The sequence below is a fragment of the Pimephales promelas genome, chromosome 11 (genome assembly GCF_988280905.1).
Source record: "Pimephales promelas chromosome 11, fPimPro1.hap1.1, whole genome shotgun sequence".
Taxonomy (NCBI): Eukaryota; Metazoa; Chordata; class Actinopteri; order Cypriniformes; family Leuciscidae; genus Pimephales; species Pimephales promelas.
This window is the reverse complement of record NC_142779.1, coordinates 33408770-33480858: the sequence shown is the minus strand read 5'-3', so window position 1 is coordinate 33480858 and position 72089 is coordinate 33408770. Positions and strand designations below refer to the sequence as shown.

Sequence of the window (72089 nt, the reverse complement as noted above, 5' to 3'; positions counted from 1 at the left end):
ACCCTAAACCTTACCCTGACACTACTCCTTCAAAATAAAATTAAAATTTGCTGTAGAGTTTGATAATTAAAATACTTTAAAAATGAGGAGAAACATACAGGGTGACTTATGGCATCTGGTGATCTATGCAAATGATGATTTATTAACAAAGTTTGGGAGGAGCGCGTTCAGATAATTAACCTAATTAACATGAGAGGAGCACATTCAGTTAATTAACTCAATCAACGATAATTATCCCTAGGTGGTAACAATGAGGCTTAAAAAAGCAAGGAAAATTAAGCGAAATTTGCAGCGGTTTGGTTTGCAGGACTGCGGGACACTTTCGGAAACACTTGGAAAATTCACAGAGCAACAGTAAATGTGACCACTCCTTGAACTCCTAAAACTAAAACTTGAAGCTTGGCTTTAGCCACTGGGAAATTAACAATATTTAGCATTGAATCAGACTAGCCTTATTTTGGGCTGTACAAGACGAAAGACGAATTTCTGTGGTCGTGGCTCCTAAACAGGGGTCCTATACACTGGGAGACGTTTAAAGACGGACATTGTCATGGTCTTGAGAACAAAGATAGCCTGCGATAATTTTCTGACCGTATCAGAAACTTCATCATGATCATCTCACAATGTGTTTGCTGCTATGACCTACATCTACTGACTAGCCAGTAAAAATGTAACACGAAATTGCATATTGATGGTGCTAAAACTTAAAATCACTTACTTCAAGCGCCATTTGAAAAATGTACATGTCAAGTTGGTCCCTTTTCCCTAGCCATGACTACATCCATATTCTCCCCTCCTCTTTTTTTCATAGCACATGTAAGGGTGGATTTCCTGCAAGGGTTCAGGCTGCAAGACTGCCGAATAACTAAAGAAACGTTGTCAGCATGATGGTAGAAAACTGTACATTTCTTGTCTATTTCCACCAACTGCTACTTATTCCAACGACGGAAATACAGGAAGCGCAGTTACAATAGCTGAATATGTGGGAGAGCGTTGCTTAGAGAGTGACAATATTGTATTGCAATAGCTAGCACTTCAAGTCAATACCAAATCTAAACTAGTTGGCACATTATTTGTAATTGAAAATGTTTAATGACATAATTTGGTTGATTACACTTAAAGTAGTTACAAAATAGATGTATGAGATGACAATAACTTGTATAATTAATTGTACCCAGCAAAAGTGTAAAATGTTACCTGAAAGATAGATAGATAGATATAGAGAGAGAGTGTGTAGAGAGTAAGAGAAAAGAGGAGGTAAAGAGAGAGAGAGCCCCAAGAAAGGGACTCATAGAATAAGGAGAGAGACAGAGCAACATGGTTCTTTTTTTCCTTTCCCTGACCATGTGACTAAAACCCAAATGTGAGAACTGACCAATCAAAAAAATACATCTGATAATCCCCCATTGTACTAAAGGTGTGACAACTCATAGACATCTTGGCCTACAGGCCTTGATCACTATCAACCCCTCAACTCCAAATGGTCATTGGGGAAAGAAGGGATGGAAAACAGTAAAGCAAATGTCTTTCTTCATTTCAAATATCTTGGATTATTTTAAATCCTACACACATAATAACCACAATTGCCAAAGTGCAATTCATCTTGCTCTATTTGTTTACCACTCCTGCATGATGATGGTGTTTTATTCTTCTTGCTAGTAGCCTATAATTCAATAGGTGAATTACTTACAATTGCTATATATGTCAGAGGTTGCACACCTCTGGAGCAACTAGGGGTTAAGTGTCTTGCTCAGGGACACATTGGTGTCTCACAGTGAATTCGAACCTAGGTCTCTCACACCAAAGGCATGCGTCTTATCCACTGCGCCATCACCACCACCCTAATACATACATACATACATACATGTCGTAACCAAGTTTCGTTCACACTACATGGTTTTAAAACTTCGGGCTGAACTGTGTGGTCCACACTACATGACTTGCTCTCTGTGAAATCAGGAGTGTTGACGTTGTTGAGCTGTTCACCTAACATAACACAACATGATTGATCCGCAACAGGAGGTAACGCACTACACGAGTTGACAACTACTTTGTCACCCAACGATTCTATCTAGTCTACAAACCTCGTTTTGTCACGAAAAATCACGTGATAAAACGAACCGTAAATGATGCACGCGTGCCAATACCCAACGAAGAAGACAACGAACACAACACGCGAATATGGACGTCAGAAACTAGTGCTGCAAAATGTTTGTGTGATGATTTGCTCTGAGAAAAAATGCAAAAAGTAAAAAAATAAGATTTACCCGGTGACCTCAACCCATGCCTTGCTCTGATTGGCTGGAGCTCATGACATCACTGAGGTTGAGTCGTGAGACAGCTCTGGATATCTAGCATGCTAGATATTTTTCTGGGCTCGGCGTCGCGTCTCCGAGCGTCTTTGATGCGTTGTTGGCTCTTTCATACTAACAGATTGGTGAGCGTTAATCGCCCACTAATCCCCCGCGATTTGCACGCGATAACAACCTGACCTGTCGGCGAGCTCAACGATTTGCAAATAGGGGCTTAAATCGGGATAAAAATCATGTAATGTGAACTAGGCTTTAGAGATCCTCAGCCTGGGTGGCACATCCACTGGCAGTGAGTGTGATGGTGTGCCCGCTGTACCCTCACAGTGCCCTGATTGCTCCTTGTGTAGACGAACTCACCCATATCAGAGTCTGAGTCCTCTCGTATCTGACAGGAAGCCAGATGCCACTGAATGAATGATACGCAAACCTAACAAACAAAAGGAAATACACTAAGACTGTGTTCAAGCATTGCTCAGCACATATACATGCTGGTTTTCCACAAACAAGATTTTCTTTGTAATCTCAAAGATTGTTTCCCCACGACTCCATTGGATTCCTCCTTATTTCATGACAGCGTTGGACTTGCTTTCTGGTCTGTCGGTTGCTGTTTCCTTTTGTTTTGTGCCAATATAAAAGGTCCTTTCAGAACTATTTATGGGCAATTCAAATTAAGGCGTATCAGTTTCATTTAACTAAATGAAATCTGCTACTGTTCAACTATAATTTACAAGAAATTTGTAATGGATACAGCATTAAGAGAGTTTGGAACCTAACCAAACTATTCAAATGATTAAGCATAGCATTGAATATGACATAAGCAGTTTCAAATGCTGCCTATTTTTTTTCGTTTTCAAATCACTCAGCATGCATTCATCTATTCCTCTCTCCCAGAGGAACATTTTATTGCTTAGAGGTCACTAGTACAGCCATGGGTTTGGTTTCCAGGGAACACACATACCGATAAATACTTGGAAAGCTCTGTAGACTGCTTTGGATAAGCATCTGCCAAATGCATAAATGTAAATGTTCTCCAGGCTCCATGGCTCAGATATGTTTAATTTAAGGATCAACTGTATTGCAGATATTTCTCCCAAAATTCCGTGGGAGAGATAAAAATAGCAACAACTGAGACAATTGCAACAATCACAACAAATGACAATACAGTACATTATACACTCACCTAAAGGATTATTAGGAACACCAGTTAAATTTCTAATTTATGCAATTATCTAATCAACTATTCACATGGCAGTTGCTTCAATGCATTTAGGGGTGTGGTCCTGGTCAAGACAATCTCCTGAACTCCAAACTGGGAAAGAAAGGTGATTTAACCAATTTTGAGTGTGGCATGGTTGTTGGTGAAAGACGGGCCGGTCTGAGTATTTCACAATCTGCTCAGTTACTGGGATTTTCACACAAAGCCATTTCTAGGGTTTACAAAGAATGGTGCGAAAAGGGAACAACATCCAGTATGCGGCAGTCCTGTGGGCGAAAATGCCTTGTTGATGCTAGAGGTCAGAGGAGAATGGGTCGACGGATTCAAGCTGATAGAAGAGCAACTTTGACTGAAATAACCACTCGTTACAACCGAGGTATGCAGCAAAGCATTTTTGAAGAAGACACAACAGACACAACCTTGAGGCGGATGGGCTACAACAGCAGAAGACCCACCGGCTACCACTCATCTCCACTACAAATAGGAAAAAGAGGCTACAATTTTTGCAAGATCTTACCAAAATTGGACAGTTGAAGACTGGAAAAATGTTGCCTGATCTGATGAGTCTCGAATTCTGAGTCAGAATTTGGCGTAAACAGAATGAGAACATGGATCCATCATGCCTTGTTACCACTGTGCAGGCTGGTGGTGGTGGTGTAATGGTGTGGGGGATGTTTTCTTGGCACACTTTAGGCTCCTTAGTGCCAATTGGGCATTGTTTAACTGCCACACCCTACCTGAGCATTGTTTCTGACCATGTCCATCCTTTTATGCCCACCATGTCCCCATCCTCTGATGGCTACTTCCAGCAGGATAATGCACCATGTCACAAAGCTCGAATCATTTCAAATTGGTTTCTTGAACATGACAATGAGTTGACTGTACTAAAATGGCCCCCACAGTCACCAGATCTCAACCCAATAGAGCATCTTTGGGGTGTGGTGGAACGGGAGCTTCGTGCCCTGGATGTGCATCCCACAAATCTCCATCAACTGCAAGATGCTATCCTATCAATATGGGCCAACATTCCTAAAGAATGCTTTCAGCACCTTGTTGAATCAATGGCATGTAGAATTAAGGCAGTTCTGAAGGTGAAAGGGGGTCAAATACAGCATTAGAATGGTGTTTCTAATAATCCTTTAGGTGAGTGTATATAGCTGAAATAAATAAATAAAGTGGATTCAGTGGATTCATAGTTCAGACAACTTGCTCTTGGAAGATTGTAATGAGAAACGTTTGAGATTATCATGAATATTCATTTTCTAATTGAACACTTTAAAATGATATCAGAGCGTAGTTTGAGCCATTGTTGATCTCTTATTCTGAAGACGTGATATTACAGAACAAACATTTTATGTTAAAGCAGACTTGTGTAATTCCAAAACCATTAGACTTTTATTTATCTCTGAAACACAATCAAAGATATTTTTAATGAAACCTTCTCTACAAAATGCTGCCTTCAGAGGATGCAGTTCCTTTGGAGTGGACTTCAAGCTTTCTACCCTTGCAGATCTTTTTTTAATCAAACAGCAACATTACACACTAACTAAAGTGATAAGTGTGAAAAAGCATAGGAACCCTTTAAGGACTCAAGTAAAACAATATTTGTATTGTTTTTGCAAAGTCGAAAAGTTTCAGATGTGGATAAATGTGTTGCTTTGGTTATGTTGCTACAGAGAACAGTATTATGTGCTCAGAGAAGAGATTTAATTTAAAGAAACTCTTAATTAGGTAATTAGGACAGGATGAAGCTCGTGCTTCACATAAAGGACATGATTAAAAGTTGCATGCAGTGTTTCTCTTACTATGCTTTCTTTTTCTGTTTCTATCGCTTTTTTTTTCCAACTCTTTATGGTGTCTAAGGGTTGGCTCCTTAAATATAAATGGGGAAGAGACAGGAAAAAAATAGTAGTAGTTTCACTATCTTTAAAATAAAACATAAATTTTGCCTTCTTACAGGAAATGCACATCATAGATAATAATAAGGAAATAGAATGGTGTTTGTGGTGGGGTGGAAAGCTTGTTTTAAATCTTTGGTCAAATAGTGCAGGGGTTGCTCTTTTATTCTGTGTATTATGAGGTGGTCCGCGAAAATTCTTGATTAGAAATCATGGTCTACACACATAAAAAGTTTGAAAACCCCTGTTATAGATTATCCTGACAGAATATGCTAATTGAAGATAGTTAACTCCACATTAGCAACATAAATTCATCAACTAACCATTCAGAGACGTCCATGTTGTCACTTCTTCTTAGTCTCTCCATCTTCGTCTGACTCCGGTTTAAACATAAAAGGCAGAACAGTTTCTGAGATTTTAGCGTGCGTGTGTCTCCGTGAGGTAATCAGAGCAGCTAACAAGCTCCGCCCACTGTGGCGGGAGCTGCAGTTCAATTACATTTAAAGGGCCAGACAGAAAACGGTGCGTTTTTGCTAACCCTCAAAACTTTACAACTTTAACAGGCTATATAAACATATCTGTGAGGTATTTTGGACTAAAACTTCACACAGACAATCTGGGGACATGAGAGATTTATTTTACATCTTGTGAAAAGTGAATTATTCCAAGGAATAATTGAGAAAGGAAGGATTTTATTAACATACAATGTATGAAGAATATATATGATGGTATATATCGTGATCATGGTATATATCCTTTGAGATTTTACTATATTGTTTATTTTGCGGTATGTAAATTTATCTGTGTAGCACAGGACTACTTAAAGTTATATACACATAAGAGTGATATAGAAACATGCATGGATAAGAAAGTAAAGTGTGGTCGATGCTTGATGTTGATCGCAATAAGATCGCAAAAAGGAACAGAAGCGTGTGCTCAATCTTATTGAGTATTATCCAACACATTCTCATCCTTCTTTGGCGTCATATAGGTGACGCCATATGACATTTTGTCGAAATACTACGCACATGGCACCCTTTAGCGTCAATATAACACGCACTATTATGGGTAGGTTTAGGTCTCGGGTAGGGTCTGCGTCTCATATTGACGCTAAAGGATTTTTTTTTTGACCAACTTAAGTAGGGTATATTCTAATTTTTAATGAAGATAATGCAATCATGATGACCATGCCAATTATGTCTTATAGTATGTCCCTCAGGCTTAACTTACGTGACTGGTGCCATAGACTAGACCATAGACTGCACACATGTTCCCTTCAAGGCATCAATTAAGGGATTTTGTGAGCAGAAAGGGGGCTTACAATGTAAATGTGCTGCCAAGTTACTATTACAATTTTTAATATTCCAGATTAGTAATATTATATACATTTTTTTTAAAAAAAAAGGCAGTTGACTGAGTAAAATCTCTTAGATGGTGTGTGACTATCCACATCATAAATCAATGTGAAAGGAAAATGGCCAGGATCTGTGCATGACTCATTTATGCACATTATTTGAACGTGGTTAGGAAAATTATAAATATCAAGCTCACCGTATTACATACACTTATGCTGATCCTAACAGAACTGCATTTTTCCATTATAGGTGATTACAACAGGATCCTGCTAGGAGACAGGTGTTTTATGACCCCATACCCTGACCCAAACCCCAGACCAATTAGAATGCAGCTCTAGCCAGGACAAGGGCACACAATAAAATGAACTTTATCCAACTAAAGGGAAGATATTAGTGTCTGAAAAACCTGAGGATTGCACCTGACAGGGCCTGTGACATTGCATGTGCCATATTACACAACATTGGCATTTGCTTAGTTCCTTGAGTTTCATTTCAACAGTTCTTTGTAAAGAAAAGCCAGTTATTCAGTCATCTTTTGCCTGCAATAAGAGATATTATGCAAGGTCAGCAATAGTACTCTGCTGTTCACTTGATAAGACCCTTATTCATCGCCTGGAGTCGTTTAAAGCCCTTTGAAGCTGCACTGAAACTGTCTTTTGGACCTTGAACCGTTTGGTTCCCATTGAAGTCCATTTTTATGCAGAAAAATCCTGGAATGTTTTCATCAAAAACCTTCATTTCTTTTCAACTAAAGAAAGAATGACATGGACATTTTTGGTGACATGGGGGTGAGTAAATTATCAGCAAAAGTTTTTTTTAAAGTGAACTACTCCTTTAAGAAATTATTAAAATACGAAAAAGCCCTCTCTCCTGGCTTTTACACTTAGAAGTGTTCCCTGGTGTTTTAATTAAAGACTCAAATTCGGCATGACCTTCCATTAAAAGCTCTTGTTCTGCTTGGGAGTAAAACTGGGCGTGTCCTTTGGCCATGCTAACAGCCAATAGCAGCGCTGCTGATCACTGTTTCTGCAATCGATACATATCCCCTTTTAAACCAACGCATGAACGCGCAGTTATCTCAGATAACTCAGTCCGGCTATACTAATCATAAACAACAGGAGTGTTCGAAGAACCCAATTAGCCGGATCATGATGAGCACGATGATATTATCTTGGACGTCTCATTTGATCTCGGATGTTTTAAGCAACGTACGAAGAACGGGCCCCAGGTGTAAACAGAGCCTTGTTTTTATTTAGTTGCTTTCCAAAGTTTTAGGGATATGATGTTTGAATTAGGAATATATAATGTGTTAAAAATAAAGTTTTCTAACCCTCTTTCTCTCACTCTCTGTCTGGAGGGAGTCATGAGGGCCTGGTATGCAGCCAGATGACCTCTGGACAACCTCAGCAGGCAGTGGTGTTTGTGTGTGTGTGACAGATTTAATACGCCATCCTACACTTCACTTTCACTTGTATTGTTAACCATATCAGCTGGTTCCCTTTGAGACATGGGTACAACTGGATAAAAAGCCAAGGCTGCTCTCCGTTCTAAGTGTGAGCGTTAGTGTGTGTGTCCATTTTCCCTTCTGGCCGTCTCTCATGTATGTCCAGTCAACAGAAGCTCACTGTCTGTGCCTCTTAAAAGGCCTTTATCGTTGTACTATTTTTCCTCCCTCTCTGTTTTTCTCTCTCATCCCCCCTTATTTCTTTCATGCTGGGATGACCACTGTGTCTGCATTCCTCTCGCATTCCTGCTCCATCACGCTGAACCTCTGAACGCACATGACTGAGGCAAAAACTCAAAGCTGCACCACAAACCTGCCGTTTCAGACCCACATTCATCATTCTCTGCAGTGGTCGTGTCTTGAAAAATATATAATTTTTAAAATTAAGTTGATGTGCTGGGGGTTAATATCATTAACTAAAATCATAATAAATAAAATAAAGATTAAAAAACATTATTTTTCAGCTAGTTGCCAACATTTTCATTTAAGTTAGCTATATAAATAACATTGGTATTAATTAAAATAAATAATACATATTTTTTTACAATAAAATCACAACTAAAATTTTAACACAAGTTAAAATACAAACAGAAAATATAAAAAAAAATACTTAAAGAAGTAGTTCACTTTTGAAAAAACTTTTGCTGATAATTTACTCACCCCCATGTCATCCAAGATGTCCATGTCTTTCTTTCTTCAGTCGAAAAGAAATGAAGGTTTTTGATGAAAACATTCCAGGATTTTTCTCCATATAATGGACTTCATTGGGAACCCAACGGTTCAAGGTCCAAAAGACAGTTTCACTGCAAACTACAAACTGTTCAAAGGGCTTCAAACGATTCCAGACGATGAATAAGGGTCTTATCAAGCGAAACGATCGCTCATTTAAAAAGAAAATAACAAAGTTTAAGTTTTATAAGCTCAATGGTCGCCTTGCTCTGTTCTGTGATGAGCGTTCGTGACTCTCCTGTTCGAACTAGTTCATCAAAATGAACAAATCTTTTTCCAAGTCAATTTCTTCATTTCGTTCGTCGAATGAACCAAATGACTAAATTTGTGCCCTTATGTCTTGCAAAACAGTTTTAAATCCTGCATTAATTTTTCATATGGTATTTTCATACAAGGTTATATATTAATTTTGAGAAGAAAAAAAAAACACTGCAATATGCCCTTTAATATATTTTGCAGTGCTGAAATGATGTGACCCGCAAGAATTTTATAACTGAGAAAAAATATATTTATAACTGAGACAATCATCTCTAAAACTCACTAATATCAGTGCGATTTATCTCAAACTCAGAGGCGATCGTGCTGATCCACGTCCACGGATGGCAGTGCAGCATCTAACACCATTGTGGTTTCTACACTTAAAGGATTATTTCACTTTTGAAAAAACTTTTGCTGATTATTTACTCACCCCCATGTCATCCAAGATGTCCATGTCTTTCTTTCCTCAGTCGAAAAGAAATTTAGGTTTTTGATGAAAGCATTCCAGGATTTTTCTCCATATAATGGACTTCAATGGGAACCGGATGGTTCAGGTCCAAAAGATAGTGTTAATAACAGTTTCAGATGCAGCTTCAAATGTCTTTAAACGACACCAGACGATGAATAAGGGACTTATCATGCGAACCGATCGGTTATTTCAAAACTTATTCCAAAAATGTAACTTTTCTAAGGACAAATGCTAGCCTTGCTCTATTCTGTGAGGCGCGTTTGTAACGTCACGTAATACGTAATTACGTTCAAAAGGTCACGGACGACGTAGCCGAAAGTACAGAATCAAAATCGTCCGACATCGTTGTTTTTCCTTTTAATTCCTTTTTTTGTAAACGGCGTTTGAGTTAGTTTTCACGTTCAACCTATGCGTTCAACTTGTAAACACTGACTCTGTACTTTCGGCTAAGTCGCCCGTGACCTTTTGAACGTAATTACGTAATACGTGACGTAGCAAACGCGCCTCACAGAATTGAGCAAGGCTAGCATTTGTCCTTAGAAAAGTTACATTTTTGAAATAAGTTTTGAAATAACCGATCGTTTCGCATGATAAGACCCTTATTCATCGTCTGGTGTTGTTTAAAGACATTTGAAGCTGCATCTGAAACTGTTATTAACCGTCTTTTGGACCTTGAACCATCCGGTTCCCATTGAAGTCCATTATATGGAGAAAAATCCTGGAATGTTTTCATCAAAAACCTAAATTTCTTTTCGACTGAGGAAAGAAAGACATGGACATCTTGGATGACATGGGGGTGAGTAAATTATCAGCAAAAGTCTTTCAAAAGTGAACTAATCCTTTAAAGTACACAAAAGAAGTGTTGATACTGCTAGCGAAACAACTTTAAATTAATGTTTTACACAACATAAAAAAAAATTCAATTGTCTTCTTTGAAAGTTGAAAGTGTTTTGAAAATTGCATACGTCTAGAATCTTTACATAGTGCAAAAACAGTATGTCAGCTTCATTTTCATGCTCCTAAGATTCAATATGGTGTCTACCCTGACTAAGGTTTTGCTAATATGCCAGCTGGCATTCGCTCCACACAGTGCATTTCTTCCATTGCTGCTTTATATTGGCTGAAATTCCTTCCACTCAAATGAGTCACTTTAGTTGGCATGATATAATGAAGGATAGCAGCACCGGGACATGAGGAGTTACTTCATAAACAAACCTTCAGTCATATTTGCTCAGGCTAATGTCGTAACGAAACACTCAAACACGTTGAATGCAGAAAGGTGGAAGTTTTCTCCATACTTTAGAAAACCAGCACATGTCACAGCACTGAGGTGACTTTTTAACACAGGGTCTGTCTCTCATTAGTGTCGCTGCAGCTAACCCACAATCCCTCTCACCCTTCCTTCATCTCTCAGACCTTCGTTCTCTCCCTCCGTCTCTCTCACAGCCTGGAGCCGTGCCTCAGGAAAAGCCATAATCCCTCAGGCCAATAGAAGACAGATGCGTCCCTCGCTCTCTCAGTCTTTGTGTTTTGCTTTCTCTGCTTATCTCTCAGTCTGACACATACACATTAACACACACCCCGAGTGTCGATTCCCCACACACCCCGCTCTACAGATCTGATCCTGCCTGGGTTTCCAAGCCTTTGTGGTTCCACCTTCCTCCATCAGTCCCGATGTAGAAATGAGGCCCTGTGAAAGAGGATTTGGATGGTGGCATCTGGAGAGCATGTGTGTGTCAGGAGATGAGCTGACCCGATGCTGGACGAGGGATTCCACTGGGGACCGTCGGGAATGTTAAAGGGATACTTCAGGGTTTAGCATTAAGCTTTGTATTAGTAGAAACCCTGTAGTATTTTCGAATTACCATGCTCATATTCCACTGAGACGAGAGATTTAGGTATTTTTTTGTCTGGAAAACATCCTCCGATGACGCAAAAATCGCCATTTTGCGTCATCTGAGGATTTTTTGGCAAGAAGCTAAACATGGTCTGTCCTGCATGTTCTCATCCAGCCCATAGAGGGCGATCTCACTCACAGAATGAACACATAATGTCGGCCATCTTTTTGGAAGCTAAGCTAGCAGGCTCTTGTTCTGTGGTGAAAGCTGAGTAGTAGGGGTTACCATCCTCTTTTTCCCGGACATGTCCGGCTGTCGATGTCCGGGATCAGCTTTTGCTTTCTGCAGTCGCCGTTCATTGTTTACATGCACAGCTTTTGTTTCAATCTAACTGAATTCATTGCGATTGGTGAATCTGAATGTAGTGTTTACATGAACGCTAAACAAGTGATCGGTTGATGTGCGTTTTAACATTGATAAGAAAATCCCCGCTCCTCCGTGAGAGATACGAGACTGGTGGGTTTCACAGGTGTCGCTCATCGGTAATCACGCCACCGGCCTCGCGTCGTTCTCCCGCGGCCCTCACTCGTCCCGTTCGCCACAGTAAACATGAGGAATGCCGACTGTAGAACGCAAAAGCCAAATCCTGGACATTTTGGGCGATCTCGAAACACATTTTCAGGCAGACTCATCACGGAGACTTACTAGTAGCCTAGACTTGTTGTTTAACTACTGCGCTCTGTTACCGGTAGGCGTGGCCTCCTAGGGTAGTGAAGCAAGTGCATTCTGGGAGTTGTTGTCTTTCATCCACATAAGCCAAAAATACATTTTCTGGCTTTTCTCAGTCTAGAAAGCTCCAATTTCAAAAATAATTTCACATTTCTTCAACATAAATGACCCATTTTAAAATACACATTCATCTTTCCAGAGGTGAAGTGTCCCTTTAAGGCTTCTGCTCCTCTCGTCTGTCTGTGCTGAGGGTCAGTTTCCTGAACCAGACTTTTGAATAATGGCATGAGGTCTAGTTCACTTATTCTTGTCAAGAACTTCCCACTTAGACAGGAAAAGACCATCTGACAGACATTTAAACTGTGACCAGTCACTTTTAAATGCCTTTAAAATACATAGACTAACCAGCGACTTTATTACATTTAGCTGACGCTTTTATCCAAAGCGACTTACAATTGCTACATATGTCAGAGGTCGCACTCCTCTGGAGCAACTAGGGGTTGAGTGTCTTGCTCAGGGACACATTGGTGTCTCACAGTGGATTCAAACCCAGATCTCTCACACCAAAGGCATGTGTCTTATCCACTGCGCCATCACCACCCGATGTGTGTTAGGTACACTTTTTTGTCGTTCTTGTCTTCAGAACTGTCTTAATTCGTGTAGCATTGATTCAGAAGGTGCTGGAAACATTCCTCAGAGACTTTGGTCCATATTGCCATGATCTCATCACACAGTTGCTGCAGATTTGTCAGATCTGAACATCTATGATGTGAATCTCCCGTTCCTCCACATCCCAAAGCTGCTCTAGTGGATCGAGTGCCTTTATCCGTTTGAGTGAAGTGAACATGTTCAAGAAACCAGTCTGAGATGATTTGAGCTTTGTGACATGGAGCGTTATCCAGCTGGAAGTCATCAGAAGACTGTACACTGAGGTTATATAGAGATAGACATGATCAGCAACAATACTCAGGTGGGCTGTGGTGTTTAAACGAAGCTTCATTGGTACTCAGGAGCCCAACGTGTGCCAAAATACCATTACACCACCAGCCACAGCCTGAACCGCTGATACAAGGCAGGACGGATTCATGCTTTCATGTAGTTTATGCCAAATTCTGACCCGACCATCTGAATCCTGCTGCAGAAATCGAGACTCAACATTTTTCCAATCGTCAATTGTCCAATTTTGGTGAGCCTGTGTGAACTGTAGCCTCAGTTTGCCGTTCTCGCTGACTGGAGTGTGTGTCTTCTGTGACACAAAATAGTTTTCAATGTTGAAAACCATTTTACTGCTTAATACTTTTGTAGAAACTGCTATTTTTTTTTAGATTCTTTGATGAATAGAAAGATAAAAACACCAAACAAAACAGCATTTATCAGAAATAGAAACATAATAGATGTCTTTATTGTCTCGTTTGATTGTTTAATGTATCCTTGCTAAATATATGTAATAATTTCTTTTAAAAATAAATTCATAAAATCTTACTGTACTTACATTTTTGAACAGTAGCATAAGAAATTCAAATACTTCAGAGATATTGAGAAATATTTCAAATGTGTTTTTAAAAACTGTATGCTACAATTACTTTAATATTGTTCCCCTTGTGATCCATTTATGTTATAACAAATCTGTTCTATGCCCTAAAGTTCATATTTCAGTCTGACTCTGAATATATTAGCGCACATAAAAATGACCAAGACACAGTTTCCAGTCACACGACTTTAATTTTTCCATATAAAAATATCACTCTCATATACAAAACAACCATAAGACTCGTAAGAAAGCATGTACATGTACATCTCAGTGCTTTCACTGAAAGCAGAAACCTCTCCAACTCCTTCACCTGTCAAGTAACAGATCGACATTTCCTTGGGAAACTTTATCACACCACAAGGGGATTGGCTGACTAACCGCCGTCAATTGACCTCTCAAATGGGTCATTGCATTCTGCCATTGAAACTAATATTCAATTTCAAAATAGAACATGAAAAGCTTAAACGACAAGAACAAAGAAAAATAGAAATGATTGATTTGTTGCTTCATTTAATCTGTTTCGGAAAACATCTATCTTGATTCAATTTAAAAGAGGCGTTTGCATTCGTCAAACCAATAAATTACTTGTTTAGACTGGTCTAGGCGAACACTCGGACTTCGATTGTCGGAAGAATTTGTTTTACAAGAGCAAATATTTGAACAGATCTAAACTCAAAGAAAATGCTTTTAAAAGCTCAACAAATAAACCCTGATTCGCATGGAAGACAAAGTGCTGGATATCAGAGCAAATAAAGGAGGATTACGTGTGAGCAAAGACAGAAAGAGAAAGAATGACAGATGGAGAGGAAGAAATACTGTACCAACATATGTTGCTGGGACAAGCACAAACAGCCTCTCTGCATCTCTGCTAGATACACACACACATTCACAGTCCAATCCCAGGTTCAGAGAGGCAGTATTGCACACAGCTGACCTCCACCTGAAGAAGTCTGTCTCTGGTGTCCTCCTCGAGTCCTGAGGCGATCAGAAGATCCTGACTCAGCTCTCCGTGGCTCCCAGGCGGATGTACGATAGTTTCCCCGGAGCCGCGCTCAGGCTGGACGCTCCGGTTTTGAAGAGCACAAGCTGATGACCTGCAGAGAACGAAACTGTGTGTGTGAGAGAATGGACATTTCCTGCTACAGAACAGCAGACGGAAGACCGGATGAATGGGACGTGAGGAACAGGACATGGGAGGAAGAGAAACGTGAGAGTGCTGTGGATCTACGCCAGAGGTGCGGTCACATTTCCCATTGTTCGGCGGATTTTTGTGTCATTTCAATAGGAAACATCATGATTGGGAATTTCACATGATGACATAAGATCTGCTCACTGATTTCACAACGGGTTCAAGTTAATTACACTGATTGATGCTGCGTTGACCATCACTGCGCTATTGAGAGTTTTGCCTGCAAAAATTTCGCTAATGTGACTCCACTTTAATACCATGTAATATAGCCGGATCCAACCAAGTGTTGGATCATTTTAAGCCAAAATCAAAAACAAGAGGGAATAATCTTGACAAATGAAAACTCAATATCTGATTTCTTTTAGACAGTAATGAGTTTAAAGGTACAATATGCAGGATTTTTGCAGTAAAATATCCAAACACCACTAGGCCAATATTATATATTTTGTTTACTTGATTACTTACGATATCCAAAATGTTTCCAACTATTTGTAAATCGTGAGAAAATTCCGATTTTTAACCCTCTGGGGTTGTTCGTTTCAGAGTCACACTCGGGGTTTTCGGGTCCAAATGGACCCAAAGGGCGGGATTCATATTAAGAAAAAAAAAATCATGATTTTTTTTACTCGTTTTTTATATTTTTTATTTTTATTTATTTTTATTTATTATTTGTTAAAAATATTTATTTATTTATTTATTTTTTATTTTTTGTGTGTGTGTTTTGAGAAAATTTAAAAAATGTATATATATATATATATAATTAGTATTAATGCAATAATTATGACAAAATTTCCCCCCATTGAACATAATAGAAAAAATATTGAATTTTTTTTAAAAAAAATTTAAAGCTGTATTTCATTTTAGAGTCAAGCCTAGGCCTCATAAAAAGCAATTTTTGAAATGAGATGGATGCCATCTGGTGGACAAACTGAGCATTTTAAAAATGCAAAAGACATGTATAATCTGAATTTTTGGTGTGTTTGTGTATAAAAGTGTGTGTGTGTGTGTGTCTGGATGTGTCCGTTTTGCACTCTTGATGTTTTATAGATTCACCCCTTCACTGTTGTGTGCTTTTTTTCAAGATCGTGGCTGATTTGTAGATTGTACGCACAAAAAAGCTCAGTATTTTCACATTTTTGCCAATTTCCCATTCATTTTCTATGCGGGTCCATTTGGACCCGAAAACCCCAAGTGTGACTATTTTTTTTACAACCACTTAGACTATTCACATCCCGTCCCCAATTTTTTCGGGTGTCCAAATACCAAATACCAACAAAGTCACCAAATTTCGGACCATTCCGAGGAAGCTGTGATTTAAAAAAAAAATAATAATAATTTTTTAAATTCCATTCCGGTCCATTTGAGCCGAACAACCCCAGAGGGTTAACCAAGGAAACGGGGCGTGTGAGCAGAGGTGAGGAGTCGCCAGTCAATGACGTCATTTCCGCGTTACTCCCGGTTTCCGCCAGGTTTGACCTCGTACTGCAATAGTAACCATGGCGACAGACGTGGACAACTGGATCGATTATGCCCGTTATGCGTGCTCAACAGCGTGAGCGTCCCTAGCAGGGTTTTGTTCAAACATTATGGAGTATGGCAAGCAGACTTTGAGACAAAAAGAGGACTAAAAACGAAGTTCACCACGTCCGCGACTAACTTCGAGTTGGCTGAGACGTGAGAGTTGTTACAGGTGAGCAAATCAATGTATATAAAACTAATCAATGTTATATATTTAAACATGCTGACAAGTTAGAATATGATCTGTATGTTAATCTCTAATGTTAATCTAGCTTAGTCTCAAACAGCCAACAAACAACCAAACTAACAACATTCAACACACAAATGCAGTTTAGTGTGATAGTGAAACTGGTAGAGCAAGTGAAGCAGCGCTGCGTTACCTCAAGTTTAATTCTTCTAATAAACTGACCTGTGTGATTAATTCAGCGTGTAGTTCAGCAGAATTAAATGTCCTAATTCCTTTATATCCGCGGGACTCGCGTTGCGTGTGACGCTGGTATACGTCTAGCAATCGCGCCCTGCTTCATACTACGGTCAAGTTTAAAAACCTCACTGTATTCACTTATCCATAAAAGATCCAACAGCTTGACGCGGAATATACCTCATTAATATACGCCTTTGTTATTGTAAGAGGTTAGCGACCCCTGGTGGCGAAACAATCTTGCATATTGTACCTTTAAAAGGAGAACCTCCTTCAGATTGTTTAAAGTCGACATTTCTGTGATTAAAGTCGAGTCGACCTCGAGCTGAGACTAAACGCGGGTTGCCTGACACAGTGCTGCCCACAAGGCTATTGCTCCTACATAACAGCTTATTTTTATCAGTTCTTGTGTCTTTGGGGTCGTTATCTTTCTCTTAGATTTCTGCTCGTTAGTAAGTAAAGATAACATTTATATGAATGCATTAGTGAGAGACCATTTGCGTGTGAACTAAGTCTCTCTAATAGTGTAGCTGTGGGTTTTTGTTACTAAGAAATATATGCTAAAACCTTTCAGTTTCTAAGCTATTTCATTCATTAATCACAGAACAGTGTTGACAATACACTTCTGTGCTATTGAATGTTTCTGTGTGTATGAATTACTGTCTGTATTACAAAGCAGCAGCGCATTAGTTGAGCTTTTAGATTAGCTTGCATATACAATAAGCTGATTAAAGGGTTAGTTCACCCAAAAATGAAAATTCTGTCAGTATTTACTCACTCCCATGCTGCCCCAACCCCGTAAGACCTTCGATCATCTTCGGCACACGAATTAAGATATTTTTCTATTCAATTTGAGAAGCGGATCACTGCTACATAGGCTGCCTAAGGGATTGAAACTTGACGGCCCAGAAAGTCAATGAAGAAAATGTTTAAATATACCATGTGACGACAGTGACCCAAGTATAAGTTTATCAAGCGACGAGAATACTTTTTGTGCGAAAAAAACAACAAAAATAATGACTTTATTCGACTACTCCTTTTCTTCCTTGTAGGCCTGAGACGAGAGTTCAAGTGCGAGAACTGAACTGAAGTAGTTTGAAGCAGATCGCCGTTCTCGCGCATGCGTCGTGGAAAGGCCCAGAAGGAAAAAAAAGGAATAGTCAAATAAAGTCATTGTTTTTGTTTTGTTTTTTTCGCTCAAAAAGTATTCTCGTCGCTTGATAAACTTATAGTTGAGCCAAAAAAACATTTTCTTCAATAACTTTCTGGGCCGTCAAGTTTCAATCCTTTAGGAGCCTATGTAGCAGTGATCCACTTCTCAAATTTAATAAAAAAAATCTTCATGAAGATGAACGAAGGTCTTACGGGGTTGGTACAGCATGGGGGTGAGTAATTAATGACTTTTCATTTTTGGGTGAACTAACCCTGTAAGTGCTTCCGAGTTGCAAAAATGAGCTGGTTAGTGGGTATGAATGTACTAAGCTGAGCTACACATAATTAAACAGTGCGACAATTGGCAACTTCACCTGTCCACGTGCTCTGGTTGGTCAAGACGAAGGCCCGGCACTGAACGTGGCTCTCGCACACGTCGACAGCTTCATGAACGCTGAAGACTGACAGCAGGCATCCGTCGTGCTGATAGGACGGCCAGCAGCGGTAGTTCTCTGCTGCTATCGAGGCGTCTAACACACGCTTATACTCTGAAAAAAGAGAGAAAGTCATGTAAAAATGCTATTCTTCAAAATACTGCTTATACATATTTGTTATTTATGGGAAATGGCCAGATAGTAAACCACTTAATTTAATTTAATTTAATTTTTAATTTAAATATTTATTTATTATTTTATTTTTATTTTTTTATTTTAATTAAATTGTATTTATTTTTTTATTTTTTTTTATTTTAAACAATATTTATTTATTTAAATTTATTTATTTTATTATTTTTTTAATTTTTTTTTAATTTAATGTTGTGTATTTTTAATTTTTATTTATTTATTTTTAAATGTATTTATTTTATTTTATTCAATTTAATTTAAATTAATTTTTAAAAAATTATTTATTGTTTTCTTATTTATTTTTATTTTTTATTTTATTTTATTTTCTGAATGTCACTCGTAAGAAAGTAAATCTTTCATGTTCAATGGTTTCTGGCCACAATCTGACAGCCCCCATGACAGCACTGACACACACTGCTCAATGAATCAAACACATTACAACTGTCCAAGAAAAGCATAGTGTGTGTATGTGCGTGTGCGAACACAAGCTCCTTTATTGAGTTAACACAGGGGCTGTCTTGTTCTTTGACGGAGAAAGTCTTCAGGCTGTCGTTAGTCAGAGTTTGACATGTGTCTTTTGATTTCTTCTTTATGTATTACTTCCTCCAGAACTTCACTCACACACATTTCCAACACCACTCAACGTGACCCCGAGCACAATACATGCGGACAGTCACAGTCAGAGGAAAGCCAAGAGAAAGAGGGAAGCTGATAAAAAGAGAAAACGGCTGATCAATAGAGAGAGAGACGTGAGGAGTGACGGCCAAAAGAAAATGAAACACACGCTGTCCCTCCCTCCCACACATTCATCTCGTTCTGTCGCTTATCTCTGCACTGCCTGTCAACTCTTCAACACTGCAGTCCATCACTGCTGAGATAAAGAAACCAAAGCCATGCTTCCAAACCTCACACTGTGTCAATGTTCACACAAACATCTGGACAATACAGCAATGTCCTTATGACGTTACCAGGTGAAAACTTGGAAACACTAGTTTAGGGTCCAATTCTCACTATTATAACTTATTATTATCATGCATACTAGGATATTGGCAGTTTATCAGTACTTACTGACCTTATTAACTATTAATAAGCAGTAATTTGGAGTTTAGAGGCAAAATTCATAGTTAAGTTAGTTAAGAATTGGACACTAAACTATAATTTATATGATCAAAATCTCATTCTCGTCATTACCGTAATGTAATGATTAATGGTAACATTTATGATTTTTTTAATATTATTATTATTTTTGATATTGATTTTCTAATATGGTATCTTATTTTAGAGTAATTCAATTATTTTAGTTTTATTTAAATCAGCATAAATGCAATAAAACACAGCAAAGACCATAAAACAATGATGTATACATTTAAATTTGAAATTTTAATTAAATGTATATAATATAAAATTAAATAATATTACAATATTTTATTATATTAATATTACTAATATTATAATTAATATATTATAACATTATAATCCTACTAATAATGTTAATATATATATATATATATATATATATATATATATATATATATATATATAATAGTATTATTATATTGAATATATAATAGAATATATATTCTATTATTATTGTATTAATATTATTAATATAAATATAATATTACATATGGAAGCATATTGCATTCAGTTGAAGAAAAAAAAAATCTACTCTGTTTTTCTGAATTAAGGAGTTAGTTATCTCAAAATTACAAGATAATTTTTCATGGAAAAAATGTTTTGCTCTGTTTTTCTGAATTAATGACTTTTGAAAACTCAGAAAAAAATGATCTTGTAATTCTGAGATAATTAACATGTTAATTCAGAAAAACAGAGTAGATTTTGTTTCCTCAAGTGAATGCAATACGCTTCCATACATACACATCCCTGTGACTCTACAAATAATCATTTTAAGATATGAATTGATAATATAACATGTACTTATTAAAAAATAAATATAACATAATTATTACAGTATATTATTATCATAGTATTACTGTAATACAATAACAATATATGTTAGGTTACTGTAATGAGAATTAGAGGGGATAATTGTGATTAATAATTGTAAATCTCTCATTTTTCACAATGTTTTGAGTGCAACCTCCTACCACAATAATAATTGTCAATGAACATTAAACATGTTAAACATATATGATTGCTGCATTACAATCATAACCAATACACTCTAAAAAATGCTGGGTTGTTTCATTCCAAATTTGGGTCAAATATAGACAAACCCAAATGTTGGGTTAAAAATGCAATTAAAAAATGTACAGTTGAAAGTGAAAGTTGAAAGTTGGGTTGAAATTTGAAATGACATTTTTAACCCAACATTTGGGTTTGTCCATATTTGACCCAAATTTGGGTAAAAGCAACCCAGCATTGTTTAGAGTGTAGGAACAATAGGAATTAGATGGATGAATGAGATATCACAGCGGATGGGGTTATAAGAGACCACGGCTGGTTATGATAATACAGTAACGTGTAAGTTGAGACGTGGAGAGTAACTAATGAGAACAGAACACTGTAACGCTGCCAACATTCACTGATGTGTGTTTTTACTCATAAAAATGTGCAGCTGTCTGTTTCTCGTCTCGGTCATGTTGTATCAAGTCAACATTACAAGACGTGATTCACATTAACACAACATACTGTTTGTAATACAGAACGCATGACATTACATTAGTGAACAGGGGCAGCTGTTCTCTCTCAGATGAGAGGAAGAATATATGTAGCTGTCCGTATGAATTCAACAGCTGCGACGAGCTCAATTTGGGGAAAACGGGCGCGTAGCAACAATCTGAAAAATGTGTGTGTGTGTGGATGAGGCACATTTACAGTAAAATGAATATTAATAACATGATGTCCCGTTTGGCTTTAACCCTTGTGCTGCATTAGATTTTTAACACCGTTGAGTGCATTAAGGACCAAAAATGGCCACATATTAAACATTGCCTAAAATATTATATATTATTATTATTTTCCACTTTTACCAAGTTAAATCTTTTAACCAGCATCAGTCCTCATCATAACTACCAAAAATGTATTCAATTTCAGGATTTTAACCCTTTAATTACCAGTTTTGTTTGCGAAACCATCGATTTGTATAAGAGGAAAAAACACAAAAATTCAATTATTTTCAATAAACTAAATGCAAAGAGAAAACTTTAGATTTGGATTATCACAGTCCCACTTAGAGACCAAAAATGGCCACCTATTAAACATTGCCTATTGCCTAAAATAAGGTGCATTTCCACCCATAGGGAATAAATATGTAGTGACGTCATCTGGTGGAATACACTATATAATGCAAATATAATGCTTTTGCTTCAAAATGAAAGGATGTTTGTGCAAAAATCATGTTTCATGTATTACTGACAGCCTTAGATTTAAACAACGTTTTAATGGGTTTCAATGGGCCATTTTTGGTCTTTATGGTGCTGAGTGTTACTATTTGATCTACACAGTGTGTGTTATACATATTTTGCAAAATGGGATCACATTTTTTACATGTATCCAAAAAGTCACAATTTTGCCAAATTTTATACCATTTGCATTAAAACAGCCAAAATGGTCAAAGAAATTAAACTGCAAAAGACCAAAAATGTCCCTAATGCAGCATAAGGGTTAACTGATTTGCCGAAAAGGCAAACAGACACTAACATCGACCCGGCTGACAGAGAACATCCGGCAAACTTTCTTCTAATAACACAAGATATCAAAATAAGCACAAAAAAACATCAGTGATATATCTAGGGCTGTGAAACATCTTTTGCATATAAAAATACACACACATGCATATTTAAAAATGAAAAATCAAAAAATGTGTTCTATATACAAAATATTTATAAATAATATATAAATATATATACAGTATATGCATGCAAATATTTATTAATGCATGTGTGTGTAAAATAATTAAACACAGTACACACATATATTATGCAACCACAAACTTGTATTTTAGTTGCGATGAGTTTCACAGCCCTAGATATAATCTTAAATGTGTGGTAAGAATAAAAAGATGATTGATTACGTCTCAGACACAGATATTATTCTGAAGTGTTGCCAAATTGTTTTAGTTGGTCGTTGATCAGACATTTTTTAAATGTTGCGACTTGTTTCAGAACGTCCAGATAACCTTCAAAAATACTTTTACATTTCACATTTTACATTTATTCATTTAGCAGACGCTTTTATCCCAATGAGAACAATAGAAGCAGTGCAACTAACAGTAGGACAACAATACGCAAGTGCTCTCGGTTTACTCTCTCGCTTTTTTTTTTTTAAGAAACATAATGTTTGCAAAATAAATAAAATGGAATGTTTCCTTAACATTGGCATAACCAATAGCAATAACCAAAAATGTCTTTAAAACGTTTCATAACTGGATGTTTTGAACATTCAGAAAAAGAAATGTATTCATTACCAAATGGGAACATTAGCAAAACATTCAACTTCTGTTATCTGGGAAAGTGGTCTGCATGTCCTCGTCTGCAGAGCGCCCGTAAACAAGACCCAGCAGGCAAACCTGCATCACTTCCTCATCTAAGATCCTCAAACCGGGCTGACCACAGTACTTCGTGACGTTCCTCTTTTTCTTGCTAATGCGCCATTAGGAATAGTTCACTTTAAAAAAAAAAAAACTTTTGCTGATAATTTACTCCACGTCCACGTCTTTCTTTCTTCAGTTATAATGGACTTCATTGGGAACCAAACGGTTCAAGGTCCAAATGAGAGTTTCAGTGCAGCTTCAAAGGGCTTTAAACGACACCAGACGATGAATAAGGGTCTTATCAAGGACCCTTCGAGTCATGACTCGAAAAAAGATTTGTTCATTTTGATGAACGAGTTCAAACAGTAGAGTCACGAACGCGCATCACAGAACAGAGCAAGGCGACCATTAGAGCTTATAAAACTTAAACTTTGTTATTTATTTTTTTTAATGACCGTTCATTTCGCTAGATAAGACCCTTATTCATCGTCTGGTGTCGTTTAAAGCCCTCAAAGCTGTCTTTTGTAACTTGAACCGTTTGGTTCCCATTGAAGTCCATTATATGGAGAAAATCCTGGAATGTTTTCATCAAAAACCTTAATTTCTTTTCAACTGAAGAAAGAAAGACATGGACTTCTCGGATGACATGGGGGATAGCAAATATCAGCAAAAGTTTTTTTTAAAGTGAACTACTCCTTTAACAAGACCGTTAAAGACCGTTGAAGGACGGCTTTGATTTCACGCCAACCGCGCCAGTCTGCGTCTCCACAATCCAGCCGTGGCTCCTTGACATTGTGCTGATTGGAAGTGAAACAGCGATGGATACGTTGTCACGGACCGCATGCCTCTGGCAAATATGCTGACAATGTGGTCATGTACTCGAAAAACGATCCATTCTGTGGACAGGATCCGTCGGGATAGAGCTGTCAATATGAGGTTTGCAAACGCTTCTGGATAGTGTCTCGGATGGTTTGTCGTTTTTTTAATGCTCTTTGAGAAGGTTGTAACGTAAACTCAAGGCCTCATTCACAGCACTGTGACAATGGGCCTGATAAAAGGAGAAGAGGCTTTAAAAGACTCGAGCTAACTGTGTACTGCAAACGTCCCTCCCGACTACTAGGCCGTAAATGTCGGAATCTCTGAGTCTCGTTTTCCCTCTTTCGCTCTTCAGGGATATGGCTGGATGGGCTTTACTGACGTGATTCACTGTTTCTCCTGGAAAGAAGGGCTTTGAATGAAGGTGACTGGGCAAGCTGCCTCGATGAGGTCTTTCTGAAGAGCGAGGAGAGGGAGGGACGCACGAGGCAAGAAGCCTGTAAAGAAGAGCAACTATTAGACTCTTTATTGCCCTAATTAATGCTTTATGGAGCTCTCGCTTTCTTTGAATGTTCCTGCGAGACGCTGGAGGAATGAGAGGGAAGTCGATGCAGTCGGCCAGAGGCATGCTGGGCTTTTAATGCGTGTTGGGCAGGAGTGAATTCTGTAGGGAAGCCCTGTCTGTCTCCATGCAAACTCACAGCGCTGCCAGAGGAGCCTGCTTTACGAGAAGAGCTGAAACCCCAGGCGGCGAAGAGAAGTGTACGAAGGCCGGTTCACAAGAGCGTTACATGACGTTGTAAATACTATAGCCGATCCCATTTATAGACCAATTTCGAGCCGACGTCACAGTTACGTCACGGAGGCGAAACGAACGGACAACTGGAGGCGGCCAATGCAAACCAGCACAGATTCGGCTGAATAATAAGGAGCTTAAATTATTATTATTATTATTATTAAATGTCATCTTGTTGTGTTGTTGGGTGATAGAATCGATGAAAAATGATTTCTCTTTCCACTCTAGCGCCTGTCAGATCGTCCATACATTGACCTATGGCTAAGCCACACCCTCAAACGCGATGAGCCAATCACAGTGCGCAGCTAACCCAATACACACGGACATTCTCTGCTTCCATGTCCATTGAATTGCATTGCGGTTAGCCAATTTTCATTTGTTTTTTCTTGTCATTTTTAGTTTAAAATGGTCAAACGGTGTGCATGGGGTACAGAAATTTTTTTTATTTTTTTTTAAATGACTGAGCTTTTTGAAGTTGATAGAGTCAGCAACGTTAATTTTCGAGAACCAGCAACCATACCTTAAAATCCCTGGTAACAACACCAAATTTGGCACACAATAACGTCAAAACCAAATTTATACGATTTTTCTCCCAAAAGTTCACATAACAAAATACTCACCAAGACAGACATTTTGAAATACTGTAATTCTGCGTGTAACGGGATCGGATCTGTCAGTCGGCGTGAGTAAGATCGTTTTTCATAGACAAATGAAACGTTCTCCTCTCAGAAAACATACAAATAAAGACAATTGTATATGTTAAATTGCTATTTTGAGCATTGGGATCGCTAGACAAGGGCTTAATGAACTCATTTTTGTGAAATCGACCAAAATCTATTTTTCACTTGTTTCGCCTGTAGATCGAAATGATCCTGTGCGCATTCAGACTCCTTTTGCCAGCACGGGTCACAAATCTGGTATTGAATGTTCATCATTCTCATAAAATTGTACTGGGGTGCGTTTCCCATACAACTATGTAGTTCGCTGCTTCACTAGTATGCATCGTTGGAGAAATCAACTAGCTAGTCACGACTGTTTCCCGAAACCCATTGTCGCAAAGTATCGTTCAACCACGTTGGTTTCGCACGTGGTGGAGTAATAACTACTTTTAATGAAACTGTTTGAGATCAATTTCAGTTTTGAGATCTGAATTAACGCTAGATTTGTTTTATATAAATTACAGACATGTCATCTGAGGACAATTTCTAATTGTTATCAGTTATTTTGCTTTATTACCAGACTCAATATTTGGCTTCTTCTTACATAGTAGAGCACGTTCGCACATGCGCACTCTTCAAACACGTTACTTTAAATCTTAAAACGAACAGACGTAAATTACATTTGTATTTATTCTAAATAAAAGGCACCGGTTGTACTGAATGTCAGCTTGCTTATTTTGCTCAAGATAAGGATTTATTACATCCAAATGTGTTGCAATATAGAAACAATGCCTCTAACCACAGCTGTCGTTCAAACCACCCAACTTTGCGATGCTGTTTGCGAATGTTCGTTGGAACGATTGTTTCGGGAAACACCGACTCGTTGAACTATGCTGATAACGACGGAACTTGGGACCGTAGTTGGCTAACGATGCTTTCGGGAAACGCTCCCCTGAATGGTTCGTCAATGTACCTAATCAGCAAAAAAGTGATGGAATAAAATAGCATTTTTCAAAATTGGTATGAAGCATGATTTTTCTAGTTAGTTATAGTTAAACGTCAAAATGAGTGGCTTAACGCAGCACAGAACTGTGAATGAAAAAGACAGCAAAGACAGCTGGGGGTGCATGCGAGTGGAAAGAGTTAATATCTCTGGAGAAGATGGCCCTTTCTTGCTTAACGCTCTCATCTGTCAACAAGTGTCTGCTTTAGACTGCCAGTGGAGCATGGGGACGAGCAAAGAAAGAAAAAGAGAATATGAATGTTAAAAACGGGTGGAGCGAGTAGGAAAGAGACTGAAATGGCTGTTTTGTCCGTCAGGAACGTAAGCAGAGCTTCTGCTCACCAGTTATATAAACTCTAATCTTCTAAATCTCCTCTCATTTGTCCTTACATGAACACACAAACTCTCTCTCCCTCTCTCTCTCTCTCTCTCTCTCTCTCTCTGCTGACTGAACAACTGGTTAATTCCGGGGAGATTTGAGGAAACCCATTCAGTGCCAGGATTTGTCGTTCCAGATTGACGGCATTTACGAGATGAGCACAAGAACACCAGTGGGAAACCCAGGCCTGGGTCTTAAAGAAAGCTTTGTGCATCTTTTTTTGTGTGTGACATAATTTTGTCTTGTTTTCCACTAAACGTCCTTAAATCAAGATCCATTAATATAGTAAGTCTTGTTTTCTGAAAAAATCGGTCAAAATTAATTGAGTTTAAAACGACAAAAAAATCTGCCAGCTTGTTTAATCTGCTAGTTTATTTTGTGTACCCCATCGGCAGAAAACTTTACAAACAAAATTTTGATACATGTTTCAAAACAGAGCACCTTACACGACATTTTCCCTGCTTAACCCTCTAAAGGCCATTGCACACTGAGTACGAAATTTTCGTATGCGTTTTTTCGTGTTCGTCAGCCTAAAAATTCGTCACGCACAGAAACCTTGCACACTCCGATGTCCGATGCGTATTTATTAAACCTTTTGCAGGAAAAAACGCCAAAAATACAAAATGGATTCGTCAAGCAGTGAGGATGATTTTGTTGTCCTCTCTCTTATTGAAAAGAGAAGAGAAAATATTACATCCATCCAATCCTGAAATTGCGCAACTCCTTATCAATGAGTTGCGAATTTATCCCGAGAGATTCAAAATTTACCTCAGATTGTCAGTGGAAACGTTTGATGCTTTGGTGCGATTCTGGAGCCACATATTAAAAACAAGACCACCAATTTCCGTGAACCAATCAATCCTGAACAGAGTCTGGCAGTGTGTCTAAGGTATGGACACACACGCGCGCGCGGCCCGGTGGAAGCGCAGGGTAGACAGAACAGCTGTATAGGCTGTTATATATAGTGCCAAAATAATACATTATCGAATTGGCTGCTCTATCACACCTTATTCGATCCGAAATTTCAATCTGATTGAAAGGGGAGGTTTATTCCTTTCATAATCCAATCGAGAGAAGAGAACATACTTGATCGAATTGAAAACCGAAACTGAAAGCACTACGCATATGTGCAATGATGTGCGGAACGAGCTCCATAGGCAGTAAACGAGCTCCCCCCGGCCCTGAATTGTCAAAAAACCTCTCAAAATGCTGGCTGTGGATGTGAAAAACGCAGAAAATTGAACCCGATCCAATTTTTTTTATGACGGACGAAAGTTTCGGAGGCGGTGTGCAAGCGTGATTGACATAACGTGAGGTCGATTTTTTTTTTTTTAACGTGCAAAAATTTCGGATGCGAATTTCGGACTGGATGGCCTTAAGACCAACGGGAGCTCCGGCGCTCTTAAGAAGACACACGGCGTTTGCGTGTGCAAGTGGCTAGCTCAATCATTCTTTTTGCATTCAAAACCAGAGATGTTACATGTTCAGATCAAGCCTCCAACATGCTCATGTTGCGTTGTTTTCACCCTCTAATGAGTCGTACAAAAAAACCCCACAAACACGTTTACAAAAAACCCCCACAAAAATGCAATGCACGTCTTCGCACACATGTTCTGTAGATAGTTACGTCTTCTGATGGCTCATGGATGGATCATGTTCTGTGCACTATGACCCCAGCGTGTGTCGCATGTTGTGACGTCAAAAGCTGCGTCATTTGACCATGCGTTTGACTCCCATCTGCTATATGTAGTCCCTCCAGAAAAACGCGATTATGCGATCGCTGAATTCAATGCAAAATCAGCCAAAGTCCGCATATTTATGTGGGGGCCGCATTTTTTCAAATACGCCGCACTTTCGCCGCATAAATTGCCGATTTCCGTGCAAAATATGCGGGGTTTGCATAATTTCATAATCCTCGCATTTTCGTTGCAAAAAAAGTCACATGTATCTTAGCAGAAAGTTGAAAAATGTTGCGTTTGCTTCATACAAGAGCAGCCATTTCCCCGTTTCCATGGGAACGTTATGAAGTGACGCAATTACGCGACGCCAGACAGACTAAACGGAGGCGATTGACACAAATCGAACTCGTATAACTGTCTGTCACACGTTCTACCGTCACATCGTTACTTAATAAACAACATGAGATAAAAGAAGTAGCATCAAACAGAAATTACCCGCACACATGGGGCGTTCGATGCGCACATATAACACTGCAGAGAGTTCAACAGGGAGCGCGCAGCTCTTAAAGGGGCCACACCTTATTTACACTCGTTACAGTCTGAAATAAAACAAGATGAGAAATTAAATATTCCCAGCACTTTCTATGATGTAGTATGCTTGCTTATCAAAGGAAGTAATAAGAAAATGACTCTTACATTAGCCTAGTGAGAACAGGATGTTGGGGGAATCACTTTTTTTTCTCTTTTTCATCACACCGCAATTTTTGCAAGTTCCCTCAATTTTTGCAAATTCCTGCAATTTCATCGCATAAAATTGCATAAATATCCCGCATATTCCATTGCATTTTTAAAGAAAACGGGCCGCATAATCAATCAATTTTTTGCCCACAACAATCACAAAAAAACTCTGCGTTTTTCTGGAAGGACTAAATACTATTATGGTAAATGTTATATATAAATCGCAAATTTTTTCACAAATTTTTGGAAATTACCACCACAAAATCAGTCATTTTGATCGCAAAAATCACAAAAAAAATATCGTGAAATCCTGGAGGGACTGGATATGTTCCTTCTTATCGTTACTGTCTTTTTACTATTGGTTCATTTTATCATCTTTTTCTCGTTTAGACACTCGCAAATACAAGCACATTCACACACACACACACACACACACACACGTGCGCAACGTTATTTCAAAACGAAAGTACACGGATGCGCTGAACTCTCCGTCTGCTCATCGGCTTTATTTATTTATTTTATATTTATTTTATTATTAATTGTTCTGACAGGGTCTATTTATTTTATATTCTAACTAATTCATTGTTCAATCAATATTCAAAAGCAAAAGGTTATCTGTTTGACCACAAATGTAATTGAATATTTTACATGGCATTTTTACCCCCTTTTTTTTGAATGAGTATAAAAATGAGTGTATCTTAAAAAATAATTTATGTAAACAGTTCAAATCAATTCTGTATAGTCTTAAATTGTTTTATGCACGTTTTTCATATTGACAAGTTTGATGTTGACAGTTCTTATTTTTTTGTATTGAATAAAATATGTAGATTTTTTTAAAATTGTTTTTCTTTTTGTTTATTGCACTTTTGAGATATTTATCTAGTTACTATTGATTTATTACAAACATAGCCTTCCAACTGGGAGAGTAAGGATTATTTTGATGTATGGCATATGAAAATGCTCAAAAGAATGACAGCACAGCATGTAAAAATAGATATACTCTGGTAGAATTCTTCTATGGCATGTCATAAAGGGTTAAGTAATAATGAATCAAGATATTTGTATTTGAAACCGAGACTAAAATAAAGAGTAAAAAAAGTATGTTTAAACTGAATATTGACTGTACATAATTTAATCTTTACAAATGTTAATCTGACTTTAGTCTCTTTTTAAAACTGGTGTAAAAACTGGACGTAATTTTAATCAAACTATTTTTATTTAAACAAACAGTTCCAAATTCATTTAAATATTAAAATAGTACACATTTCTCATTTTGGATTAGTAAATGAGCTCATTGCAGTGCATTCTGGGAGTACATAACTCTGTTGAAGCACATATGGTGCCAAGCTAGTATCTTACAAGGCCGAATAACCAAGGCCTCCCATTTCGAAGAGTATTAGAAGTGCCCGTCTTGCCTTAAAATGCGAGCTGGCTTTTGAAACAGAACTGCCTTTTTGAATGAGCATCTGAATTGGTCATTGGAAAGTGTTCAGTGATGTCAACGGTCAAGGTGTTTTGGTATCTGTCTGGGTCACTCACCTGTTTTGTGTGTCTGCGTGTTATTCTTGAGGTAATGTCCGTTCCTGTAGATATCCAGCACTTTTTCGAGGTGAACCAGAGTCTCGTCGGTGCTCCATATCAGCTCTCCTGAAACACATTCAAACAGCATAAACATCCCAACTATTAACGGTTTACATTCGGTCATTAGGAAAACATTCCTACGGAGTGATGCTGAAGTGGGCGTTTCGTGACACGGGGAGGGAAAGATAGGATCGAGTCTGGGCCACCCACGCTACCCGCGGCTTCACGGACTGTTGTGTCCCAGATTTCAAACGCTATCAGACATGCCACTATACTGATGAACATGATGATAGAGCGCATCAGGAAAGGAATTAAGGCCTGAGACAAAAGGCATGCCGACGGACAGAAAAAGAAATGTCGGGATGTGAAGAGGAGGAATGTTTGAACAATAAAATGAAGGGGCGCATAGACTCCTAAAAATATAGGAATGCATTAAACAACTTTAGGGGTGCAGTGAAAAATATACGTTTGTATTGTATTTGTAAATCCCAAATCCCAGCGAAATCCCAGTGAAATCAAACTCACCTGTAGAGTTGACGATTTTATCCAAAAGGGGTCTCAGTGCTGAGGGGGCACTGTGAGGTAACAAGTAGGTGAAGAAAAATCTACAAAATATGGAGAACTATGTCAACATTTCACCTTAAATGCACCCTAAAACACACAAATAAAGCACAAGTCGTCTCAGATCTCAGGCCAGGAGCACACACACCTGTAGGCATTGTAGAGGTTCCTCTTTTCGTTGATACCCTGACAGCGGCCCTTGTGGCAGGGGAGGGTGAAGTTGCGTGCGGGGAACTCCATGAGACAGTCTGAAGGAGAAGACGGGGAGCAAGGCGTCTCCTCAACACTGGCGTCGTCCAGGTCGGTCACTTTCAGCACTCCCCCCACCAGAACGAACTGCCGTGGCCTGAAGTCCAGCAGGGTGACGGACCCGAGCGGGGAGTGGGACAGATAATGCAGCAGTCTCATCAGACTCAAACAGATCTGCAGAGAGCAACGCATTACTTTGTATTATTGAATATATAATGGAAAGGTTGTACATTCATATAAATATGACATGTGGGAAAAAAACTAAATATCATGCATTATTTAACTAAAATAAATCAAGGGAATTAATTAATACAACATGGCTACTAGGGCTGGGTATTGAGACAAATTTCACAATTCGATTCGATTTCGATTACGATTATTTTGGATATCAGTTACAATAAATGGCCATTTTTCTCAAGGGAATCAAATCTCTTAAATGCTGTACACTATGGGAGTCTAGTTGTAGCCAATAGGCTTCATTAGCCTAATATGAAGGTAATAATGAACTGTTTTGTAGCTATCCAAACACTTAAATTACACTTTTATTTATTTTTATAATAAGAAGATTATATGAAATATAAACATTTAAATGGTGGCTGTAATAAAAACTTGCCAGATTTATTCAAATATGCATTAAATATTGAAGAACATTAAGATTATAATGCATATGTAATATGGTGTATATATTTAGCAAAATGCTCCTCTCTGGAGTTATTTTTTCTAGCTGACTAACGAGTTTATGTGGGTTTTCTGAGGTAAATATGACGATACATTGATTACAAGCTGTTTAACTGACGTCTTTCCACGGTTGAAATGCTGATTGAGCGAATCAATGTGACATGATACGGATTTCGATAAGTTGTACTCTATCTTTAACACGCTTTCAGATGCTCATTCATGTTTATTTGGCGCTGTGACTGGTATTATTAAGTCGGAAGAGAGATCAGCGCTGCTGCTTCTCTAGAGCGATCTCACGCCACAGCGACAAAACCTTATTTATGTTTTTGAATTTCTAAAGAAAATGGACGTAATTTGAAAATTGAGACTTTGTTTCATATCAATAGTAACAAAGAACAAAGATTATTGCGATTTTTTTGGATGCGCGCAGCCGCGATAGAATATCCCATTCATTCAAATGAAACAGGATGACTAATCGATTCTTGAGATTTGAGAATCGATATCGGTTCGTAAAAATGAGAATCGATTAATATCGAGAAATCGATATTTATTACCCAGCCCTAATGGCTGCTATATAACCAGAACTAGAGAACAGCCGAATAAAAATTCGTGGAAAATTCTTAATTCGAGGCCATGATGTCAAAGATTTAATTTGGCATGTCATGTGCAGGGCTATGAATATAAAAAAACTAGAAATGCACAAATATTAAAATTCTTGCTGATTGTCGGGTTTATGTTTAAGGGTAACAAGATGTACCAAACACAGAACATTTTTTCCTTTGCGTTTTTCCAGTGGACAATGTTGACAAAATGTTCCTCGCACGGGTTCATGAAAACAACTAAAAATGCTGTATTCTGCTGTCAGGCCAGTAGTTGGTGAGACTGAACACGTAATACGCATCGCATGGCGTCATGCTTCTACGTTGTTGACGTAGTGTAAACAGTGTTGCACTCCCTGGTTGTATGTCAGAACGCCGCCTCACTATTGGTCGAAGCTGGTTACGTGAACACCGTGACATATGCGTGTTATGCTGAATGATGTGGAAGAGAAGAGATTGTTGAATTTGGGAGGGTTTTGAGCACAAAAATATTCTCGTCCCTTCAAAACATTAAGGCTGAACCACTGGAGTCACATGGACTATTTTAACAATGTCTTTACTACCTTTCTGGACCTTAAAGGGATAGTTTTCTTTGAAATTAATTTTTGGTATGTTTTAGATTACCTCAAGGGCATCCAAGATGTAGGTGTCTTTGTTTCCGCAGTATTTTCAATTTTGATATTTTTTAGGTCAAACCGTTCTTGTCTGTCAGTCATATAATGCAGGTCCATGGTCACCACCTCAAAGAGCATGCACAGAGAAGTCCAAATTAAACACGATTTAATGACTCGTAAATGTAAGTACACATTGATGGCCTAAGACATGAAACGAGCGGTTTGTGTGAGAAAATGAACAGTATTTATATCGTTTTTACCTCTTGTAATCTCAGCCACGTCCAAGTGATCTGAGGACGCGGGCGCTTCGGTCTGTGCCGGAAGTGATCTCTCGCACGGTTGCGGGAAAAAAAAATCAACGTTGTCTGTTGATATATCGAAATCGTCTTCCATTGCAATTTCCTGTATATCTAAATATGTTTAGATCTTCACAGGGAAAGGTAACACTTCCGAAATCTCTGTGTAAACAATGAATGACGTACACACGCGAGAGATCACTTCCGGCGCTTGCGGACCCTCAGATCACTTGGACGTGGCTGTGGATACAAGAGGTAAAAACGATATAAATACTGTTCGTTGTCTCACACAAACCGCTCGTTTCGTGTCTTCGGCCATCAATGTGTACTTACATTTACGAGTCATTAAATCATGTTTAATTTGGACTTCTCTGTGCATGCTCTTTGAGGTGGTGACCATAGACCTCCATTATATGACTGACAGACAAAGAACGGTTTGACCTAAAAATATCAAAATTGAAAATACTGCGGAAACAAAGACACCTACATCTTGGATGCCCTTGAGGTAAGATAAAACATACCAAAAATTCATTTCAAAGTGAACTGTCCCTTTAATGATGTTGCTGCCTCTTGGATTTCATCAAAAATATCTTAATTTGTGTTCCGTAGATGAACGAGGTTCTTATGGGGTTGGAACAACATGAGGAGGAGTCATTTTTTTGTCATTTTTTGGTGAACTAACCCATTAATCCTATATCAACATGTTAATTACGTATCTTTATATTGATTAAAGATTACGATATTAACTGAATGTAAGGCATCACCAGAAGTTTGGAGACCCGAAACCTTGTGGAAATGGACTGTCTCAGGCTCCTCGTTGAAAGAGCCACTTGAGTGTGCGAGGCCTGTTGTGTATGTGCATGTTTGCGAGCGCACGAGTGTGTTACTCGAGGATTAGTCCTCTTATTGTGTGTGAGGGTTCGAGGAGTGAGACTGAAGCTCTGGCAGCTGGTACACCTCGCATTCAAGCAACACCCTCATCTACCACGCTCTCAGGAGCACAACTCAGAGGATTAGCCGGCCGTCGGGAACGAAGAGGAGTGAGAGGGGTGAACGCAACCCAAAGAAGGAGAGGAGAACATAAAAGAGAAGACAAACAGAGAGGAGATGAGGGGGTGGAGGAGACACTGCCCATGCCTTTCACAACAGACAAAAGCTGCTTTTAATACACTCCGGATTAGCAACTACTGGGAAAGGTCAGCCCCCCTCACACCGTGTGACTGCGTGTGTGTGTGTTTGTGTCTTGCTTAACGTGGTAGGCGACCGGTAGCTCTGGTAAATCCATTGTAAGGGAGGCGAGGCCATCCAAAACACCACAACAGATTCGGTTTCCTCAAAAATGCAGCAAGCATTTGTACCATTCATACACGTGTGAACTGGCTGCAGGATATTAGGGATCGACCAGTATGGATGTTTTAGTGCCGATACCGATACCGATTTTTTTCCCATCAGCCTTAGCCGATGACCGATACAGGCTGCCGATTTTCTTGAGCCGATACATTTTGCCCGCTAAATTTACTTCATAAAAATGACATGATGTTAACAAATGTCACAGGTCTCGATTTAACAAAAGTAACATTTATTTAACTTTAAAAAAAAACAATATTTAACAAATGAAGAGTTCAGATGCAAAAGCCTCTAAATGCACTAGAATTATTAAATCGTCCCAAATATAGATACTCATATTATCGCAATATATAATCGCAGAAAAATTAAATATTGCAATGTAATTTCCCCCAATATCCTGTAGTGATCGACCGCTATATCGGGCCGATATTTGCGTTTTTTACGTGTATCGGAATCGGCCGATACGCGACTGCTGCGTTCGCCGATAGTTTTTCCCGGCACAAAAAAATTTACTTTTTAAGTTACTTTTAAAATGAAGTACATTGTTTATCTACTTGTTCTTGTTCTACTTCACGTTTTTACTATTTGAAGAGTTCAGATGCAAAAGCCTCTAAATGCCATTTGAAATTTTCTTCTTTAATGATGATTTATGTCAAGCTTGTATATTTAAGTTCAGTGATTTCACTTAAATGGCAATGATAATTACCTATTAATTGTTATTTAAGTGAAATTACTGAACTTGAATATACAAGTTCGACAAAAATCATCATTAAAGAAGAAAATTTCAAATGGCATTTAGAGGCTTTTGCATCTGAACTCTTCAAATAGTAAAAACGTGAAGTAGAACAAGAACAAGTAGATAAACAATGTACTTCATTTTAAAAGTAACTTAAAAAGTAAATTTTTTTGTGCCGGGAAAAACTATCGGCGAACGCAGCAGTCGCGTATCGGCCGATTCCGATACACGTAAAAAACGCAAATATCGGCCCGATATAGCGGTCGATCACTACAGGATATTGGGGGAAATTACATTGCAATATTTAATTTTTCTGCGATTATATATTGCGATAATATGAGTATCTATATTTGGGACGATTTAATAATTCTAGTGCATCTGCATAAAAATACACATAATAAATTTAAAACAAAGCACAAATGTAACATTTACTCTGAGGAAATTTTTGAGTGCTGCATTATTTGGGGAAAACTTCCCGATGTTGTTGACCAATTCAATGTGACTATAAAATAATTCTTATTTTATTGTGATTATTAATAAATAAATATATTAAACAAATTAAGAAAAACTTAATAATACTATGTTTCTGTAAAATTACAATAACGTAATTTTATAAAATTTTGAATTAAAATATTGAATAAAATTCAATAACGTCTTAATGACGGGTTGCTGAAAAATTATTTCATTGTAGTTATTATTAAATAAAAATATTAAACAATTTTATTATTTTATGAACATGTGCATTGAAAAAGAAAATGCATGCCATGACTTATAAGTAATTATAAAAAATAATATAAATGTAACTATAACTGTTCTTATAATGCAGTATAGGTCTTAATGAGTCTTAATACTAATTGTAATACTTATAAACAAGTATAAACGGAGCCATAATTCATTTTAAGCAGGAACATCATAGAAATTGTTATCATAATGGTATTTTACTGTACAATTGTAATAATTTCTTCTTTTTAAAATGGTAAATCATCATTTTTGAATGGTTGCCAGCAAATAAAATGATGCGCTGCCAGTCTCAGAATGAAGCGCACTACGTGTTCATTTACACACACACACACACAGTCTGAAACCGCTGAGACCAGTAACACATATATTTATTTCATTAAATCACGATTTGTGCAATAAATCACACAATTTATTTTGATATATATTAATCAGACCTAATGCGAACGTTAGCTTGCTTGTGACGTATTTGGTGTAGCTGGCGAGGGCCAGGTGTGTGTACGGGACGGGTGTGTCTTGACTCCCGGCATTATGTAGAGGGAATAAAAGCCTTCGTCAGCGCGCAGAGGAAATGGCTTTGGACCTAAATGAGCCGTTTGGAAGTCAACGGATCCGACAGTCTCCCCAGAGTCTATTAGTGCCTCATACGAAATTCAAATGTTGCTAACGCATCGCTGGGGTGTTTCTGCTTTGTTCCACATGAGGAGGCCAGCAGTGCAAAGAGAGTGTGACTGTAGAGGACAGTCTTAAAGAGACAGGACGCATTAGCATTTACAAACTAGCATTCGTGGAATGAACGTAACTGTTTGGCTTTGTTCAGACAGGCAGCTAATCAGTTTCTCTGGGCATATCTGACTCAAATCCGACTACTCAAATCTGAACAGCAAAAAATGCTGAGAAATCCTAAAACTTGCAGTCTGATCAAAATGTGCAAATGCTTAATTTGGGAAGCAACACTTATGTAAACTCATACACAATATGCCGTGTGTTCATGTGCATCACAGCTGTGCTAAGAACTGTCCAAATACACACTTGCTCACTCATACATATTTAGCAAACTGTCACATTTAGTAAATATTAAATAGTGAATAAGTGAATTGTGGTTTCAGATTCAGTCTCTGGCACTTGCAACTCAAATGGTTGAGTTTTTGGAAAATAAATAAACATTTTTATTTAGCAAGCATGCATTAAATTGATCAAAAGCTTCAGTAAAAACATTAATAATGATTTTAAAAATAAAAATTTCAAATAAATGGTGTTTTTTTCCTATATATTATTAGTTATTAGTAGTGCTGTCAAACGATTAAAATATTTAATCGCGATTAATCGCATTAATGTCATAGTTAACTTAACTCACGATTAATCACACATTTTTATCTATTCTAAATGTCAATTGATTTCTTTTTGTCCCATTATTTTTTCTCATTTTAATGCTCTCATCAACTTGGAAAAGTGGATCGGCTTGCTTTGTGCAATTGTTTTTTAACAACGTTGGCATATACAGTGTTCAATTTCCAACTACCATTCTCACTTGGAGCAAATAATCTCTCACATAATGTAACACTGTCCATCAATAATAGGGTGAAAGAAATACTGACGAGGTCCTGATATTGACGAGGGGGTGGAGAATTCGCATCAGCTGTGTGTGTGTGTGTGTGTTGCCATCATCAAGCGGTGTTTCAGACTGGATGTGCTGCGATGATGATGATAGCTCAAGTCACAACAACAAAACACACAGATCACTTTGGTCTTATCAATGGAACCAATTTGGCAACTTTTTAAAAGTAAACTTTTTAAATTCAGAATCTTATTGGCATCCATTTCGGCGTCTCGCGCTCGTCATTCACGTAACGTTAACCTACTATTTGGCCGGTTCGCAACAAGTGTGTTTCCGGTCTAGCTAGATCCAGTGCTTTCAGACAGGACATGCGCGGCGCTACGCCAGTTTTCAAAAGTTTTTGGATGCCAAAAAGTTTCTATTGTCCGCGCTGGTAATCGTCGCAGCGGCAAAAATGTAACTATTTTGAATTTTGACCTCGGTGCGCGCGCCGCTGCTTCAGTGTTTTGGTCGACGAATGCCGCATCCTGTTGCAAAAGCATGTAAAGAAAAAACTACAAAGTTTGCTAGGCCAAAAAGGCCGTTAATCTCGCGATAAAAAAATTAATCACGTTAAAATGGGTTTGCGTTAACGCCGTTAATAACGTGTTTAACTGACAGCACTAGTTATTAGTCATTATTAGAAAGTCTTTTGGTATCGTGTCATCATTACCAAGACATCCAATGTAGATGTTGTTGATATTAAAGGGATAGTTCCCCCAAAAATGAACGTTCGGTCATCATTTACTCACCCTCAATTTGTTCCGAACCAATAAGTGTTTTTTCTTATTTAAAAGAATGTTGGTAACCAAACAGTTGATGGACCCCATTGACTGTATAATAAGTTAATCGTTTCCTTCAACTGTTTGGTTACCAACATTCTTCTAAATATCTTCTTTTACATTTTTGGGGTGAACTATCCCTTTAAATACACTCTACCAGAATTCATCACTTGCGAAATGATAGGCTTAAATATTTAATAAACAAATCAGAATTGTGTGCGCTATGAAACTTAAAACCTGCACACATTTTGTCAAAGGACTGACTGAAATTAATTAGGCCTAGACCTGACAGAAACATTCACAGACATGCACACAAACCTCAAAGCTGTGTAAAATATATAAAGGAATCCATAAAATGCTTAAAAATAGTACGAAATGAAAGGAGAAAGCCAAGAAAAGCCTTAAAGAGGCAATAAAAAGCATGAGAAAATCAACAGCAGGAACTCTTAATTCACTGAACATAAAGTCCTCGTTCTCATTGTTCTAGACTGGAAATTCATTCAATATGACTGAAATATCACTCTGAAACCAACCAACATATTTAGCAGAATACTTGGGTGTGAGTTATGGTAAATGAAAGGCTGCTGAAAGTCGATTGAAACTGAAGTCCGGTTCTGAATTGCTCTGCTGAACTCTATACCGCGGTGTTGACATGTAGACGAGTGCACTGTGTCCGTTCCCTATTAAAGCATGGCATGTGGAGCGAGAGGTGCAGCGAGTGTGTTGTGTTTGTGAAGCAGAGTGAGTGTGGTCTGATTATGATTATTTTAAAATGTAATGTAATCAAATTACAAGTAGTTTGTTTTTGGAATCTGTATCACAATATAGTCAGTTTCTACCCAGCACTGTTGTGAGTCTGCAATTATAATCTGAGCTCATGACATATAACACATCTCCCATTTAAAGCCCATGCCCATGTGTTTAACATAAATCCTGTTATCTCATGCATTGGTTTAATCCTCTCTGGACAGGATGCGCTTTGGCCACAGGAAGTCATCGCAGATTATTATGGGATGTTGCCAGGATAGCGATAGCGATCAGGCAAACGCTGTGCTACTTAACGGGAAGTTCGGAGAGAGCAGAGTACAGGACGTCCTGCTGTAAAACAGGTTTAACTCTACTATGGGCTGCTTTTTGGGAAGTGTTTGATTAGGGACATGCGATTAGGACATGTCGCAGGCAGGACTCAAACCCGTGTCACCAACATGAGCACCTGAACGCATGAACCGCTGACCCGTGGCATTGCACAGAAAAAACACAGTTAGAGGTCGGCCAACTGGGTTGAAGTCATTAAAAATGTTTACATTGCATTATGAAATGGTAGTAATTTTATGAAATGAATGTAATTTTGTTCCCCTGTTTGTTTATTCGGGGTAAATGAGCTGTTGGCCTCTCCCAATCTATTCATCTTTCTCAAATAACATCTCGGAATATATTCAGCGGTGTACAAAAGTCTGAGACCACTAGTGAAAAATGCTTTGTTTTTTTTAAATCTTTGTTAATGTTAGTTAATAAAAATACAGAAATAGAAAAATATATTCATTAGAAGTAAAATTTAAAGTTTTAATTTTAAGTTAACTTTAACTTTATTGTTTTTGGACAATTCTAAAACTTCTATGATAAACTAACTAGCTAACTAAATAAAAATGAATATATAAATATTCAGATTTTTTCAGGTTTCAGACTGTTTATACTGATATTATAATGATATTTTATAATGATATTTCATCAAAATGAACCTTTATATTTTTATTAAGCTGAATCTAAAAATGGTGAAATGAAAAATAAACAGGACAGTTTTTACATTTTGTCAGTGTTTCTGAAACTTTGTATTTATTTAGGTTTTCAATATGGTTTCAGACTTATATTATGGTTTCAGACTAATATTTTACAATGTCATAATTAATGTTTAATTGACAATAACCTTTATTTTTTATTGTGCTGAATGTAAAAAGAAATGAATAAATAGAATAAATAAATAAACAAATAAATAAATATATTATATATATGTAATAAGCAAGTACGTTTTAGATTTCAGACTTTTGAGCCCCAATGTATTTTTTTACAATGTCAAATATTCTGTAAATCACAATAACATTTAATCATTTTACTATTCTGAATGCTTTTTTTACAAATTTGAAAACGCTCTATTTGTTTCTAGTTTAAATATATATATATATATATATATATATTTATATATACTGTATATATAAATGTCAAATAATCTAGAAATAACAATAACATTAGATTATTTTATGCTTTTTTTAAAATTTAAAAAAGAGTTTTTTGAAACACTATATGTATTTCTAGGTTAAATTAAAAAAAAAAAGTTTTAGTTTTGAGACTTTTGAGCCCCATTGTATACAATTGTTTACAATGTCAAATAATCTAAATCACAATAAGATTTCATTATTTTATCATAGTAACGTTAGCAAAATCCCTGACTCAGATTGGTTCACAGCTGATAAGCCTAAATGAAGGCTGGGCGTCCCTGGAGCTCCAGACGGACAGTAGATGCTGAGTGTGATATGAGGCCAGACTCACCCTGAATCTCTCGTCCCAGGGCGTCTGCAGCAGCGTGATCATCTCCAGAGGGCTTCCCAGCTCTGTGATGGCCGTCACCGTGTCCTTTATATCGTTGCTGTCCTGGTAGCAGTATCCGTACAGCTGCAGGAGAGAGACACGAGAGCATCCGTCAGCACTGCGCTCGCAGGATAACAGCAGTGTGTTGAGTTTCACTCGTTTGACACAGACCCCACATCAAGCTCTGGAGTGAAGCTTGTGTGCGATACTGTACATGGAAATCATTCTGAGTGAACTGAAAGTGTTACGTAAATCAAGTCAGTTAAATAGCATTGTGTCAGGTGTTATGGGAGCAGACAGACAGACAGGCAGGCAGGCACACAGATAGACAGGCAGAAAGACAGACAGACAGACCGACAGACAGGCAAACAGACAGACAGACAAGCAGATAGACAGACAGACAGGTAAAAAGACAGACAGGTAGACAGGCAGGCAGACAGACAGGTAGAACACTATACAGCCAGACAGACAGACAAGCAGATAGACAGACAGAGAGACAGACAGACAGGTAAAAAGACAGACAGATGGGCAGGCAGACAAGCAGATAGACCGACAGGCAGAACACCATACAGACAGACAGGCAGATAGACAGACAGACAGAAAAGTAGATATACATACAGGCAGACAACCAGACAGCCAGACAGACAGGCAGGCAGGCAGACAGACAGATAGACATGTAGAAAGACAGGCAGACAGACAAGCAGATAGACAAGCAGATAGACATGCAGACAGACAAATAGACAGACAGAAAGGCAGGCAGACAGACGAGTAGACAGGCAGACAGACAGACAGATAGACAGAGAGACAGACAGGCAGACAGACAGAGAGACAGACAGGCAGACAGACAGACAGGCAGACAGATAGACAGGCAGACAGACAGGTAGACAGATAGACAGACAGATGGACAGACAGGGAAACAGATAGACAGGCAGATAGGCAGACAGACAGACAGGCAGACAGACAGGCAGTCAGACAGACAGATAGACAGACAGACAGGCAGGCAGACAGATAAGACAGACAGGCAGACAGACAGGCAGACAGACAGACAGAAAGATAGACAGACAGGTAGACAGACAGACAGATAGACAGACAGGCAGACAGACAGGCAGAAAGGCAGTCAAACAGACAGACATGCAGACAGGCAGTCAGACAGACAGAAAGGCAGTCAGACAGACAGATAGACAGACAGGCAGACAGGTAGACAGACAGGCAGTCAGACAGACAGACAGGCAGAAAGGCAGTCAGACAGACAGACAGGTAGACAGACAGGCAGACAGACAGACAGGAATACAGACAGTCAGATAGACAGACCGACAGACAGACAGACAGGCAGACAGGCAAACAGACAGTCGGACAGACAGACAGACAGGCAGAAAGGCAGACAGACAGACAGACAGGTAGACAGACAGGCAGACAGAAAGGCAGACAGGCAAACAGACAGTCAGACAGACAGACAGGCAGAAAGGCAGACAGACAGACAGACAGACAGACAGACAGATAGGCAGACAGGCAGTCAGACAGACAGACAGACAGGCAGAAAGGCAGGCAGACAGACAGACAGATAGACACACAGACATACAGACAGACAGACAGGCAGACAGACAGACAGATAGACAGGCAGGCAGACAGACAGACAGACAGACAGACAGGCAGACAGACAGACAGATAGACAGGCAGGCAGACAGACAGACAGACAGATAGACACACAGACAGGCAGACAGACAGACAGACACACACACAGAGAGAGAGAGAGAGAGACAGACAGCGTGTAATCAGGAAACGTGTGCTTGTTTGTTTTGTGGGGGAGGTCTGTATGTTAGAGGCTGTTTCCTCGGTCTGCCGTGACGGGCTCTTAGCGGGGCAGGATTTGGCTCTTTGCTTACAGAAACATTTTCCCAAGCTAATTCAAGCCAAAGAAGCAAGTTAAAATTAAACAGCATGAAATTTCATCAAAAAAGAAAACAACCAATTGCTGTGACCGGCTGCATCGCAAGCATCAAAGGGAAAACGCCGGACCATTATGTTAATGCACAGCCAAGTGTGTGTTCCAGTTGTGTAAGTTAACAAGTTAGTTTCCACGTTCATCTGTACTGGAATTATAACTGTCTGTGTCAGTACATGCTAACTTCTATTGCAGTGTTACTTCATTTAGTCACATCATTCACACTTGCTAATAATGCATAACACCTCAAACTCGTACACTGGTAATGCTAAAACTGTCCGGTGACGACACGGGGGATGTTGTGTTGCCTAGCAACAACACTGGGCCTTATTCCTAAAAACACAAACATGCATTTCTGTGTGTCATACGTACATAGTGCTGCATCCAGTTCAATAGGAACATTTATGTAGAAATGGATTTATGAATGATTTACACACTTCAAAAATCATGCAAAAATTGTGTAAAATAATAGGAAATATGATTATTAATAGTAAAAAGAATATATAATAGTAAATGAATATATAATAACAATATATATATATATATATATATAATAACAATATATATATATATATATATATATATTAATGCTTAAGAAAAAATGCCAATATGTCAATGGAATATATATATATATTCTCTGAATCTTAAAATAAAACACTTCATATCAGATACATTTATTTAAAGATGTTTTTATATATATAAAAAAAGTCTTGACCAAAAAAAAACAAGAACATTTTTGGTAACACTTTACTTAAAGCCTTTCTGTATCATGCATTATAAAGGTGTTCATAATATATGTTATAATGCATTTTATATTTTCATAAATTGGAAACAAAGTTACAATGCATTATGAAGTCTCCTTGTTACAGCTGAAATTGGTTGTTTGTCGTGTCATACTTTCTAAAGCTGTGTTCAATGAAAAGAAAGTATAATAATGTATTATAACTGCAGTTGCAATAATTCCTAAACCCATACAATGCATTATAAGATGCATTACAAGCCTTAATGAATGCATTAAACATACTTTTATAATGCATTTTACTGTTTATGAAGTAAAGTGTTACCAAAGTAGTATTAATGTAGAAATAAATCTGTCAGATGGCGTATGGGACATTTCATAAATGTGAAAAGCTATAGATGTCCATTGGTGGCTAAAACTGGTCACTTTACCACTGGAAAATAACTAGAAGCTCTTTAACCAGCTGATTTAATTGGTGATTCTTGAGTTTTGGCCTGTAGTGTAGAACGCATCAGCAATGTGAAGTCTGACAGGTCCCGAGACACCTTTGATATCTCAAATGTCAAATTTAGGACAACAGCTCTGGATCTTTCTAACTGTCCCCATGGGAGGATCTTGAACAAGTTCAGCCTGTGATATGAAGCAGGAACAGGACCAATCTGATCTGAGGTCTGTGTGCAGACAGGCTTGTCGAGCGAGCCCAATCTGAGATTAAACACACTCTAATGACTGTTATCAGCGTGATTCATCTCAAATGTGAGCGTTTGTGCTCAGACTCCAAGGCTGCCGGCTGGGAATGAAGCAGACCCGCAGATGGAGGAACGCTGTGGTCCGTCTAGCCACACGGTGCCGTTTCGCCTGACACCAGCTCAAAGGTCAACTCGCCCGTCCGGTTCATTTACTACGGAGACTTTGTATATGTCCAGAGCTACACCAGTTGCTAAAGTCACCAACGGCTCCAGAAATATTTTTTGGTATTCCTGAGCTCGGTCTGTCATTTTAGGCTGTACAAAAAAAATTAAAAAATCCCAAGGAAGATTTGTCTTAATTTTCAGGAAAGAGTGAGTAAGCGGAATCATTCTAGGAGGGGTGAAGTAAAGTGGCCAACAGAAATTAGCTAGATCTTTCATGGTCTAGTTCTCCACTTTATTTTCTCATGAATCATTCCATGGCTTTGAGGTAATCATTCAGTCCTATGGTGTATCATATTACCATCTGATACTATGACTGTACCATGGTATCGCAACCTTACTTCATAAAGACAATTGAGTGTTCTTCTCACATTGATGAGTTTGTGTGTAAGTGTGATTGTGACAGATGCCAGAGGTAAAGTCTTCTTAACCAAACTAAAATCACTGTAATGCAATAGCAACTGCTTTTATAAAACATTAGCGATACCAGTATAATAAAAGGCAACGATTCAGTTCAAAAGTTACTTCAGTAAGCAATAAGGTACGAGAGGCTGTGCTGTATCGTAAATAAGTAACGACTGAAGGGTGTTGTTAGGCACGACGTGAAGCGGAGCCCCCTTTAGCCATGATTTATTTACAAGACAGCATTTACTTCCAGTACCTTATTGCTTTTATAAAACAGTTACCACACAATAAAAATATTAAACCAACCCCTAAACCTACCCAGCTCCACCTCGATTCCTAAATCCACCCCTAAACCTACCCAACTCCAGCCCCTGATCCCTAACCCCACGCCTAAGCCTACCCAGCTCCACCCCCATTCCTAAAAACACCCCTAAAACTACCCAACTCCACCCCCTGATCTCTAAACCCACCCCTAAACCTACCCAACTCAACTCCCTGATCTCTAAACCCACCCCTAAACCTACCCAACTCCACCCTCTGATCCCTAAACCAACCCCTAAACCTACCCAGCTCCACCTCAAATCCTAAATCCACCCCTAAACCTACCCAACTCCAGCCCCTGATCCCTAACCCCACGCCTAAGCCTACCCAGCTCCACCCCCATTCCTAAAAACACCCCTAAAACTACTCAACTCCACCCCCTGATCTCTAAACCCACCCCTAAACCTACCCAACTCAACTCCCTGATCCCTAACCCCACCCCTAAACCTACCCAACTCCACCCCCTGATCCCTAAACCTACCCCTAAACCTACCCAACTCCACCCCCTGACCCCTAAACCAACCCTAAAACCTACCCAACTCCACCCCCTGATCCCTAAACCCACCCCTAAACCTACCCAGCTCCACCCCCTGATCCCTAAACCCACCCCTAAACCTACCCAACTCCACCCACTGATCCCTAATCCCATCCCTAAACCTACCCAACTCAACTCCCTGATCCCTAAACCCACCCCTAAACCTACCCATCTCCACCCCCTGATCCCTAAAACCACCCTTAAACCTACCCAGTTCCACCCCCTGATCCCTAAACCAACCCCTAAACCTACCCATCTCCACCCCCTGATCCCTAAAACCACCCTTAAACCTACCCAGTTCCACCCCCTGATCCCTAAACCAACCCCTAAGCCTACCCAGCTCCACCCGATCCCTAAACCCACCCCTAAACCTACCCAACTCCACCCCCTGATCCCTAAACCTATCCAGCTCCACCCGATCCCTAAACCCACCCCTAAACCTACCCATCTCCACCCCCTGATCCCTAAAACCACCCTTAAACCTACCCAGTTCCACCCCCTGATCCCTAAACCAACCCCTAAGCCTACCCAGCTCCACCCGATCCCTAAACCCACCCCTAAACCTACCCAACTCCACCCCCTAATCCCTAAACCTACCCAGCTCCACCCAATCCCTAAACCCACCCCTAAACCTACCCATCTCCACCCCCTGATCCCTAAAACCACCCTTAAACCTACCCAGTTCCACCCCCTGATCCCTAAACCAACCCCTAAGCCTACCCAACTCCACCCGATCCCTAAACCCACCCCTAAACCTACCCAACTCCACCCCTCAGATCTGGATCTGACTCCGCCCCCTGGATCTCGTGTACTGCAATGAGGTGCTACTGCCTTAAAATGCTAAAAAGACGCAATGAAACGAAAGTATCAATCAACTTTTGTTCTGTGTTGTGATGAACATCCGAGTGAAACTGGTTTATTAAATAAGGAAAAATGTAGAGCGGGACTTGGTTGTGGATTGGATGGACGCAGATCTGAATGTGAGCTTACAGTCGGAGATTAAGCGCACTAAAGGACTGGAAAAGTCCAGCATACTTCCCCAGAGAGAAGTCTGTCGTTCCACTGGAAGAACGAGCTATGACATTTCGAATTATGAGCCGGGATAAAACATATGCAACGGTATATCCACATTAAAATGCATTCAGAAAATAATTAGGGTGAATTTTCATTCCATGACTTTAACTAGCATCTTCGTCAGTGGTGCCACGTGTGCAGATATGAATTTACATTCTCAAAGGCCTTTTTGTTAGGTTAGGTGCCATTAACAAACGAACACACGTTCACTCGCAACCCTACCGCGATCCTTTCATGAGGACACCCTGGCAGCAAATCAAAATGGCCACGGAGACGGCCATGTTTGAATAGTAGTGGGCAGTGGAAGCCAACGTCTACGGTCAGTCCACGGGAACAAGAGCTGCTCAGTAACAGCGGCTTGACACCGAGCGGACGGCCCGCGTGCTGAGCTAGAGCTTGGATCAGGTTCAAACCTGTGTGTGTGTGTGAGAGAGTTTCTGAGAGGGAAAGCTAAAGTGAATAAACGGTTCAGGGAATGACTTTTACCACATTGTTTTAATCAAAGTTTCTGAAGTAACGCCGTTGGAAAAAGTTCTGAGTCATTTTCCCTTGCCTCTAAAATTGATCAGTGAACATTAAACAGATTTGAGACTCATTAAGGTCTGACCAGAAAAATGTGAAATTGTTAAATCCCACTGCCAGAGTCATTTCAAAGGCTTCAGAAGATTTCCCTCAAACGCCTGTTTCTGTGCCTGGTGTTTGACATGATTCAGCAGTTGTTAATGCTGATGAGTTTAGGATCTTTCAAGGTTCGAATGACTAACACCTCTAAATTCCAATAAACTAACACTATGACAGAAGTGCAATGAAATTTATTCAGCTTGAACTGTTTATACATTGTATTTATTTCCTGAATCTCTGAAAATCACATGGATCTTTTTAGTGAAGCGATCACACGACGGGAAGAGACAAGTTGGTTTCCTCATCAACCTGTTCCTGCCTAGTAAAATAAACAGAGAGCAAGGCCATGTGGAATGAGGAGGAAAGAGCGTTTCTGAGCTCATCCAGAGGAATCCATCCCCATCCTCGACTCCTTTCCTCCCACAATCCTCCTGTTCAGAGCCCTTTCTCAGTACAGGCATTAACGCAGCACTCCCAACCTGTTACGATATGAATACTGTTCCTTTTCTCACACAAATCGCTCATTTCGTGTCTTAGGCCATCAATGTGTACTTACATTTACGAGTCATTAAATCATGTTTAATTTGGATTTCTCTGTGCATGCTCTCTGAGGTGGTGACCATAGACCTCCATTAAATGACTGACAGACAAGAACGGTTTGACCTAAAAATATCAAAATTGAAACTACTGCGGAAACAAAGACATCTACATCTTGGATGCCCTTGAGGTAAGATAAAACATACCAAAAATTAATTTTAAAGTGAACTATCCCTTTAAACACACAATGGGATAAACATTGGAAATCCAATCATTTTGAAGTTAAAATCTAATTTGTGACATTGATCTCTTCTCTTCCCCCCAAAACGATCACAAAATCAACGTAATGCATACAGATTTGGAACGACATGCGAGTGACTAACTAAAGTTTTCATTTTGGGCTGAAATTTAAACTATAAAGAGGACCTATTATACACTTTATCAAAGTCTTGATTTAGTTTTTAGGGTCTACTAGTATATGTATTTAAAAATATATATATATTTTACATTAGTTAGGTTTAGTTTAGTTCCTATTTCGTCCTTCTGAAAAGCTCAATGTGTTGTGATTGGTCGACATTGCATGTTTGGGAAATGGCCCGCCCCTTACCATAACAACCAGTTTCAACACACTACTAACTAACTCAACCAGGCCCCGCCCCTTTATTTAGCATAATTGGGTGGGAATTATTTAAATGAGGAATACTGTGACGTGTTTGTTCCTGGAAGAAACTCGAGACTACAACGGAGGCGTTTCAGAAACACTGGAGTGATATACTGTAGAAAATAACTCTTTGACTTTAAGTAACTTCGAATCGCGGAGCTTTTCATGATTATACAGCAACATTACACACTAAAGAAAATGAACAAAAAGCCTAAAGTAATGTAGATATACAATTGATGTGACACACATTTTTGCTTGTCTCCCAGACTGTGTGTTGTGCGCGTTTGCTCCTTCCTGACAAACTGAGAGGTTGAAGTATTAACCCGTGTTTAATTGCGTCTAGCACTAAAACTCTCCGTCTCACTGCCATCTTAAAAATGACCCTGGGGGCCTCTGTGTTTAGGACACCCAGCTTTCACATTCACATGTTACACGCTTTGCTCACATTAGCAGGTTACTGATTACCCTGCAGTTTGTGTGTGTGTGTGTGTGTGTGTGTGTGTGTATTTTGGGACTGACTAAGAATCTGAAGAGTTAACAGAATGACATGCTAATGTAAACATAATCCCAGTGCAAGACCCCCTAATCAGGCCCCCAAGCTGTTTTGCAGATTGCCCGACACACCATTTCAAACGGCTTTCCATATACAAACACTCGGAAGAACTTAAAGGAATTGTTCACGCATAAAATATATAAAAAAACAAAAACATTCTGGCATTGTTTGTTCACTCTCATGTTGTTCCAGCTCTGTAGTACTACTTATTCATCAATGAAATGTTAGACAGAATGTCGGAGGTGCTCTTTTATCACGAAAGGAAAGTGGATGTTGAGCTCCAGAGAGGATAAAAAAAGCACCTTAAAATTAGTCCATATGGCTCGAGTTCGATATCCCAATTCATCTGAAGTCACATGATAGCTTTGTGAAAGTAACATACAAAAACATTATTCATTGTACTGATAATCTTTTCCTTCTTATAGCCAACAAGGACATATATATGGGCAGTTTGGAGCTTTACAGTATAAACCCCAAAGTATTCTTCAGTTTTAAAACACAACAGCGTACACATAGTCATTCAAAATATGCTTCTGTTGATAGCGCAGATGCTCGACACATTCGCACTACTGTGCTTTCTGAGCTATTTTGTGCAAACTAGTCCTTTAAAGTGCCCCTTTTATGCTTTTGTCAAATATTACATTTCATGCAGCGTGTAATATAGCTGTTTGTGAATGCAAAGGCAAGCAAAGATCAAAATGCACGACAAATAAAGTTATTGTCTCCCAAAAGAAAGAATCGATTCTGAACTGCCGAAAGAGTCGTCAGTCTGTTACAAATGTAACAACAATGGTACAAATTTGCATAATGTTCATTGACCCTGAAACACTGTAGTTGTATCTAAGACTGGAAGAGTTTGGTTCATGTTGTCGTCACAGTTTTGAGGCTGTTTGTGGGGGGTATGGGCGGCGCCATTTTGGAAAATCTTGGGAAATACAAACTACAAATATTCAGAAAGGATACAGAGGTGGTATGATGTGTTGTGTCAGATCATGGCCGAGACGTCAAATTCCACTCGGCGCAGCCCGTTATCAGCTGTCGATCAAAGTTAACCGCCCTTATTTGGCATACGTTTTATATCTAAATACGATCTAAACTAACGAGTTAGAAAGAAATTCACCCCCCCCCCCCCCTCACAGTTGTCAGGCACCCGGAACCTATCCAAAAATAGAATAAAAGTCCATGGGACAACCTGTAAAAGCATGAATTTATTCTGTGAAAACGGATATTTTAACATGAGGTCTATAGATATTTGCTCCCTTTTGGGACCTGCCCCTAGCGGATTTTAGATGTATTGCAGTTTATCGCACTTCCAGGTCGGCTTCATTATTCAGATTAGAATGTTGCCGCTTGTTTTTTGGGCAGTAAATAATGGTGCAGACACCAGTAAACTGACTACCGCAAACCTTAGTAAATCAGCTTGCATGATTCATTTAAAGCTCCAGTTCATCATGATCCCATGATTCAAACTTTAGTTAGTGTGTAATGTGGTTGTTAAAGTATAAATAATATCTGTAAAATTATAAAGCTCAAAGTTCAATGCCAAGCGAGATATTTTATTTAACAGAAGTGGCCTACATCGAACGGCCCGTTTGGACTACATCCCTCGACTTCCTTCTTTAATGACGTCAGTAGATCAGTTTTTTTGACTAACGCCCGACAACTTCTTATAATTTACCGTGTTTACTCAGCTCTTACGGTGATTTTCTGAAGTAAAACTGACGCTTCATCTTCTGTGTGATGAACAATAAACTTTAGTAATGTCATCAGTATATGTTTGATCATCATTCAGACCTGGTCTGAAACAACAGACTTGTAGGCTATTAAATAATGGATAAATACAAGCAGATGACAAATATGTTATAATAACCGTAATTAAACTACTAAACTATACCTGTTCCATCTCTATACAGCACTCTGACTCTGTAGGCATTATTGTCCGACTCGAAGTGAACACGGTTACTGAAAGTTTCTGATATTATCATAATTCCGTGAGATGAAATTGTCCTGAGAGACTGAGCGCGAGCTCATGAAGCTCCGCCCCCTGTGCCGGCAGCAGCAGCTCATTTGCATTTAAAGGGCACACACTCAAACAGCGCGTTTTTCTAAGCTCCAAAAAATGACAATTTAAACATGCTGTAAAAAATGATCTGTTGGGTATTTTGAGCTGAAACTTCACATACACATTCTGGGGACATCTTATTTTACATCTTGAAAAGGGGCATAATACAGGACATTTAAATGCTCTCCTCACATACATTTTGCGTCTGAAAGGAAAACTCATAGAAATGCATATGCAATAAAATCAGCCGCAAAAATAACCCTGTTCACAGCGCTATATTTTCACTGCGTCTTTAGTAAATCCTGACGGTGTTTTTTTTTATGATGTTTTATCAACAAAGGACGGAAGGAGCGCTTTAATTTAACACGAGAGGAGCACATTCAGTTAATCAGAGGTATGCATACAGTTATCAACATCCCTCCACCACACTTCTAACTAGCCCTATCACATCCCGCAGGATTTCTCAGGGTTCGGGCCAAACTAGAGAACCCCACCCCCGTCCCGTATAAAAAAAGTCACAATTACCTTTTTTTAATCTTTTATTCTGTGGCGCGAACTAGCTTCCAGAGAGATACCCAGTGGTCATTAATCAGACACACACAGTTTGCATCTAGTGTCAGCGCTGACATGTACATGACTAAGCCCACTCTCCCTGTCCGCACGGATCCAGCACCACCACCACCAATCATGAGTGTTTATACAGCAGGTGTTGCCCTCGCTTGTAAGAGGAAGACGGGATCTGCTTGACAGACATGCTAGTTAAAGACTGGCAAGCCGAGCGGAGTGTGACCTCGCTCCTTCAGACCTGTGCCGGTCTGCACTCTGGCTGAACCCGAGCCGCTGATAATCAGCCCGCCGGATCATATCTTCTCACCTTCGACCTCGCAGTTTCTGTCTGATGTAAAGCAAGTGAAAAGCAACACTTCTGGGCCTGATTGGTTAGGTGCGCGGGCGAAGAATGTCGACTGCACGGGTTGTTTATTAATACTTACATGATGTGAGGAATATCTGTGTATGCGTTTCCATCATTATAGGTTTATAGGGAGAGGTATTATTTATGTCGTTTTGCTGATTTATGAATGTTTGAAGAACTAGGGCCTGATCACAGCCAAGCGCCGGCTCTGAAGCTCTTGGCAGAGAGTGAGACGTGGCACTACAGAACGAGCTGACGCCCATATTCAACTCAACATTCACACGTATTGATATTTGTAAAAGACTTGAAATGTAATGGAAAAAAATAATAGGTAGCACTTTATTGTACAGTCCCGTTCACCATGTTCATGTACGTATTATAGTAAACTGGGTAATAACTAGGTACTAATCCTGAACCCATGTAGTTACCTTATATTACCACTACTTTCCTCGGTAAGTGCACTGTAAGTACACGTACTGTAAAATAAAGCGCAACCACAAAGCATTTAAAACTGCTCAACTGGCTATTTGATGTCAGTGTTATGAATGACTAAATCAGGTGTTGTTATGTTAAGCTTAACAAAGCTCATTTAAAATAGATCACTCGGAAAATTGCTGGGTTGTTTTAACCCAACTTTGGGTCAAATATGGACAAACCCAGCCATTGAGTTATATTTTTGAATGACATTTTTTAACCCAACGTTTGGGTTTGTCCATATCTGACCCAAAGCATTTTTAAAGTGTGGGCAAATTAATAAATCATTAGAGAATGCTCCAAAAATATTCTTTACAGTTTTTACACTCTAAACAATGCTGGGTTGTTTCCACCCAAATTTGGGTCAAATATGGACAAACCCAAATGTTGGGTTAAAAATTTCATTTAAAATTTTAAACCAACTTTCACTTTCAACTGTTCAACTATTTTAATGATATTTTTAACCCAACATTTGGGTTTGTCCATATTTAACCCAAATTTGGGTTTTTAGAGTGTATGTTTTTAAGTTAAGATAATTTCTTTCTTTGATATATAAGAGAATAGCAGTACAATAAATATCAGAAATAAAGAAAATAAGCTTCAATATGCCTTTATAAATAAAAAAATAAAAAAATCCATTCTTAATTCAAATCAAGCAAAAGATTCAATCAAAAGAAGACCAACCTGTGGCCACATTTAATTTGGTTTAACACAACAATATCATGTTATTCCTTAATGCATTGAACAATCCTTTTAAAATGCAACAGCTCGGACTATCACAAATATATATATTTTGAACAATGCTGAGCTATCATTTCAAACCCAGATTCAAGTTTGCTTTGTCAATTCATTCTCAAATGTTTAAAGTTGTTCATTTTTAGATATTAAAAAAATGATGAATTTAAATGGCAACTGTCTGTGATCATGTCTTTGCGATATAATGACGATGACTGTGTCTTTTGTGTGAGTTGATAAACCGGGGTCCCCTGCACCGTTGGTCCCCTGCTGTGAGCGCACAGAATGAAATTAGGCCGGCGGCCCCAATCTACACACAGCTTCTGATAAAGCCTTCAATAACACCACCTCAACGGTTACTGCTTATGAAACGACATAAACCATCTCCCCATGGCCGTATTCAACTGTGGGGGATCTGTCCCACTGTGCATCGCCTATCAATCTCATAAAATAAACTATCTTAGATAATAGCAGAATTAAATTTGGTTACATTTTCTTCTTACAGTGCATTTAAGTACTGAGTAATATTAAGTAAGTACATGTACGGTATTGGTTACGGGTTAGTTGCATGTCATTTATAATTACTGTAGAGACTACATGTAACAAGGATCACTGTAAAATAAAGGGTTATCTGAATCAGTGTAATATGAACTTGTATTTTACTGTGGATTTAAATGAATACAGTGTGTGTTTACATTGGTAACATTAATAAACAACATTAGGAATTAGGTTGAACTGTTTATAAATGCTCGCTGTTATCATTAGTTAGTTAGTTTATTAATTGTTGAAGTATAATATGTGTATAATACGCATACATATTAAGTTAGTTTAGTAATTAATGGGCTCATTAAAGAAATTCAAACGAAAAACGATTAGTGTCCATCACATAGGCCTTTCTAATGTAAACCCGCGTGTTTAGTGACTGTGTGAGATCTCAAGTGTGAATGTTTACGCGTGGAGTATCAAAATCAACACAAGCGGTGTGTGTCTTAGTAATTACACTATCACCCAATCAACAATGACTGAAAATGGGCATCGGCTCATTGTCTGCGTGTTTCGTGTTTCGGTTCATCGTTTTAAGGCGAGCAGAAGCGGCTCTGTCGTGTCGTTTATTTGACACGAGCGCTTGTGTAGTTGTCGAAGTCGTAATCAGCTCTTGTAAACATAAGAGAACGAGACTATGAAATGAACAGCCCTCGTTTATCTTCTGTCTTCCTGCAGCCCAGAAGATAACCAGGCTTTGAGTTAAAAAAAAAAAAACATAGGCTAAATAGCCTAAATACAAATCTACTTGCACTCTTGATAATACAAAGTGATATGCTATGAATTTCTGTATTTCAGAAAGGGATATAGGCTAGACTTGATAAATCATTTTCTAACCATTTCTAGTTATGGGTTCAGTGTTTAGATGGAGTGGATAAAAATAAATCAGCTAAAGTTTAAATGGTAAAAAAAAAAAAGTCAAATAAAAATGTGTTTTTAGCAACCAGTCCAACCACTGCAAAATCCATCGGTTCAAACAGTTTAAATGTTACAATTTAAAAACTCATAAACGTGTGTGGAACATATTGTGACGAAATGTATACAAATATAAATAATGATGAAACCGTTTCGGTTTGCGCCGCGACGTGTGAATTAAATTTAGAGTTTAGCCTAGCTCCAGATGTGCTTTGTTTAAAATAGAATCCACATTACCTTGAGAATATTAGGGTGCTGTAATCTCTCCATCAGGGTCATTTCCTTGACAATTTTGAAGGATGCGAGTTTGTAACAGTCTGTCGTTGATGCGTATTTCTTCACACAATTCTCCATGTCGTGACCCCCGAAATCGACGGATTTCAACGCGACGGAGAAGCTGCTGTTCAGAGCCGCCTTGTACACAGCCTTCGTGTACCCCGAGCCCAGATACTGGACATCGGTAACGTTATCAATACTGCCGCAGCCGAGCACCGACTTTGTTGCTATGGATACAGCTCGAGACTGATCGTAATTATTGTTTTTCTCAATTCCTTTGTATGATTCCCACTCTCCGCGTTGCTCCAGGTCCATGAGCCGTCTGCGCTCGAGCGCTCCGGTGCCGACCCAGTGCGCGCGTCTCTGGCGGTACCGCAGAACCTCATCTAATCGCTCACGTATTTGCCGCTGGAGCTCCGGGAGTCGTCCGGCGGAGGGTGTCAGGTCCTCGATTTGAAGCCGGGCAGGAGAGTCCGCGTCGGGCTGCTGCTGCTGCGGCTGCTGTTTCTCGTGCTGGTGGTGGCGATGCACGCGCTCGCCGTGGTGCTCGAATCCCGGAATGAACAATAAATTCATCAGCGTACCCATGAGGAACGAGAGGCAGAAGCCCGCCGCTACCACCATCTTCCTCCGCTTCATTTTGTTGCTTATTATTATTAGGAGAAAATAGATGTGTTCCCCCTTCCAGCCTCCGCCTACCCGCCGGGCAGCAGCAGGCAGTGTGGCCGAGCCGGAGTGTCTCGTGCAGCGTGAAGGCTTCAGGATCGCGAGGGAAGGCTATGATGCTGCGCTCAGAAAGATGTGCCGTACGTTCATCTTGCTGTTATGATTTAAGATCCACCCCATACACTGCTGCTCATGGTGACACAGCGTGTGCGCGCAGTTAACGGGGGTCTCCGAGCGCGCACCAGCACTTCGCCTCAGCGCGACTCCTACGAGACTGACGTCACTTTGACTGGCAGTTCACTCGGCGAGAAAGCAAAGGTTCGCGCTTAAAGGAATAGTTCCCCTCAACATAAGAATTGTGTCGTCATTTGCTCACCCTCAAGTCGCTCCAAACCTGTATGACGTTCGTTCTTTTGTGGAATGCAAAAGGTCGTTGGAGGAATGTCTGCATGCATGGACAATGAATAGTGACTTGATATCAAGCCTCAAAACGGAACGCAAACATAATGTGTTCGGCTATTTTTAAGTCTTTTGAAGCCACATTATAGCTTTGTGTGATAAACAGACAAATAAATAAGAAATTAACGTTTATGCGTTTTGCTTTTGTCAGCCAAGTTAGGCCTATTTTATGAAGATCTTGAATGTTCAGTCCCCATTCAATGGCATTGCACGAAAAAAAGGGACACATCCCTTAAAATTTCTCCTCTCGTGCACTGAAGAAAGTTGCAAATGACAGGAGGGTAAATAATGACAAATTAAGAAAATTTAGAAAATGTAGATTAAAAAAAAAAAGAAAGAAATTTCATATTTTTGGTTTTCCTCTTGACTGTCTGGAATTTTGACGCGCGCACACACACTCACTAGCCTATATTACATAGTGCTTTCAAATCGATTAATTGCGATTAATCGAATCTAACATAAAAGTTTCTAAATAGCCTATATTATTATAACACACACAAACACAAACTTTTAGTTGCATTAATCGATTTGACAGCGTATATATAATTATATAGCTAGGCCTTTAGTTTTTCACAGACCATCCTTTTGTGTAATATATTTAATGGTTTACAAATGAAATATCTTGAAGTTTTCCTCTGTGTTTCTGGCTAAACACCCACGTGATACAGTTAGTTTGCATGTCTACGTGTTTACCGAATGTTTCAAGCAAGCATTTAATTGTGTTTTTTCAGCGCATTAGACTCGGCTCAGTTTGCAAGTCCCTCTGACTTTCGGAAAGAAAAATGTGTATAATTATGTCTCTGGGGTCGGAGAAGTAAAAGTTTAAATGAAAAACAGACACGGGCGGGCAAAGGGGGAGAGAAATGATGGAAACATGGCACTTGTAAGCTTTGTTAAACTCGCGCGAGATAAGGAATTCCTCACAACACCAGGCGCTGTGTTTGACCGAGAGTAAATAAACGGCGAAATCAGTCAACACCCTCATATGTTCAACACAAACTCATAAACGATATAAGAGCAGTCTTCATGATGCTTTTCCTGTATAATTATTAAGCAATGGCTCTCTCTCTCTCTCTCTCTCTCTCTCTCTCTCTCTCTCTCTCTCTCTCTCTCTCTCTCTCTCTCTCTCTCTCTCTCTCTCTCTCTCTCTCTCTCTCTCTCTCTCTCTCTCTCTCTCTCTCTCTCTCTCTCTCGTGAAGCAGGAATAGCGCAGGCCGAATGCCAGCGACACACACAGCTATCCATCACGCGCGCATTAACATGCTGTTAGCAACTCATTAACAAATACAATCAACCTGTAAACTGGAGCAATAAGAGCAGATCAGCATGAGCCCGGCCGCTCCAGGGCCGCTTCAGTGTTGCCATGCGTCTTTTATTTATAGCAGTAATTAAGCTAATGTAATTAGGCTAGGTGATGTTAGTCTCTGTGTAATGTGAAAAAACTTCGCTGGAGGAACCAGAACCAGAACGTTTAACATAAATAGCATATTTTATCATTGCATAACAACAATAACATAATTATAATACAATCATATTAAGGCAATATTGACAACTCTCAACTTAGTGTATGGTCATTTATGCGCATAGGCCTACTGCGTAAAAAGAGAAACTTAGCTCCATCTTATGGACGTTATAATAATAATAATAATAATAATAATAAAAAGTATTATTATAAATACTAATGCAAATAGTCATAATCAAAAACACTCTGGCAATGTAAACATAAAATCACTTATCTGTACAAATAACATGCTCAATATATGTAGCATTCAGGGAAAAATAAACGTAATGTATTAAATGAATAAGTGCTCTATCAATAATGAGCTGTTTAAATTGAAGTCTAGTTTATCCAATACACTTCTCTTTCTCATAGGTCTCAATGAAAGGTCCAGCATGACTGTCATGCTTAAAGAATCCTGTACGACAATGTTAGTTTTGCTAATGAATGATATGCATGGCACTTGGACTCAAGCTGAGAGAGACACAATGTTATCGGCCTGCATGATAATGGCGCATTAATATCAGGAGAGGCGGTCGCGTCATCAGCACCCCCACCAAAACATTTACATGTCTTTCTTTTTTTTTTATCTAGCGTTTTTTTTTTTTTTTTTTTTAAAGAATATGGACTGAGGGGGGAAATGATCATTTGGTAAATTTCATAATAACGTCCATGAGTTAAGTAGCTAAAAGTATCTAAATGCGCGGCTCTATATTTTAAATTTAGGAGCACATGTCCTCCTTAGAAAAAAGCAAGTGTAAGCCCTGTAAATCGTTTCTCCGTTAAATGAACATTCCACTATTTGGTTGCACATGCATTCTAGGCTATATGTTTTCTTTACTCTGGAAAATAATGTGTGAGGACCAAATACATTTTTTTTTTTTTTTTTTTTTTTTTTGTAATACGATATGGCTTTTGTTGAAGACAGTGTTGGTTGCCTGTGTATACCTATTTATAATAAACTATTAGGCTAATTGAGGCAGAATAGGTAAATAATAAAATAATAATAATAATAATAATAATAATTATTATTTAAAGTCACGTGAGCTGCATTGCAGATGTTGTGATGTTTGAGCGGGGCGGGGCGCATTAATCCGCCTTAAGAAAAGTTCATTTTCCTGGGGGTTTCTCAGACAATGGAGCAGACATTGTGCTCCCAAAACCCACTGCGTTTTTACTGTCATGTTTGCATATAAATTCACTCAGGGTATACATTCAAGTGACTGTAGGTACGGTGCGTTTCCCTTTGACTGACGTTTTTGTGATTGAGTGGATTATTAGGGCGTTTATCCGAGCCCTCGCTTTCACGTTTCCTTTGACATCAATTTTACGCCACCTTTAGTAACCATGTGGAGGCGTGAAACATCTGTGTGACTGCAAATATATATCATATGCGGTTGTGTCAATCAAGCATCAATCAGAATATCTGACATGATCGCTGATAAATAGCCTACTCTTTTTTTCTGTTCTATTTGTAGGGCTCATAAAAATGACGTTTCTACTAAATTATTAGAATTTGTTGTGCATTTGAAAAATGAAATTGTTAATTTCAATAAATTGGTTAACATTATTTAACTACAATAGTTAGCATGAACTAATAAGGAACTGCTTATGCAGCATTTATTAATCTTTGTTAATGTTACTTTTTCAACATTTACTAATACTTTATTAAAATCTTGTTAACATTAGATAATGCACTGTGAACTAACATGAACAAACAATGAACAGCTTTATTTTTGTTAACTAACGTTAACAAAGATTAACAAATGTTTGCATTTATTGATTTAGCAGAGCTTTTATCCAAATTTGCGACTTACAAATGAGAGCAATAGAAGAAATGCAACTAACAATACGCTGATTTCACGCAGAAGCCATTTTGAAATAGAAAGCGAGGCTCCGGTGGGAAAAATCAACCTTGTCTTGGACTACCAACCCGAAGCTGCTGCCGAGATTTAAACTATTAGGCTAGATGTTAATCCAGTACATATAGTTCATTCCTTCTTTTTTATTTTCTGAACATATATTTAAAAAATATATTTATAAATTTACTGTAAATGTCATGGTATAGTCTGAACTATGAAAGAAATGTAGGCCTATGTAAATTTTTAGAATAACAAATTTCTACATTAAACACAACAATAAGCCATCGCATTCGCGACTCTTCCACCGGAGCCATTTCAAAATGACGGCTGCGTGAATTCAGCATATAGGACAACGGTATGCAAGAGCTATGACCCTTCCCAGTTTAACCTAATGCAGTACGTGTACACAATTTTTAATATATAAAGACAATAGATATAGAATAGAAGATAAATTGTAATGGATCAAGTGTTGCCAAAAATATGCATCTTCAGCCATTTCTTGAAAATGGACACACTCAGCAGCTCTGGTATAGCTAGCAGGGACCAGAAAAAGGTAAAAGAAAGCGATTGTGTGCCTCTGAAGACAGCGTTCATTTGCAGAGCGATGTTTCTGGATGGCACGTAAGTCTGAAGTAATGAGTTGAGGTAAAAGGGAGCTTGAATTTGAATTTAATGCGAGCGGCAACTGGAAACCACTGCAGTTTTGTGAGGAGAGGAGTGACATGCGCTGCTCATGAAAGACCACTTTTGCTGCAGCATCTGGATCAGTTGCAGAGGTTTGACAGAGCAAGCTAGGAGAGCATTACAATAGTCCATTCTGGATAGAACAAGTGCTTGGAGTAGTTGTGTAGCATGCTCCGATAGGAAGGGCCTGATCCTTCTAATAATGAATATGGCAAATCTGCAGGACTGAGCAGTTCTAGCAAGTTCAATTGGTCACCAATAACAACTCACAGGTTCCTGGCTGACCTTGATGGATTTATGGATGACAAACCTAGCTGAATGAAGAAGTTGTGGTGTAGTGTTAGGTTGGCCGGGACAATAAGCAACTCTGTCTTCGCAAGGTTTAGTTGAAGGTGGTAGTCCTTCATCAAGTCAGAAATGTCTGTCAGGCAGGCCGAGATACGAGCAGCAACCGCCGGATCGTCAGGCTGGAATGAGAGGTAGAGTTGTGTGATAGGAAAAGCCAAGTTCTGAATCACAGATCCTAGTGATGTCATGTAGACGGAGAAGAGAAGTGGTCCAAGCACTGAGCCCTGAGGCACCCCAGTAGCTAGATGTTGGGTCTTGGACACCTCACCGCTCCATGACACCTTACCTGAGAGGTAAGACTTGAACCATTGTAGTGCGGTTCCCGAGATGCCCTTCGTCTTTAAAATCTGGTGGTTAACTGTGTCAAAGGCAGCAGACAGATCCAGCAGGACGAGAACTGAGAATTTGGAAACTGCTCTTGCCAGTCTCCGAGCTTCCATTACAGAGAGCAGGGCCGTCTTAGTTGAGTGTCTGCTTTTGAAACCAGGGGAGCGTTTCCCAAAAGCGTCGTTAGCCAACTATGGTCGCAAGTTCCGTCGTTATCACTATAGTTCAACGAGTCGTGTTTCCCGAAACCATCGTTCCAACGAACATTCGCAAACAGCATCGCAAAGTTGGGTGGTTTGAACGACAGCTCTCGACCTGTGGTTAGAGGCATCGTTTCTATATTGCGTGACATTTGGACGTAATAAATCCTTATCTTGAGCAAAATAAGCAAGCTGACATTCCGGTGCCTTTTATCATGAATACATACAAATGGAATTTACGTCTTATAGTTTGTCAAACGATTTAAAGTAACGTGTTTGAAGAGTGCGCATGTGCGAACGTGCTCTACTATGTAAGAACGAGCCAAATATTGAGTCTGGTAATAAAGCAAAACAACTGAGAACAATTAGAAATAGTCCTCAGATGACATGTCTGTAATTTATATTAACAAATCTGCGTTAATTGGATCTCAAACAGTTTCATTAAAAGTAGTTTACCAACGTGCGAAACCAACGTGGTTGAACGATACTTTGCGACAGTGCGTTTCGGGAAACAGTCGTGACTAGCTAGTTGATTTCTCCAACGATGCATCGTACTATGGTAGTGAAGCAGCGAACTACGTCGTTGTACGGGAAACGCACCCCAGATTGGTTGTTGTCTAGGAGGTTGTTCTGATTTGTGAGAATTGGCTAGTTCAGGTTACTTAGTACTAGGGTTGGGTATCGAGAATCGAGTATCGATTGGAACCGGGACTAACTTTTCGTTTTTCCCGGAATCGTTCAAAAGTAAAAATTTCAATTCCTAGTTTCGATATTCACAGTCCGCCGAGTGAAAGAAGAAACCGCTGAACAACACCAATGAAGAAGCGTCTACCGGAAGTGTTGGCATAACCACGCGAGTCGAACATGAGTAGCTTACGTCGGCGGTCCAAAGTGTGGCTTCACTTTTCTAAAAATTAACGAAATCTCGGCAAAATGCAAAATTTGTGACAAGTATTTGTGACAGAAGGAGTATTTCCTTCAGAAAGACCGTTGGTTAGCAAGGTTAGCTAAACTTTTTTGACCCTGCCTCTTAAAAGAATCGAAATCGAGAATCGTTAGGAACCGGAATCGAAACAAGGAATCGGAATCAGAATCGTTCAAATTCAAACGATACCCAACCCTACTTAGTACATGAATTAATGTTAACTAACGAACCTTATTGTAAAGTGTTACCAATTAGCCTTGTAAAATATAATTTATCATGATTCACCAACATTTGCTTGCAAAAGTAATTAAATAAAAAAATAATAAATGAAAACCAACTTGCTGCGTGCGTAAAAACGTCCTTTAATCATTGGAGCAACATATCAGTTTAGCATTTTTGTGACATTCAGTAGGAAGTTGCATTTAGATTTATAAACATGCGGAGTCAAGCTCCTTCTTGAGTTTATAATGAAATATGCTGAGCAGCAATATCTGAAGTGTGTCTTGTGAATATCCAGAGAGCATGTCTGGCTTTCCTCAATCCTTAACATGAACTTTCAGTTGTGTTTATACAAAACAGTCATGCATAGAGTTTTCATTTTTCCACAAAGGGCTTAAAAAACGGCGAAGACCCAAAAATGTTACGATTCATAGCTGCTGAAACCACAGTGACTCAAGGTCGATTTGCCTGGTGTAGGATTTGTTTTATTTGGATTGTGTTATTGCTAATGTTAGCACAGTCACTGGATGATGAGAGAAAAAGAGCAAAAAAAGTGCAAACAAATTCCCATCTTTATAGTATGTGTTTCTCCCCGTGACAGCTTAGACAGTTTGAAGTTCATCTTGAGACATCTCTGCAACTCTGAATCAACATATTTTTTGCTCCAAAACTCAGCAGGTACCCTGATCAAAGTTACAGAGAAGGTCAGCAAGGGAATCAACCGACAACATTACAAACATTAACCAGAACCAGAGAGGTTTTCCAGCCAACATGAGATTTATGAAACTGCAAAAAGTGTGCATTATGATATTTTTATGCTTTCAGTCCATATATATGGCAGCACTGACCTCACCTCACATTGATTTAATGAGACAGACCTTCATGTGACCCATGAATGCGCTCAGTCTATTATATTTCTATTTAAACCACATTGGTTTGTGACATACGCATTTCACTAGGTCTTTAATCAATGCATATTTTATCAGTTATGTTTCAGGAAAACAGTTTAGTGGATTTTGTCCGATCTCAACATCGGCGGAGAGCTCTCTAAGCGTGTCTTTAAGGCTGAATTCAGATGTTTTCAATCAGGATTGTCTAATAAAGAGGTTAGCTCAGGTCAGTGTATCAACACAAGGTATCGCTTCACTCGGGCAGTGAGGCAGAAAATTGTATGACGGCTCCCCTCCACCCTACAGTTAATCGGCATCATCCTGCAGCCCGTGTGTGTGATTTTACAGTCGTGGTCTGGGATCATGGGCTTTTTTTCCGAAAGGTAAAATAAAAATCATGGGTAAAACACAATGCAATATTATTACTGATATTGCAAAAACAACAAAAGTAGAACAAAGCAACATGTACTGTACATGATAATAGTTCAGTAAAATCATTGATGTGCAAACCTTTACTGCATGCTATAAGAACATATACTTTCTAGCCTTTTTAGTGATCTATTACACCCGACAGCTTTAATGAGGCACAGTCTTAAAAATAAAATAAAAAAATTCTTCAGGGTTTAATTAGGTTCACATTAAGTTCACTCGTTCTTTGGAGATTAGAAAAAATGACAGGTTCTTCAGATCAGTATATGAGATTCTGGGTTCTGTAAGGCGCCACGTGGTTTTCAAAAAAATAGAGAATAATGAAGCCCTTTGTAGTTTGAGATCAGCAGGTGATGGGTCTAAATTAAATATTTATTTTTCAGAGTTTCTCAACCCCTAATTAAAGATTAAAAATTAAATTAATGTTTTTTAGCTGGATTTTCCAGATTTTACCTCTAAAAAGGAAGAAGGGGGAATTAGTCATTTATATATATATATATATATATATATATATATATATATATATATATATATATATATATATATATATATACTGTATAGATAGATAGATAGATAGATAGATTTGTATATATATATATATTATATAAGAAAATTAAATCTGTTTTTTGGGGAAAATTATGACATAAATCTCATTATAATAATGGGGAAATGAATAGTTGTCATACTGTCTTTATTCTGATTTAAATAAAATATGTTTTACAGTAATGTAATGCAATATAGTTCATATATATTTCATGCTTAACTAATGCACAGATAATACTGAATTAATGTGTAACTAACGATTATTTAAGCTATTCATTAATGATTACCACATTAGGAACTAATTAAGAGTCTGTAGGGTTAATATATTAGTTAATACATGAATTGTTATTAATTAAACATGAAATTGTGGATTAATTCCATAATAACTCATTTTTTAACTAATAGTGTTAATTAATATGTTATTTACCAGAATGAGCCAAAGCCTTGTATTTCAACTTCAAGATAATATGACAGGTACACTAATATGCATTAATACATGATTAATTACTTCATTGTTAGTGCAAATTCATGTGCAAATTACTACAATGACTAAATGACTAGTTAATAATGATGTGCCCCAACAAGTAAAGTCATAACATAATGATACCTTGAAGTTGAAGTGCATAGCTTAAACTAATTGTGGTAATTAACAGATTAATTTACACTATTAGTTAATAAAATATGTTATTAAGGAATTAATACACAATGACACATTGAATTAATAGCAATTCATGTATTACTTAATCTATTAATCATATAGACTCTTATTAGTTGCTGATGCAGTAATAATTAATTAATGGTTTAGTTCTTCATGAGTTATACATTATCTGTAAATAAGTATGAATTAATGCACATTAGTGCACCTGTATTGTAAAGTGTTACCAAAAAAATCTGATTTTTGTTTTAAAACAATGTCAAAATGAAGAAAAAAAAAATTCTAATATTTCTTGATTTTGTTTCAAATATTCCTTTGTTTGATTTTGTGATTAAATATGTTGCCGGACTCATATAAGACAAATTGTAAAAATGTAAAGTGTGCTATCTCTAGAAAGCATTCAGGTCACTGTCAAACATCTGGCCTGCTGAAACACTATCAGTCCCTTTGGTCAACAAAAGAGCTTGGCCGTTTTAGCCTGCACACACAGCCATCTGGCCTGGCCACTGACAGACCGCCATGTAGCCGCTTTAGATGGCAGGATTATTGGGCTGTGACCGCCACGGCAGGACGCTCAGGGGACTGGGGGGTCTGGGGAACCTGATCAGTGGGGGGAAGACTGAGACCGGCGGCCTGCAGCAGAATGAGCGCCTGGGGAGCAACAGCTCACAATGAGGCCTCTCAGCACCCAGACAGAAACACACAGAGAACGAGAAAGACAGAGAGGGGGTGCAGGAGGAGGAACAGGAGTATTGTTGTCACCGCACAGATGTCCCGGTTGAGGGTATCGAGGCCCGGGAAGCACACCTGTAGGTCGCCACGCAGGTTAGAAGAGTGAAAAACAGAACAAAAAGACAAAGATTTCTCGTGGGTTATGTCTATTTACAGAGGCCAGAAAGCACATTCTGTCTATATGTGTGTGGAAGGAATTCAAAGCTGAATTCTCTACTGTCAGACCTACCGATGAGAGCTTTCCAGAGCTACTTTGAAAACTTGTCTTGCTCTTTCATCGCTCTGGAGAAGTTTCTTCTAAAAATTCTTAGGAGAAACAAAAATATACAGTAAAAGAAATGAAAAACACAAGATATAAACAAATGTGGACAGAATCACTCAAACAATAAAACATGCTGACAATGCCAAGGTCACGAGTTTGACTCACAGGGAATGCATGAATTGATAAAATGTATATTAAATGCATAAACATGTTTCAAAAGTTTGGGCTAAAGTAACAAGAAAGAATGAAATACTTTTTAATTTAAAAATTGACATTGTTACAAAAATAATAGATTTTTAATAAATCCTGTTATTTTGTACTTTCAAATAAAGTAATCATCAAAAAAAAGTTTCCACAACAGTTTAAAGCAGCACAATTGTTCATAATCATCATATTAAAATGATTTCTGAAGGATCATGTGACGTGCTTATTTTCGCTTCTCATTCACATACAGTGTGCCAATATTAACGATTCCAGTCTTATCTCACGGCCAATTCGTACGAATTCGTACGAGTGATTAAAGGGTGGCTAATTCGTACGATTTGTCTAAACCCACATGATGGTAAGGTTTATAGGCGGGGTCAGGGGTAGGTCAGACATGAATTCATACGATTTGGGGAACTTAAAATGTAAAATATGCACGATTTAGCAAAAATCCTAGGCTACTAATTCGTACGAGTGAGGTCGTATGAATTTGTACGAATTAGCCACCTCGTAAAATTCATACGAATTGCCGCGAGACGGGGTTGGCTATTCAACGAGTAGAAAATGTAGCAAAGTAGGCTACATTTACATCCCTCAGATGGAAAAATACCAGTAGGCCTAACGTTGCAAACAACAAAAGTAGGGAGTTGGACTTGGCTAATGTCAAGTAAATAACAAAACTAGTTACATAAACATGTTATAGGCCTATGATTAAAGGCCTGAACCAATCAAAACATTAAAACACACACAGTCATTGGTTTAACGACTTCAAAATGCTAAAAATTTAGAAAAGTGTGCTTTTTACCTGCTTATTTTCGCTTCAGGTATGCTGCAATATTAACGGTCGAGTGATTCCAGTCAGCGCAGCTTATCTCACAGCCAATTCGTACGAATTCATACGAGTGATTAAAAGGTGGCTAATTCGTACGAATTTTTATGATCTCACTCGTACGAAATCGTACGAAATGCGTACGATTAAAAGGTGGCTGATTCGTATGAATTTGTACGATCTCACTCATACAAATTTGTACGATTTGTCTAAACCCCCGTGATGATTAGGTTTATGGGCGAGGTCAGGGGTAGGTCAGGGTCAGTCATATGAATTCATACGAGTGATTAAAAGGTGGCTGATTCGTATGAATTTGTACGATCTCACTCGTGCGAATTCGTACAATTTGTCTAAACCCCCGTGATGATTAGGTTTATGGGCGGGGTCAGGGGCAGGTCAGTCATATGAATTCATACAATTTGGGGAACTTGTAAAATATGCACGATTTAGCAAAAATCGTAGGCTACTAATTCGTACGAGTGAGATCGTATGAATTTGTGCGAATTATCCGCCTTGTAAAATTCATACGAATTGCTGCAAGATCGGGTTGGCTTCACGCACCTTGTGCTCAGAAGAGATCCTATCCTTGCACTGGGCGGTAATTCTTTCAGTTCGAATATTTACATTCTTTAAAGTTGAAATTATAGATATGAGAAGAAGAAGAAAAAAAAGAAACATTGAACGCAGTAGAACTACTTTGACAAGCGGAACAGTCATGGGTCAAAGAAAGTCAAATAAAAAGCGAACATGTTATGTTTACTTCAGTTACAGGTTTTTCACGTTATTTTACAGCATATATGTAAATTTACATTCTATTTCTTTAATTTTACAGAATTTTCAAAATACAAAATTTTCTATAAAATAAAACAATAAAATTCCGTACAATTACAGATTTTTTTACAGCCTTTTTTTTTCAAAAACATTAAAAATCAAACCGACCGAAAACTTTTAACAGTAGTGTAAGTTGGACCAAAGTGTCGGCTGCGTAAATATAATAAACAGTTTTTTTCTATCCTTTAAAGAAAAAGTGCTGCTTCTCATATACTAAAATATTAGTTATTGTAGTTCGAATCTAAATGAGAGCATGCATTTACTCATCTTACTATACAGTATTTCTCAAAATGAGAACAAGCAGTGAAACGCAAACTCAGATTATTACCCAAACCTCCTATAATTAAAAATAAAATATAAACAACGCAAATATGTTATGCATTTAATCTCACTTTATTAACCAATAGCTTTACCCTTGACCTTTAATGATCCAATTCAATCATATGAATGAGCGAAAATGACTTAAGTTAAACATCACATTTGTTTGATCCAATCCAGGGGTGCGTTTCCCAAAGTTTTGGAAAACGCACCCCAGAATGGCAGCACAGCTGAAAGGTTTGTTTGAGGTGCGCCCTCTACTGTACAAACGTGAATTTGCATTTCCTTCAGCATGAGGCTTATTCATTTCACTTTTGGTGATGATAGATGAGACTAAGTCAATATACTGTCATACTCCTCTACCCAACCACCCCCTCCCCCCTCAACTCTATCATGCCCACCGTTAAGCCACACTAAACACAGAGTGATCATCCTGCTCTGGGCTTTATACACGTCTGGTGCCAGAGCTAAGCTCAGTTTGCTCACTCACTCACTCTCTCTCTAAGTGCATGTGATGAAGGCTTCCTGCTGCGGGGCTCCACTGCCATATCAGACGGCGCCACAGACTGCGGAGTCACACAGATGCACAGACAGCGCTTATGACACACATGTGCAAGCTAACATAAACACATGATCAGAATCCACACATTGTGTCCACAAACACACACTCGTTTAGGCTATCTGCTATTTGCATTTACACTACATGTTCCACAAAGAGTTGGAGTTTAAGAAAGAGGCAGGTCCAGTTTTATCTACTGAAAAATACCCCCTTCTTAGCCGGTACAAGATAAACCTTTTTAAAATGCTAACTTTCTGTGGTAGAAACCCCGGCTCAGAACTACCCTCGTGCAGCTCTTTGAGAGCTTTTGCCTGATGGACCTGCAGGATGGCAATGACATGCAGGGCAGAGATTGCCTATCCAGCTGCACTGTATCCCTTATCAGATGGGCTGCTGTTGTCTTACAGACCTTGGACAGGAGACTCTGGTGATTCCGCAAGGTGGCAACAGTTTGTGGTCATAAATGCACCGCAACTACATACTGCACCTGTGGAATCTCCACGTAACCCTTGGCCGCCCGCCATCGAGGGTAGTAAGAGTGAACCTCCATATGCAGTACTGGGAAGAAAGGCACTTGAGCGGCGCCACACCCAGGAACCAATCATCCAACCGTGGGGGAAAGTGGAGGGGTCCACTTGAGCCTGATGCCTGCGACGGGCCCGGAAACCATGGCCATCAACTCTGAATCTGATTCAACGTGATCTATCACTCTCAAAGGGGGGGAAGCTCAACTTCAACCTTTACAGAGGACAATAGCACACTCTTCAATCCAGCGATTGACATCTAGTCCTCATCTGGGGATCGCCGAATGAGACATAAGATACCCCACGAGATGGTCACCGTGATTTTGCCAAGTAAGACATGGTCCTGGATCAACATATTTTATTGATCCTGGATCAACATTTCTGTCCCAAAATGTAGTCCTTACCCAATCCCTAACCCTAAACCTAACCCTACCCATAACTTTGGGTAGGGTTAAAATCATAGGGTAAAATCATAGGGTAATGATAGGTAAATAACACTGATGTTTAAGTACTTTACCCTGGTTCTAAGCCTAAACTTGACATAAACTATAAACTTGTCCCTCAAATCTGATTGGTTGATTGGAAAATTGACATCTTTGTTGATCCTGGAACATGTGGTACCCCACAAGTGAGACCTGCATAATCACTCGGCAGCTCGACGGCATATGGATGGCCTGGCAGAAGTGCTCCCATTGTAACCCTCACGTCTCTCAAAGTGTTAACCATACCCGCGGCTCTGCTATGAGAAGGCAGGGTCGCAGCAGAAGGGACTCGAGCAAAGAAGGAGAGTTGCGACTGTAATGCCAACATGGACATGCTTTCGCAGTAAGAGCATGCATTATCCACAAACACTCTCTCAGGCATGTGAGACAGCGATCATGGCTGTCAGATGAGGTTAGGAAACAACCACATCCAGAAACACACAGACAGAGAGACATCTTGAAAAAGACGCGTCTTTGCTCTTTAAGGAAATCTGCTCTGAAACGCCGAAGTGCTGAGGGATGAATGCTACACTTCTCTGTGCACAGCTCTCTCTGAAGGAAAATCACTGCTGGATGCACCCTCACACTGGCAGGAGAGATCTCCACAGGATAAGCTCTTTTAAAGAAATTAAAATCGCTGTTTCTCTACCACAGGAATTCACTCAGATGAAGGATGACTGGAAATGAGCGATCGCTATCACAGCCGCTGACAGCCGGAGAGTGCAAGTCTGACTTTTTATACTAGTATGTCTGCGTAGGAGTGGCTCGGCATGCAAATCTCACTGGCCAATAGTGAGATTTGATTAATTCTCCATTGACATTGGATTCAGTCTCCTTTGGCTTCATTAGTTACCACTTGAAGGTGATTGGGCTCCCAGATGAGACCCCAATACGTCAGTATCGACGTAACTTTGAATGAGACTGAACCCGGATGATCCCTAAAATTACCTGCCCTCCCGCCCCCCCATCAAGGAGGTGCAACCTCACCCCTTATTCCCCAAAACAACAAGACTCCAATAGAGGAGAGCGGGAGGGGGCTTAGGTCGGGACGTGGAACCAGGACACGGAACAGGCAAGGTCAGGGTGGAGATGGAGGTGGGAGGAACCATGGCAGGAGAAGCCAGTGTTGAACCCCCAGTCGCAATCCCAGGACAAAAGCCCAGAGTCGAGGGAGCGAGGAGCCACCGAAGGCTTGGCCAGTGGAACCAAGGCGACGAGTGACTGAGACGATGGTAGTGGATGCCCGAGCGAACCTGAAGAGCTGACGGGACTGGGCAACATTGAAGGCCAGGGATGGTAGGGCGGATGGCAGGCCAGGGATAGCAGGGCGGGACCCTAGCTCCACCAAGCAACCGAGGTGGAGTTAAGGTCCCGGAGGACTGAGGCGAAGGCGGAGTGACCGTTGACCAAGGTGGAGCTGGAGGGAAAGAGGAGCCCACTGGAGCAGAAGGGACAACGGGGTAGTGATTTGGGGGTTATAATTTGGTAATAAGACGTTATATGTGAAAGCTAGTAATTATTATTTGTTTAATATTTTTAGCCGCACAGAACTCCATCCCATAAACAACTAGAGAACCAGACATGGGTTTTTTTGATTTGTATTTTTTTTTTTATCTTAACATTTGGTTTATTAACACCCAGCACTGTCAACATTAGAATTTCTTTCTGTAATAATTTTAGTACAAAATAATTTTGAAATAATCTGTAAAATGTGTTTAGATAAACATTCTTAAATTTTTTTTTAGTATGATTTATCTT

General features: G+C 39.0%; 1 protein-coding gene across 2 annotated transcripts; it reads right to left on the bottom strand.

Annotated features, from left to right (window-relative positions):
* Positions 1 to 14010: 14010 nt before the first annotated feature.
* pkdcca (protein kinase domain containing, cytoplasmic a) lies at positions 14011 to 56973 on the bottom strand. 2 transcript variants are annotated; one of them, XM_039690590.2, is made up of 7 exons: positions 55847 to 56968; positions 41630 to 41752; positions 31598 to 31872; positions 31414 to 31493; positions 30847 to 30954; positions 18494 to 18667; positions 14011 to 14933 (listed from the first exon to the last, which is right to left on the bottom strand). In XM_039690590.2, the coding sequence occupies exons 1-7, from the start codon at positions 56522 to 56524 to the stop codon at positions 14839 to 14841; spliced, it is 1533 nt and encodes a 510-aa protein (XP_039546524.2). In that variant the 5' UTR covers positions 56525 to 56968; the 3' UTR covers positions 14011 to 14838. The 2 variants fall into 2 exon arrangements, with proteins under 2 accessions (XP_039546524.2, XP_088973442.1); XM_089117316.1 differs by lacking the exons at positions 14011 to 14933; positions 18494 to 18667 and adding an exon at positions 23869 to 24550 and having other exon boundaries at positions 55847 to 56973.
* Positions 56974 to 72089: the final 15116 nt, after the last annotated feature.

Excerpts from the sequence above, each read along its gene's own strand:
- pkdcca (XM_039690590.2), bottom strand. The coding sequence starts at position 56,524 with ATGAAGCGGAGGAAGATGGTGGTAGCGGCGGGCTTCTGCCTCTCGTTC. Across the intron at positions 30,955-31,413 it reads TAAAATCGTCAACTCTACAG|GAGAGCTGATATGGAGCACC; the intron begins GTGAGTTTGATT and ends AATGTGTTTCAG. Across the intron at positions 14,934-18,493 it reads CAACCAGAGCACGTGGACAG|GTCATCAGCTTGTGCTCTTC; the intron begins GTGAAGTTGCCA and ends CGTTCTCTGCAG.